Here is a 71,731-nt window from a genome sequence, read left to right as displayed (position 1 = left end):
ACCTGAGCCGAAGGCAGAGGTTTAACCCACTGAGCCACCCAGGTGTCCCTAAAATCTTGTTTAATGAGTGAATAGAGGCAAGACTTTACTGTGTGTATCCTTTACATTGGAGGCTGACTGTGAATTCTAAAAACATAAGAACCATATAATAAGTGCCCACAGACCCAAGAGCACATTATAGTCACATTATAGATGTACAGTAGGTGTTGTGATTTCATTCAGTTCATAGCAGCAAAGATTTGTTTAATATCCACGATGTGCTAACATGAACGTTAGTGCAGAGAGGGACACATGAACACATGATCTGTCCATGAAGGTTCCCCGCAAATTCTGGGACTGATGGGGAATTCCAGCACTTCTAGCTTCTTGGAATTGGGCTTACAGTCATAAGTCTAGTCTAAGATATCATGTTTTCTGTCACTATAATCTCGACACAATGCCTGTTATCAAAAAGAGGGGAGAAACCCGAAATCTACCCAAACTTACCCTCAAGGAGGGTATCTACTTTTTAAACAGACATCTTACTCCCCTCAGACATATCAGACATATTGGGCATCCTTTCAAGAAATATCAGAGACCATAATCTGTACGCTGAGGCTGCAGATCAGTCATGTGCTGGGGGTGATGTTACTCATAAACCACTTAAGGAGATGAGCTCGGAAAGATACATTTCATTAAGCTGTAAGTTCATACTGATATTTTCCAATGGGGTTTTAACATTGCTGCAAAAGTATTTTTATCCCAACTATAGTTTCGGCCTTTTCTTCTTATAAAATGATGCTATAAGTTACTTAAATTAATATAAATAATTGTTTTGTCTGCCAACTAAGAGGTCATTAGCACTGGATACTAACATTAGCATGACTATACAAGCACTAAATAATTAATAATTAGATTAGATCATTAATTTTTTTGTATGCCCCACTGATTATATACGTTCAAATCGCTTTATTTCAAGTGAGGAGTAATGAGTTATTTACGCCTTGGTGATTTAATCACTTCTATGACACATTGTATACTCTGGTTTTATTTATCCATTCAACATTCAATAATTGTTTATTGAGTACTTGCTAGGTCTCCATCCTTTTCTAGATGTTGGGGATAACACGGTGCAAAAAAGACAGAAATCCCTTCCTTCATGGTGCTACATTCTGCTGAGAGAGATAAACAATAAAATAATACTGTGGTAGATGATAATAGGACAGGATTTTTTAAAAAATCAACAGCAGAGGGAGATCGAGAGTGTATGGATGGAGGGGATGAGAGGATTACAGTTTCGACAGTGTGGGAAGAAGAGGTCTCAAATGAAAGCTATATTTGAGAAAAGCACAAAAGAGATAAGAAAGGGCATCCTACCAATGGGCAAAAAGGCACTCCAGATGGGGCAAACAGCAAGTGCAAAGTCCCTGTGCTTTTTTCCTGAAGTCACTGGAAAAAATTACCACAGACTTCATGGCTTAAAATAACAGAAATTTATTGTCTCACAGTTCGAGAGGCCAGAAGTCTAAAATCAGTATCACTGGGCCAGAACAAAGGTGCAAAGCCACATTCCCTCTGGAAGCCCTAGAGAAGACTCACTCCTTAGCTTGTGGCCTTATCACTCTGGTCTTTGAGGTCAGCATCCTGGAATCTCTCTCTGGTCTGTCTTCACATTGCTTTCTCTCTGTGTTGTAAAATTTCCCTCTGCCTCCCTCTTATATATGTGATTGTATTTAACCATCTCCTACCAATCATCCAGAAAAATTTCCCCGTCTCAAGATTCTTACTGTAATCACATCTGTAAAGATCATTTTGCTATGTAAGGTAACATCCACAGGTTTCAGGGATAGGACATGATTGTCTTCAGGGGCCATGTCACAGCCCCTTACAGCGCCTCAGTGGAAGAGCCCCTGTGTGTCCAGGGAACAGTGGGCAGGCCAGCGTGGCCCAGTGGCTTGCTCATAAGCCAGCATAGGAGTTGGAGAGATGGACCACAGCACATCAGGCAAGAGCCAGCTGGCACATGGCCTGCTAGGTTTTCACAAGTGCTGGCAAGAAGACTTGGAGCAGTGGAATAACAGGACGGAACTTAGATTTGAGTAGAATCACCCATATGCCAATCTAGGACTGGACTGCAGGGAACAAGCAAGGATACAGGGGAAGAAATTAGGATGCCCTTTCAATATAGGAGAAGACAGATTGACAGCCATGGGGACAGAGCGGTGACTTGGACTCTGGTGAGAGGGCCAGATTCTGTACATATTGTCACAGAATGTACTGAAGATTGGATATGGAGTATGTGAGAGAGACGGAAGAGTCAAGGATGACCAGGGCACCTGAGGGGCCATCACAGAGGGAGGAAGAAGGAGGAACAGCTTTGTGGGGAGATCAGAGGCACAGTTTGGAAGATGCTAAAATCTGAGAAAACCAAGCTGTTATGTCAAGTTGATATTCACATGTAGTTTGTTTAATTTATTGTACTATAAAGGCTTCAGAATTTTAACTTATAATTCTTACCTGGCAAATGCTTCTGGTTACTGATTTTTTCGTTGGTCACAGCATTCAGTTACTAAGGGGAAGGAAAGATGCTCAGAAAATGCAGTGTGTCCCCTGGTGATGTACGAGGGCCTTTCCCACTCCTTGCCCGTAATGGCGAACACACACTGACACGTTCAAGGTTTATCTACAGGAGTCCTAAACCCCACCTGGTTCTCGCGGTCTGAATGGACATGGACCTTCTAGCATTGCTATTGAGAAACTTGCAAGTGTAGCACCCAGAGCTCCTGGCTTTAAATGTGGGGCAAACTACCAGCAACATTACAGGCCAAAGAAAAGGCAAGACAAAGACATGTGCTCTCGAAACACCCCTTTTGGGATGTATCCAACTTGACCTCACATTTATGAAATCCTTTCTCATCTTGCCTTAATATTAAAGATTTTCATTTATCTTTCCGCTTTTACGGCACTACCAAGGGATTCCTCTGAGTGCACAAGGATTTGGATAAACACGTGCACCACGCATATTAAAAAGAGGCTTCCAGAAGGAATGCTGAATGAATAAAGGCTTGAAGAACCGGCATTGCAGTTAAACAGAGGAGGGGAGTAAATGTATTCTAAGCAGCAGGAAGGCTCAGCAAAGAATTCAAGAATAAAATAATCTAGAATCATTCTGGACACTCTGAATCATCTAGTACATGGGCATCACAGAAAGGAGTGATACAGGCTGAGGCTGAGAGGTGTGTGGGGCTGGGATTGTGAAGGACTTTTTAAAAACATTTTATTATTTTTATTTTTTCTAGATATAATCGCTCTCCACTACTGTAAGTTTAGGTGTAACAGCACGACACTTTGACTTGCATATAGTGTGAAACGATTACTTCTGTAAGTTGAATCAGCATCCATCATCTCATACAGATAAAATAAAAAGAGAAAGCAAAAAAAGAAAAGGAAATTTCTTCTCCTTGTAATGAGAACTCTTAGGATTTACTCTCTTCACAGCTTTCCTATGCATTATCCAGCAGGGTTAGCTGTAGTCACATGCTGTCCCTTCCATCCCTAGTGCTTATTTCTCTTTTGCCCACAAGTTTGCACCTTTTGACCACTTTTCTCCTAGTCTCCTCCCCCCTCCCCCTGCCTCTGGTAATCACACATCTGATCCCTTTTTCTATGAGCTTGTTTTTCTGTATCTGTTGGGAGCTTTTTTATTTTTTTTTAAGATCCACATATAAGTGAGATTATATAATACTTGTTTTTGTCTGGCTGGCTTATTTCACTTAGCATAATGCCCTCAACATCCTCCCATGTTGTTGTAAATGGCAGGATTTCCTTATTTTTTTTAATGGCTGAATAATATATTTACACACCATGACTTCCTTAGTCATTCATCTATTTGATGGACACTTAGGTTTTTTCCATGTCTTAGCTATTATAAGTAATGTCGCTATAAACACAGGAATGCAGGTATCTTTTCCAGTTAGTGTCTATGAAAGATCCTTATACACCATGTGAAGAGTTAAGATTTTGTCTTAGAGGAGATATGGAATGACAGAATTGTTTTAAGACTGAGGTATGTGATCAGATTTGCCTATTGGTTATTGGGTATTCCAAGCCCTCGCCCTCTCTCTCCCTTTCCCCCATAAATTGGCTGGTGTTTCCAGTGCTGTTCTCATGACACTCTGGCTCTGGGTTCTTTTTTTTTTTTTTAAAGATTTTATTTATTTATTTGACAGAGAGAGAGATCACAAGTAGGCAGAGAGGCAGGCAGAGAGAGAGGAGGAAGCAGTCTTCCTGCAGAGCAGAGAGCCCGATGTGGGGCTCGATCCCAGGACCCTGAGATCATGACCTGAGCCGAAGGCAGCGGCTTAATCCACTGAGCCACCCAGGCGCCCCATCTGGGTTCTGATCTCCTTAGCTTCTTGCAAATCCAGACCCCTCTGCAGGAGGGTGGCAAGAACCTTCACTCTATCGGACCATAGAGTGTTCTGTTGTGCCCAGCCAACTGAGACCTACTGGATTAAGTGCTGAGCAAATGGAGAAATAAACAATCTATAGTGCTTATACCGGAAAGCATTGAATACTCCAGATTTGAGTATTACATGTCTTTAATGGACTCATTTTATCAATGAAACTTTTACGGACCATTTTCTAGATGAAGTTCCTATGAACAAGGAATGAGTAACTGTTATTTCTAAGGCAGCATTTGTCAAATGGACACAGACCCTCTCGGGAGATAGCCATCAAATTGCCTTAAGTCTTCCACTTAGTTTTAAAAAGATGACACAGAGGCACAGGAAAATCTTTTTATTTTTTCAAAGTTTTTAAAAATTTATTTATTTGACAGGAGATAGAGAGAGCACAGGTACACGGAGCGGCAGGCAGAGGGAGAGGGAGAAGCAGACTCCCTGCTGAGCATTGACTCAATCCTAGGACTCTGGGATCATGACCTGAGCTGAAGACAGACACTTAACGACTGAGTCACCCAGGTGCTCCAGCACACGAAAATCTTAATGTGGATTCATGCTGGTAGGCAGAGGAAAGAGAGAGTTTAAAAAGAACTTAACAAATAATATACTCAAGAGTACATTCTATGATACAGTAGAAACTGCTGTTGCCAGATGCATAGCAGTTACTTAATCTGTCTCACTCCTTTCAAAGGCAATTAAGCAAAATCCAAGAGGGTTAAGAAACTTTAAGATTCAGTCCAGAATGGTTTCAGTGTCCAACGGGACCTACTGATGGAAACTGGTCAGAGTACGACACCAAGCTCACAGGTAGCTGCTGTTTCCACATGGGAGCCCAGGTCATTCTTCCAAGAGACTGTATGATGCAAGAAGTAGCAGAAACTGCAACACACTTCTGGAGGACCCAGGAACTGGACGAGGAAATGGCAGAGGGCAGGGTGTCTCCTCATCTTAAAAATTCATTGGGAAGAAAATCCTAATAAAATTTTATTATAATACAAATGAATAGTAATAGAACACTGACTTTGCGTCATGTATATTTCTGAATACTTTATGTATATTCATGCATTTTGGCACACAAGAACCCTATGAGGTCGGTACTGTAATTACTATCCCCATTTTACAGGTGAGGAAACGAAGCACAGAAAGGCTAAGTCATTTACTGGTGGTTGCATAGTTACTAAGTGACAGTTCTAGGATTTGAACCAGAACAACATACCTCACTGACTGGTTACATTTATCCACTGAGCTTTTCCCTAGATCCAGTTTTAAAAGTAACAAACTCATTGTAAAATTTCAAGCAATACAAAAATATAGTAACAAAGAAGCAGAAATTCCACATGCTCTTCACCCCAACGCTCCCTGCCCTTCATTTTTTTTTATAGGTTTTTTTTATTTATTTGACAGAGATCACAAGTAGGCAGAGGCAGGCAGAGAGAGAGGAGGAAGCAGACTCCCCGCAGAGTAGAGAGCCCCATGCGAGGCCTGATCCCAGGACCCTGGGATCATGACCTGAGCCGAAGGCAGAGGCCCCAACCCACTGAGCCACCCAGGTGCCCCTGCCCTTCATTTTTTGTGTCAAGTTATTATGGATAAAAATTTAGAATTTGTTTGATTGTAGAATACATTTGATTAAGAATGGATCCTAATGTTTCAGTGTCTATAATTTGTAAGACTGTAAAGCATCGGTGTCTTTCCAGGTTGTACACGCTGATTTATGAGACAAAGAGCCTTTCTGTGAGCCTGTGTTAGTACTGGGCGCCCAGCTGAGGTCAGCAGCACACCTCCTCAGCTGCCTCCCATTGGAGTTCACCTATGTGACTGCAAAGAAACACCTTGCCTCTGTGTGAAAGCAATCCTTCTGGGGCACCTGGGTGGCTCAGTCGTTAAGTGTCTGCCTTCAGCACAGGTCATGATCCCAGAGTCCTGGGATATGAGCCCTGGGTCCTGGGGGGATCAAGCACATCGGGGCTTCCTGCTCAGGGGGAAGCCTGCTTCTCCCTCTCACACCCCCCCTCCCCCCGCTTGTGTTCCCTCTCTCGCTCTCTCTCTCTGTGTCAAATAAATAAACTTAAAAAAAAAAGGAGGAAAGGGGTGCCTGGGTTTCTCAGTGGGTTAAGCCTCTGCCTCCAGCTCAGGTCATGATCTCAGGATCCTGGGATCGAACCCCCCCCCCCCCCCCCCCCCCCCCCCCGCATCGGGCTCTCTGCTCAGCAGGGAGCCTGCTTCCCCCTCTCTCTCTGCCTGCCTCTACCTACTTGTGATCTCTCTCTCTGTCAAATAAATAAATAAAATATTAAAAAAAAAAAAGAAGAAGGAGGAAACTGAAAAAGCAGTGAATTTGTGATGTGAGGTCATGTTTTGGTAACCCATGACGCTCTCTAAATATTACTCCAGTAAAAACCAGAAAGCCTTCACAAATATTTCTGAGTTTCTGACTCAGGATCCAGGAAAATCGGGGCAGTACCCACCATGGGGACTATTTTTCAAAGGCATCCATTACTAAACATTCACTGACTTCACGAATGCAGTGTCAGGTGAGGCTCTGAGGCTACTGGGATGACCGGAACACATTGCCTGCCTCCTGGAATCGGTCCAGGCCTCTCCATATATCGCCTTTGTTTATAGTCTTGAAGCAATCACACCTTCACCTCATGGCCTCCTGTCTATGAACGCTGGCTCCCTTGCTGGGAAAACTCCTGTCTTCTTCTTCTCTGACCCACAAGCTGTTTAGAGGTAGAAGTTTTAAAATTTACAAACAAATGAAATTTTTCAAGCCCCCATTTTATCATTGATCTTTCCCTTAATTGCATTGTCTTGAGAGGATGTGGTCTGTATGGTCGCAATCATTTGACACTTTCTGAGGCTTCTGTTGGATTACACTTTTCTGTGTTTAGTTTTTAAAAATTTATATTGAATCTATTTAGAAAGATAGCATACTATTATAAATAAAGGCTAATAGAGCAAGATACGAAATTTAATCTCAGCTCTGCCAGTTATAGTCTGAATAAGATTAGGTGACTATCTCAGACTCCACATCTGAAAGTAGGGGTATTGATAGAAATCATGACAGTGGGTTTTTGAGGGGATCAATGAACTCATAATTGTATAGGGCTAGAAACAATTCCCAGCCCATAGTGAATGTTCAATATATGTTATTTACTATTATTATGCCATTATATTGCTATTATTATATTCCATGTATATAACATTGTTTTTTAATTAAAGAGTTCTTTATTTGTTTTAGAGAGAGAGAAAGAGTGCATGAGCCAGGGGAGGGGCAGAGGAAGAGAGAGAGAGGAAGTAGACTCCCCATTTTAGAGGGAGCCCTATGCAGAGCTCAATCTCAGGACCCCAAGATCATGACCAGAGCTGAAACCAAAAGTAGAATGCTTACCAGCTGAGTCACCCAGGCACCCCTCTATGTATGTATAATGGTTTTTTGTTGTTGTTGTTGTTGTTGTTTTTTGCCAAGGTGTGTTCTCCAGCATTTCTATTTATTTGTTTGTTTATTTATACTAGTTTCAGAGGTAAATGTAGTGATTCATCAGTTGCATATAAGACCCAGTGCTCATTACATCACATGCTCTCCTTAACACCCATCACCCAGTTACCCCCTCCCCCCACTCACCTCTCCTCCAGCAACCCTGTCTGCTTCGTAGAGTTCAGTGTCTCTTCTGGTTTGCCTCCCTCTCAATTTTCATCTTCTTTTACTTTGCCTTCCCTTCCCCATGTTCATCTGTTTTGTTTCTTAAATTCCACATATGAGTGAAATCATATAGTATTTGTCTTTCTTGGTCTGACTTAGAACATTCTTAAATGACAAAATTATACAGATGAAGAACAGTGGTTGCCAGGGAGTAGGGCTGAGGGGAGGGGTAGGGTTTAAGGGACTGCGAAGGGGTAACTCGCATCCGTGATCTACACATGAGATAAAATCACATGGAACTACACACACACACACACACACACGCACAAGAGGACATGCAAAACTGGTGAAATCCGAATAAGATCAGTAGATTGTAGCAACTGTGTTGACTTCCTGGCTTTGACGCTGTGCTGTGGTTACCTGAGATATCACCACGGGGGGGAAACAGGGACTTCTCTGTACTATTTTTGTAACTTCCTGTGAATCTATAATTATTTAAACATAAATTTTTAAAAACTTCCTGGAACATTGTGAATGTTCAAGAAATGTTATTTAGTATTATTATTTTTGTCATAACAGTTTTTCAAGTTTTTGTGCATTTAACATACATTAATTTTGAAATAAAATAATGTTATTTTTAACATAAAGATTTGCAAGTTACAAATGTTAAATATATAGGAACTCGGAGTCCCTTGTGAGCTGTTAGGTAGGTTGGAGTTTGTGATAACTAGTGTTTCATCATAAGCACCTTCTGAACTATGAAAATGTTGGAAGGCATGTTGGAAGCCCCAGATCCTGGGTCTGTGAATGTTGACCCAGGGGATGCAGAAAACACTGGAAACAGCAGATGAGAAAATGCGGTCTTCCAGCAATTATTGCCTTCTGTGGTCTCCATGAGTGATTTCTATTCCCAGGACGCCCCTAGCAAGAGCAATCACTGTCTCCCAGTTACTTAGGCTGGGAAAGTCCCGGTCATGGTTTCTGGAAGGGGCCTTAGAGATTATGCTGGGCAGTCTTCTCATATAGTCAGAAACTGAGGACCCAGGGGAAGCAGCTTGCTGACCAAGCCAAGTGACCTTCAGTCAAGGTCAGAGCTGCTGGTCTAGGCCAGCAGGGCTTGGATGATGTCCCTCCCTGTCATGTACCCAGGGTCACTGAATATGATGGAGAGAGGAAAGCTCAAGGGGGCAACCCCAGGTCTTCAGCATGGAAGCGGAGGAACAAGACTCTCAGGGAGCCGCCAGTCCACACCTGGCACCAGGCATCCAGAGCTCAGGGCGACCCTGCGATGCAGATGTGGAGCTGCATGACATGCCCTGGGGGCTTTCTCTCTAACATTCAGAGTTTGGGATTTTGACCCAAAGAGAATTCTAGCTCTGAAATTCTTTTTTTTTTTTTTTAAAGATTTTTATTTATTTATTTGAGAGAGCTAGTGTGTCCGCACTAGTGGGGGAGGAGCAGAGGGAGAGGGAGCACGGAGCTGGACCTGAGGCTCCATCTCAAGACCTCCAGATCATGACTGCAGCTGATGGCAGACGTTTAACTGAGCCACCCAGGCGCCCTTCCAGTTCTGAAATTCTAAACTCTCTCCTTAAACTGTGCTGTGTAGTTGGAAAAGCCATGCACTGGGGTGCATGAAAAAAGGGGCCCCTTTTTGGAAATTCCACAGCTGACACACAGAGGTAGCCCCTGTGCTAGCTGAGGCCCTCTCTGCAAGTCGGAGGGTGCGAGCTGCATCCCCAGTCACTTACTAACCCCCAATGTGTTCTTGGGCTGTCCGCTCTGAATCCCAGTTCCTTCATCTGCCATATGGGATCTTTCTTCATGGTCAAGGTTGTGGTGAGGATTAAGAGAGCTCTTGGCAATGATAGCCCCTGGAGATTCCGAACATTCAGTTCTATTTATTGCTACTGTCATCTCCTGAGCCCCTTCTCCCTCCAGTGTTCCATTAGGGATCACTCGCTTTTGCCCGAGAATGGAGACCCGAACTCTTTTTCCCCAGGAGAGCTGTAAACCTGAAACAAAGCAATGACTTTTGGAGTGGAAATTCACACACCCAAGTAGGTCTCTGAAGGAGAGATTTGGGGGCCACAGGACCCCAAATCTCATCTTAGAGGCCGTCAGCCGATCCCATGGGATGGTTTCGCTGAGCTGAAGAAGGGGCTCATAGGAAGGGAGCAGGCACAAAGGCCCAGGAAGCCAACTAGAAGACATAGCACTAACACCATAGACACTTCCCGCTTCCCTGGAACCAGTAAGCAGGGCATGAGCCTTCGCGTGCGGTATACCCTGCCACCTTGTGGCTGTTTGCTAGACTGCCTCAAACATGCAGGTCCCAGAAGAGCAATCAGACCAACTGGAACCCTAATCACCCCTCACTGTCTAGTCCCATCCTTCAACAGACCTGTACCGATGCCCATGATGGTTCCGACTGAGGAAATTCCTGGATGGCTGGTCCTGAAGGAGTTCCCGGGATGGAGTGCTGGGGGAGAGTAGGAGAAAAAGGACATGCTAAATAGAGGGCATGGTATATACACAGACTGCAGCCTGGATTGTCGGGGAGGTGACACATTTCTCCACGAGACTGGAAGACAGGGGACCCTGGTAGAAGTAGTGAGAGGTGAGACACAATTGTACTATCAGGAAACGATGTGTGTGAAACCCCAAGTCAGGGTGGGCTGGGAAGAAGATAGACAGAAGCCACCTCTGGAATGCAGCTCAGTTTGGGGATATAGGAACTGTCCAGCTCTATACAAAATGGTCCCAGACTTGTGTGACCATGCCCTTCTTTCTTGAGGGTCATAGCAGACCCCTCCTCCTGACATCTTCCCATGATCCAAACGAATTTCTAAATGGGATGGGAATTGAGAGCATCTCGAGCTTGAAAGGGGACCTTAGGGTCACTTAGCCCAACCCTTTCCCCACATCATCACTGTCAACTGGTTCTGTACTCACCTCAGCAGTGAGCTCAGGAGCCCACTCAAAGCCCCTTCCATGCTTACACATCCGTTCAGAAATCCTTTCTTTCACCCAATGGAGTTCTGCATTTTTATAATTCCCAGCCATGGGTCCAAGTTTTGCTCCTCTAGGGTCATACCAAGGAAGTGATTAGAAATATGAAGCTATTTGAGGAAGGCAATCCTTTAGGGACTGCACTAAGGTTTCTGGTAATAGAAAACCGTGGCAGAATAAGGCAGGGGTTTTAGTGGAAAGAACACTGGCTTAGGTATTTGGGGAGCTGGGTCCTCCCCCTCATGGAATGTCTTTGCTTAATGTCACTTGGCTTTCTTCTATGCATGATGAAAGGACTGGGTTAGATTAGAGATTCCCAACCCTGGCTGTACATGAGTGTAGCCGGGGGAGCAGTCAGCAGAACACTTAAATGCTCCTTATGGTGAGAGCTGCTGGATTAGACTCTTAGTCTCCAGTTCTTGTTATGGGGCTTTTATCAAACCTGTAATAGTCTGGGATACACATTCTTGGCAACTCCTATTCCATAGGGACCTATGTGAATCCAGATTTTTCTCCCTTAAGCTTAACCGAAGTGTGGTTACTGAGAACAGTTACTGTGTCCCCTAATGTTTTTCTGATGTGAGACCCACCAATGATATGAAGAGAGCATGGTTGGGTGGAGAAGTGGAGAAGCACTGCCTGACCTCAGCCAAGTGACCTGGTCTCTTTGCATCTCATCCTTCTCACCTGTAAGAGGTCACTCGAGCCCCTCTCCATGGACTGTGGTGAAGGTGACTGAAACCATGGGGGCAAAGCCCAGTGCCGGGCCTTGAGAACATCCTCCAAATCTCAGTTCCCTTTGCCTTTGGCAGCAGGGAGAAAGTGAAAAGGGAAGGTGAGGATAGTGTCACTTCTGAGAGCATCTCACTATCCCCTCTCCTACCAACAATCCCCATCATGGGTTGAATTGTGTCCCCTCAAAATTCATATGTTGAAATTCTAAACCCTAGAACGTCAGAATGTGACCCGATTTGAAAATAGGGTGGTTGCTGCTGTAATTAGTTAAGATGAGGTTCTTAGAGTGGGCTCTACACCAATTTGATCGATGTCCACATAAGAATGGGAGGGTGAGATACAGGGACATACATGCAGGGAGCGTGTGAAGGTGAAGGCAGAGACCAAGGTGATGCTTTTGCTAAGTAAAGGAGTGCCAAGGATCGCCAGCAAACTGCTGGGAGCTGGAAAAGACTGGAATAAGCTCTCGGAAGAAACCAATCCTGACAACACCTTGATCTGAAACTTCCATCCTCCAGATCTGTGAAACAATACATTCTTTTATCTGGGCCACACCGTTTATGTGACAGCAGCTGTAAGATACTGAGCCAACTCCAGAGGCGGCTCCTATGGGTGGCATCAAGGAGGACAGCTCTTTCTAGACAGAAGGAGGCACTGCAGCCCCACAGGAAGGAGGAGGACGTGTGAAAGCCCTGAGAATGTTCCTGCTGGATTCCAGCTCAGCAAGCTGTCTGCCTCGTTCAAGGAACAACTTGACATTCTGAACCTCACCCTGCTCAGGACTGTCACTCACTAGCCATAATGCTATATCCCTGTGCTTCTTTGTGATGTGACCTCCACATTTGTCCATGTTTTGTTTTCCCAATTTGACGACACACTCCTTGTATGCTGGGATGATGCTATAAGCAAAGCGAGAGTCAGGGGCCCTCGCTGATAAAAATTCTTGGTGTGGAGCACCTGCATGGCTCAATCAGTTAAGTGTCTACCTTCAGCTTAGGTCATGGTCCTGGGATCCTGGAATTGAGCCCGGAGTGGGGAGCCTACTTCTCTCTCTCCCTCTGCTACTCCCCCTGCTTGTGTTCCCTATTTCTAATAAAATCTTTTTTAAAAATTCCTGATGTCACCTTAGGGATGTCCCTTCTCCTTTCTGTACCTAGTGTCTTCATCCGACAGATAGGTGCATAATCTTTAAGGCCCCATCTAGTCACCATATTCTGTGATTCTGACTCTTAGCATCCTTGTTATTTAACCAACCTGCTTGCTTGGGATGCAAAAGGAAGGGAGACTCAGGAAACGCATCTTGAGATGTGCTGACAAGCTAACCCTTTGGGGTTAAATGTGCCAGACTCATTTAATGAGAGGGCTGGACCCCAAGGGCTCAGGGGTCAGTATGTACCACAGTGGCTCCCAGCCCCACTGGGTCCCCTTCCTAGACTCTAGGGTTTCCCACTTTAACACCCACCTGTCTATAAATCCTCTCCCTTAGTGATTGCCGATGCTTCCTCTTTATACTGTGCATGCCTGACCTCATGCCCGTGGCGGGACTGGGCTCCAGAATGCCTGTTAGAAGCCGCCTGTGGCTGCTTCAGGGGCTTGGAAGAATAATGCTGCCTTTCCGTGGGGCTATAGTATTTTGAGTAGCTCACTTGTCTTCCCTCTGAGGGATCACAGCATGCCTCAGTCTCCACTAAGAAGAAGCCTGGACCTGATATAAGAGTCTTTAAGGATCTTCCTACTGGCAGATAGTCCAGAGGCTGGAGCAGCTGGGTAAATCATGCTCTTCTGGTTCCAGGAAACAGGGACTCACACAGACCAGTTCAAGTAATGGTGGGTGGTATAGCTGTGAAGGCAGGGACCCATTTGAAAAGTGCTTATAAGAGGGTTGGAATCTTTTAGAAATCTAAGACTGGACACTCAATGACAAGCTTCATAGAACCAGGTATTAGAAGGTCATTCTACTTCCAAGTTTCCTCTGGGGACCTCACTCCAGTGCTCTGCGGCTAATGTGACCCCACTACTCTCCAGGGATTCACTTCTGTCGGCATCTCTCTGCTTCTCTTCCCCGTTAGTGTTCTCTGAGGCATGCTTCTGGTAGAACACGAGGCAGCAAAAGTGAAGACGCATGAGTGAACATTTTTTATGTTGAATGCACTTAGTACTTCGTTTATTTTTATACTTAAATTCCCCAAATTTATATTTGGGGAAAATGCATACCTAAGAAGTATATCAATTTAAAGGAAATCAGTACATAAATAGTCAGGGTGGGGTGCTATAGCAAAATCATGAAGGTGTCACACATGACCAAAGTCTGAGAAACCCTGGAGTGGCTGTCCTCGGATCCAGGGTCCACCCTCAGACAAATCAGTTCAGGGAAGTATGGTTGCCTGATGTGGGATACGGCTGCCCAAGTTCTGGCTCTTCTCCAGAGGCTGAGGACAGAGCAGTATCTTCGGGAAAATTCTGTGGGCAGGGGCAGCTTGAGGTGTTACTATAGACCTCTAGGCTGAGTTGTAGTTCTGGGGGCCACTGACCGGGAGTGTCTGACGTGGGCGTGTGGTTTCCAGCTTTCTGTGACCTTACTCTGAGGGGAGGTTGTGAGAATTGAACGTGATCATTGATACAAAGGTGCTTTGAAAATCAAAGTTAAGGAGTCAGTAGGCAACTTCCCTCTGCTCTCCTGCTTCAGTCTCTTCATGGGGAGGTGACAGATTTGAGCTGACAGAGGGAGCTTCCAGCTTCTTCGTAGTTCTGCTTGGTTCTAAGTGCCCTGCCTCTCCCAGTTTAGCCCCCAACCACCAACCTGGTGTCCAGAAACTTTTCCTCTAAAATGCCAACAATATAGAGAAGAAGATTATGAGCCCCCTGTTCTCTAAGTTATGTATTTGTAAAATGTGGCATTCATGCCCTGCTTTTGTAATAAAAATTCCATATTCCCTTGGCCTAGCTTATCTCTTTAGAGACGTTTCCTTCTTACTTAGATTGTCAATTGGCTCCAGTTTCTCTTTGATCTTCCATTTTGTTTGAACTCAAATGCCCTGGGCCCACCGTCTCTCTATTAAACAGTAATGACACATAAACGAATTCATTCAATTCATTCGGAGGCCCTCTGGGAGCAGAGGGGCCCTGGGGCAGCCTCTCTCAGGCCTGTGAATTGTCATTTCTGAAGCCTTCTGTTTTGTAAGTTCTTTTGCCAAGTTTCTATGGGAGCGAAGAGATCATCTTCTCCCTTTTCAAAGAGCAGGGTGAGCTGAGGCCTCGAGCTGGCAAGTCCTCTAAAGTCATTTTTCAAAGGAAACCTGAACCAAAAGGCCATGTGGCTGGCAAAGGGTGGTGTGACTTTGTGAGGCTCTCTCTGGGGCTTTGGGTGCTCAGCCCCCACAGACCTCTCAGCACGTGCCCGGAGCATGTTGCAAAGGCTCTGCCAGGGGCCACCTCTGTCCAACCACTGGCCAGAGGGCCCAGGGAGGGGCTCCGCTCCACAGCCCCACCCCACAGCCACCCAGGAACTAGGAGAGGGCGAGTGCGGACTTTCTCCTCTGGGCCGGGGGCCAGGACCATACTTGTCCTCACTGCTCTTAGGTCTCATCAATCAAACTTGCTCCTTGGGGCTTTTTGAGGTGAAACAAAGCTGGATGCCAAAGCAAGCTGGGGTGAACTAATGTCTGAATCATGGACTCATAAATTATCTAGTTAATCTAATCCTCTCATGCACAGGTTGGGAAAGGGACACAAAGGGGAAATGGTTGTCCCAAGTCACAGAGGAGGAAAGGGCTGCTTTCTGCCAGAGTTCTCTGGACCAAGAGCACTTCTCCAGGGATGGAGGTTTGCTTGGCTGGACGCGAGTCTATATGTACCTATCAATCATCCATCACACAGCAGGTACCGGAAATGCTCCAAAGGCACCAAGGCTGAGAAATGTATGACAGGGCCAGACCTGCCTTCATAATGTCCCCTGAGCCCTAGCAGAGAGAAATTGCTTATGAAGCCGGGAGGCAAGAGGCACTTTCACAGAACGGGCAAATTCTCCAAGACACAGAGAAGGAAAGGGCGCCTATACCTTCCATGTCAGAAGGGCTAAAAGGGAAGTCACAAAAGCTTAGCCTAGAGCTTTGAGCAAAAGGCAGAAGTGAGAACCAGCCAGAAAGAGAGGTGAGAGGTGGTCCATCCCATATCCCCCGCTGGAGCTCCTGACCAGAGTCTGGAGCCTGCAGCCTGTCCTGGTCTGGGAGCCAACGGTGGGTCCCTGCCCAGCTTCCAGGAACCAGCCCCAGTCTCAGCCTGCCTGAGACCCCAGCAGCTAGCAGCCACTCCTCTCCACGACCCCATCCCGCTAGGTTCAGAGCAGAGGAAACCAGACCCATTCAAGTCCTGATCACCACACAAGGAAAGACCTCTGGAACGAGCTCACTTGACTTTTCAACATTTTATTCTTGTATTTGTACAGCTATATTTTACAACGCGGTAATGCAGTTTAGACACAGCCAAACCCTGTCTCCGGAGTAGTTCTAACACAAGCATGACGCAGAATGTGATGAGACAAACATTCCCAAGGAGAGCTTAGTGAGCGACAATTTCAAGTCCCTGTGTCTGCCTACACTTCAGAAGGGATGGCGCGCTCGTCCATCACTGAAAACTTCCATGAAAAAAGGCACCGTAGGACACGTTGTACAGGTATATACAAACCGAAAACTAGAACAAAACTACACATTTTTCCTTCGGCAGCTTTTTTTTGTTCTTTTTGTGTTTTTTTTTTAATACACACTTTGTAAATTGTAAACCTTCACTTGCAAAAAAATACAAATACACTGAGGCATTTTAGACAAAATATTTTCTTACTTATACAGATGCAATACTTAAAATATTCTCTTAAGTGCTCTTTCTCAATAAAGATTCTCAGATCCGTGTCTGCCTGCAGATACAAAATCGAGCCTTTAACGCAGTTTTATATTTTTAATATATCTTTTTTAGGTTTATATATATTTATTTTATATATATATATATTTATATATTTACAGCTCTGCCATATATTCCTTCACCTTTGGTTAAAAAAATTAAAGCCCTCTCTTTGATAACATACCGAAGTCTCTTCTTTTAAAAGAATGCACATTTACATACAAAAGAAACATCTGTCCCCGCAAAACATATACATTCCTCATTTTGCAGACCAAGTCAAGTCAGAACTTTTGCCTACTCCCCAACTTTGATATAGAAAATGATTTTGCTTTTTGCTGACATGGTTTGCCTTACACATAGGAGAAGAAGCAATATTATTTTCTTAATGTTTTATGGCAGTAGGGGAAGGGAAGCTGCCGTGGCCCCCCGACCCCACGCCCCTCCCCCCACCCCCACCCCAGCTATGATTTGCACTAGTGGATGAAAGAGGCACTACGTCATGGGATGAAAGTCGTAAAGTGTTACAGTATCCTTTGGGTAGATTCTGAGAAGGGACTCGAATGGAAAGCATCAACACTCCATGCTTCAGCAGGCTTTGGGGAGCTCCGGGGGCAGGTCGGTGGGGGACACGCGGTACTGCACCTTGGTGTTGGTGATGGCGCCGTGCTTTTGGCGCAAGTGAAGACGCAGCTGGCTTTTGTGACGGAAATGCAGGTTGCACTTCTCACACTAAGGAAAACCAGAGGCAAACCGTTAGCTGTCACCAACCCCAGGGGCGTATCATTGCCCGAAGACCCAGAGAAGGAGATTCTCCCTCGGAGAGATCTGGGCAGCTTGTCCCTCTGGGAGGCCAGGTTGAGAATTCTGGCTCCAGCTAAGTGATAAGGAAGCGTTGTGCAAATGCCCCTTCCCTCATTTCTAAAGTGGGGAACTGTTGCTCCTGCTTTTCCCTAGCCAAGTGCCCCATTTCGCTCCATGGGCCCTGGCTTCCCCTTCAGTAAAGGACTGAGTCGACACGCTCTGAAGGTCACTCTTCACCGGACACTGTTGCATCTAAACTTCAAATACTTCAAATGAGCAAATACTCATTGTAGTCTTACCCTGTGCCCGGACTATCCTGACACTTGAGCGAATGTTTTATCTGAACACAACAACTCCACGGAGAAGGTACTATTATCAGGCTCATTTACAACTGAGGAAATAAGGGTATCACGAGAATTTTTTAAAAATTTAAAAAATTAAAAATCAAAAAAATTTAAGAATTTTTTAAAAAATTAAAAAAAAAAAGAGGAGAATTAATTTGCCCAAGAACAAAAGGCAAGGGAGAAAGTATTCACTCAGGGACTGTTGAATAAGTGGATAAAAACACCTCCATTTGCAGGTTCCCATCTGTGACACAGGTTAACCATTCATTGGTTCATTCTTGTGTCCATCACTACCTACAGTGAGGCCATACACCCACCCAAGTCAATCTCATTGCGCATAGTGGTTTCCACGCTTGTAAACCACGGGATGCTCTTTTCAAGTTCAACAGAAGCTCAAAAGGTAAAAGAGGCAGTGGGGTTGACTGAAAGAGCACAGTCTGAACACTGTTCATTCATCTACGGCATCCTCATCCTTTTACAGAGAAAGAAAACTGCGGTCCCCTGAGAGAGGGTCACAGCTTGCCTGTGGCCCTAAAAAGGGTCCTTGTCAGAGTCAGAATAAGAACCAGATACCCCAGCTGCCCACCAGTACCTCTCCCCTCTGTGGCAGAGATTGGCAAACTATTTTTAACTGGGAAAGAGCTGGACAGTGAATATATCACAATGACCACTCTGCCCCTGTGGTAGGAAAGTCCTCAGGGATAATATATAAGCAAATGAGCATGGCTGTATCCCAATAAAACTTTGCTTATGGACACTGAAAATTAAATTTTATGTAATTCGCACATGTCACAAAATGTTATTTCTCCATCTTATAGCCGCTTAAAAATATTAAAACTATTCTTAGCTTATGAAATGTTAAAAAATGAGCCTGCAAGCCACGTCTGGCTGAAACCCTCCTCCTGAACACTGGGATTCCAATGGCCCGCTCATGGTACCCTGTCGTGTAGCTGGTCACCTGCTCCTTCTTATAATGGCCTTTTCCCTTTTTTTTTTTTTTTCTTTTCTTTTCTTTTCTTCTATCACCACACTTTTCTGAGTCCTCTCCCACTCTCATGGCTGCCCCTTCCCAAACACCTCAGGTCCTCTTAAGGAGATATCTCGCCCAGCACAGCAGCATACTGTAAGAAGCCACTTAGTGTGGAATGAATGGATGACTCCAGAATCAATGTATCTATTGTCCGGACCTCCTTCCTAGGGCCCAGATCACCTGGCCCAATACGCCCACTTTACAGATGAACAAACTGAGACACAGCCAATGTCCAGCAGCATGTCTGACAACCAGTCCTAAACCAGGTCTTATGCCCATTAGTTCAGTGGTCATCCCCCACTGTGTGCTTGAGGTTGCAGTAGACAGTTCTGCTGTCCGCCTCTCCCCCCCCAACCCTTCCCCCACCCCACCCCGCCCAGGCCAGCTGATAGTCACAAAAGCTCACATACATGGTAAGGTTTCTCTCCTGTATGGATTCGCAGGTGGCTCTTCAGAGTCTGAAGGTGCCGGAAACGGGTGCCACAGATTTCACAGGGATAGGGCTTCTCTCCAGTGTGGATGAGCACATGGGCACGGAGGTGGGCCACCTGAATGGAAAAGCAAAGCATGAGAGGCTCTGTTGGGGTGGGCTGTGGGCCCCCTTCCCCCGCTGGCCCCCAGAGTCCCTCATCAGCACACAGAGGCTGAGGGGTCTCTTCCCCATGGCCCTGCTCACTTGTACAAATCTGGCTCCACACGTTTCGCATTTGTAGGGCTTCTCTCCAGAGTGAATTCGAGTATGGGTTTTCAGGTTGGCTGGCCGGTTGAATTGGGCTCCACAAATGTTACAACGATAGGGTTTCTCACCTATTCCCGAAAGAAAGGGAACAAAGAAAGCCATATTTGTTGGAGGTCTCCACAGTCCCGGGTCCCTGGATCTCAAAGCCACCTGCCCTTCCTGGGCCATCTCAGCTTTCTCTCCTTTGGAAGATGTCTGACAGAGGATGCAGGGGCCTGCCAGGTCCCCGCCCTCACCAAACACATACATCCCATCACAGGCTGCAAGCGGCCAGGGTCAAGGAGCAGGCTGGGGCAGAGGGGACACAACACTGGGGGTGGGACAGGGAAGCAGGGAGGGAGGTTCCAGGAGGCCTTTGAAAGAGCTATGTCATTAGGATGATCTAACTGTGGACTTGGATAAGTCACTCTCCTTCTCTGAACCTCAGTTTCCCTTTTTGGAATTTGAGGGGTGAATTTAGATGACATGGTAAGGCTCTTCTAGCTCTTCCCTTGGATTAGACTGATTCACTAATCAAGCCATTCACCAGGAAGATAAAATCAGGATGCTCTAGTTTCTCTTTTAGAAAAAAACATGCTTTTCCGCTTTGTGGCAATGACAGCTGGATTCCATTTGCAAGAAGGTTGGGCCTGAGTCAGAGTAGATGCTCAGGCTGGGGAAACCAATAGAAGGCCTGAGCCTGCCTTCGTGGAAAGTTTCTGGGATAATGGACACATTTAAAATACCAAGAGAGAGTCAACTTTGGCCAACAATCAGGTCATTAGAAGCTACCTGGTAAAGGAATGTGAGTTGATAAGGAGCGAGCCCTGAGAAGAAATCAAGAGGCTTTTAATTTTTTTCTGGGGTTACAAAAACCCAATCTGCTTCACTCTCCTGGTCTTTGCTGCTTCACATGTGTGCTGGGATTAACACTTATGCCCCAGCAATGGTAGAGAAGCAGGACAGAGCGTCTCCAAGGAAAGACAAAGAATAGAGGGAATGGTTGGGTTGCTAAGCAAAGACACAACAGGGTTAGGCCCACATCGGGATCTGAGCAGGGCCTGCTCCCTGCCTCAGCCCACTGGGGATCAAGGCTGCACGCTGATTTCTCTAGGGTCCTCCCCCCATCCCACCCGCAGGAACCCTGGCCAGCTGTGGCGGGGCGCAGTAGGGCCATACCCGTATGGACGGTCTTGTGGCTGGCGAGGTTGCCCTTGTAGCGGAACGAGGCCTGGCAGCGGTCACACTTGTAGGGTTTGTCACTGTGGGTCTGCAGTGTGTGTCTCTTGAGTGAGGCCTCCTCAGAGAAGCGGCAGTCACACTCATTGCAAAAGAAGGCCCCGTTCTCTGTTGGAGGTGGGGGGGATGCCACCGTTAGAATGTGGAAGGGAAGTAGGGCTCCAAGGCCACTCCCTTCTGCAGCTGCCTTCAGCACCACATGGAACCCCCAAGCTCTACCCACCCAACATTCGGGGTCTGTGGGCATTTTATCTTTCTGAGCATTTAGAGTTTCCATCATGGAGGAGAAAGGAGACAGAGTTGAATACTGGGGTGCAGAGGGGAAACTCAGACCAACAGCTACCCATATGGCCTGTGCCAGCTTCAGGGAAGCTCAGCAGGGCTCCTCCTTCTTGAGAGAGCCCTGAGAACGAACTTTTCTTCTCGATTCACTTTTTATTTACATCCATACACAGGAGACCTCAAGCAAGATCCTGAGCCTCACTAAGCCTATCTCCATCTCTGTCTTCAAATCAGGATAGTCAACCCCTGTTTGCACACCCAGAGGAGCATATTGTAGGACACAAAGCATTCTAGGAATGTGAAGTAGAAAATCCAACAGTACATGGAGGCCACTAAAGGAGGAAGTAAACGGGGTCACCCTGTGCCTCTCTGCATTCCACGTCCCCCGAGCACTTCTATGAGACTAGGAGAGCCAACAAGGACAGAAGTAGAAATGACCCAGAGGGAAGGGACTGGATACAGAGAAAAGGCAAATAGCCAGGGGGACAGACGGGGACAGTCCCTGCTCTCCAACTACATGTCTACAACCCTGTGCCAAATCTCACAGTGTAACTAACTGATTTTTCCCTTCTATGAGAACGTTTTGAAAATGACAAGTCATGGTGGCTCACCCCTGATTAGGAATGACTGGGCTATCCTACTGCAGCCAGAGGGAAAAGATGGCCTTTTTTATCTAATAGAAACTGGGGGTGCCAATCACAGAGTGTCCCAAACCTCAATTTAATAATTCAGTCCAACTAACCCAATTCAGCTACCATTAGCTGAGCACCTACTCCACGATAGAAACTCTCTCGGACCTAAGGGAGATGCAGGAACAAGTAAGACTGGCTGCTTGTCCTTATAGAAGGCAGGAGGAGCCGACACGGGTCAGTCTGAGCAGCTAGGTCCTGAGCAACTGAGAAAGCTCTGGGAGTTAGAGCCAGTCCCACAGACCACCTTGGCTGGAATGCCACTGAAAAGGCTGTTTGGTCTTTCTCTGTTACCCCAGATTAACTCCAATACCTCTTTCCTTGTTCAGGTCAGCCTGGTTCAAGAGGTCAAGAGTGGGGTGACAGGCTGGTGATTCTATGTGCCAGTGACCTTCTGGTCGGGGACTTCTCCCAATCAGGGACAACAACAGAAGTGAAACAGAAATGCAAACCCCACGGAGCAGAGGCAGGGGCCTTGCTTATCTCCGGGAAGGGACTCACCACAGCTGGAATCCGAGTACTCAGACTGGGTCTCTCCCATCTCCTCGGGAAACGTGGGGCCGGCGGTATGGAGGCACATCTCTGCATGCTGGGGGGACTGAGAGCCGCAGGACGTGCACTTGGGGGGGTGCAAGTAGAGTGGGGAGTGGCTCTCGCTGCTGCTGCGGGGGGAGCCTGTCAGGGACCTGTGGGCAGGAGGAAAGAGAGCCTCAGCAGCTGGAGAGGGTAAAGCACTCTGCCCAGCCTGGAGGCTGCCCCCGCCTTCCTGGGCTCAGATGAATCCAGAGACCAGGAGCTGGGCTGCCTCCCTCTGGATCTGGGGCCACAGAGTTATCCTTAAGCCCACTTCCAAACAGTATATGCCCTGAGATCACTGGTGGGGTCGAACGAGACCAAAACCCCAACCCAGGTCAATGTCTTCCCTTCGGTACTGCGGTCTGTTGGTCCACTCAGTCCAAAGTGAGTATGAGCTCACCCTGCCACCCTGAGACCAAAGCTGCCCTTGGGGTTCCTGGAACGCTCTTCTACCACAGCTGGGAGTTCTCTCTCTTGCTACGACAAAATACACCAAAGCTTACTATGCTTCCTTACTGAGGCCAATTCCATCATTGACACTTCTACTGTACCCAGTAATCAGGCAAGAACAGAACACGGCCCCTGCATCCGTCAGAAGAAGTGATCCCCGTGGGAGCCCCTGACCCCAAGCCCAGACTGCCTCTGAAAGCACCTGTTGACGATGTTATTGAGCCGGCTGGCCTGTGGGATGGTGGAGTCCTCCCCGCCAGCGCTGAGCTTGGTTGGGGACTGGAGGTCAAGGCTCTCGGGCTCCATCGGTGGCTGGCAGGCCGGCGGGGCGGTGTAGGCTCGAGGGGAGAGGCGGCCCAGCTCGGCCTGCTCAGGCCCCTCCGGTTTGGCATTCTGGTTGAGGCTGTTGAGCACGATGAACTTGTATTTCTTCCAGTTGCAGGCTTTGGGGTCGGTAGGGCTCTTGGCTGGAGGCGAACCAGAGGTCTGGAGGATGCAGGCGTTCTTGCTACTGCAGGACTCCGTGGGCGAGTTGGGCTGGCAGTCCGACTTCTGGGGGCTCTGTGGACTGACCAGACCCTTGCGGTTCAGGGGCGCACTGGGGGGCTCGAAATGCAGGGCAATCTCATCCTCCGAGGAGGGCCTCTCTTCCTCCTTGCCAGCCTTGTCACAGGGGAAGTATGGGGCACTCCGGGCCGAGGGGGCGGCAGGTTTGGGGCCTTCGGCCACGCCGTAGTGCATGTCACTGCGTGTCTCCTCTGGGGCCGCCTCCTTTGGTGAGTAGATGCTGCTGTGGCACACACCGGGAGAGATCTCCATGGCTGGCCGGCTGTAGTCACCGGGGATGGGCCTGACGCTATCGCAGGGGTGGGCCCGCTCCTTAGGGAAGGGATTGGCCACCGGCATCCGGGCATCCCGCAGCTCTTCGTCAGAGAAGAGGAAGCTGCTGACAGGGAGGTGACTGTAGACGGGGTAAGAGGCCGGCGGGGTGGACAGGCCGCTGTACAGGCTGGGGGCGAAGGCTCTGCTTTCGCACCCGGGGGCGTTCCTCAGCGGCAGGTTACTCTCCACCACCTCCCGACCCCGATAAGCCATAATGTCTTGGGGCATCAGCATCCGGCTGTTCAGAAACTCTTCACGGGGAGGCTTGAGGGCAGGCACCATCTCTGCTTCACTGCAGGAGAAAACAGAGAGGAGACACAGGCCTCCAAGTGAGAACTGGTGAACAGAGGACCTTCCGAGAGACTCTGGCATACGCAGCCACATTTGTGCTTGGTCAGCCAGACATGAGGGCTGTGGCTTGGGAAGAGGGAAATTCTTGCAGTCACAAGGCTTTTAGGCTAGAAATCTAGCAAGCTGGGACACAGCACGGGAGACTGGGCCCAGACAAGAGCAGCGAGTCAGCCACACAATGTGTGCCTGCTTAGACCTATGAGCCCATGTTTAAGCCACATTCTGTGTATATGTGCATGAATCTGTCATTCTTCAGATATTATACAATGTAAAGCTTTCAGAGCCCTTATTTCATCCATGCAAAACCCTGCAAGGGAAGAAAGGCATTACTGTCTCCATTTTACACCCATGGAAATGGAGGCTCAGGGAAGGAAGAAGTTACACAATGCATGTTCAGAGGGTCACCGATGAACCGGTGCCCAGTGGGAGAAAGGACTCACCCTGCATGCTGCCTAGAGGCTTAGGGGCAGTTTTCTTTGGAGGACAGGCAGCAGCCAGACCTGCTTTCCAATCCCAGCTGCGCCACTTAGTGGCGATGGGACCTGGAGCAAGTTACTTAACTGCTCTAAGCACCAGGTCTGACCCAGAGAAAGTACTCGAAAATGACCGCGATGATGACCTCGCTACCATTATCACCCACGGGAGACAACGAGCTCTCACCACACAGACTTGAAAGGACATGATGCTGGCGAAAAGTAGGTCAGCTCAACATGATCACAGTTAACAGAGCTAGAACCAATGAGCAAAGGTTAAGGGAGCCAGATTTCAACTCGCCATAAAGAGGAGCTTTCTAACAGTCTGGATAGACAGCGAGGCTCTGGGAACACTGGGTTCCTGGCTCCTGGAGGTGATCAAACAGAGGCTGGAAACCCTTCTGTTTCAGAAGGGAGGCAATCATCCTAGAGCAGCTGAATCAAACATGCTAAAAAAGTCAAGCCCTGAGTTTCTGCTCCACTTAGCAAAGCGTTTTGCTTTTTGGGCTCTCAGGAAATAACCCCCCCACCCCACCGCCTGCCTTAAATGATGGGCATGTCTGACCAGCCCTCAAAGAGGGGATCAGACCCAGTGAACTCAATTTAAGTCCATAAATGTCCTCTCTCGGAGGAGCGGGGCAACACGAAAGATGAGGAAAGCAGCGCACAGTCTGGAAGGGGAACGAAGGCGTGTATGTAAATCAATAGAATAGAAGTTGAAAGAACTGAAACACACATGCAAATAGTTAAAATGGGAGGAAGTTCTAACAGACAGGCAGACGGATCAGGGATACAGAGGAAGAGCTGAGGGAGGAAGACTGGCAATCCTAAGAACATCTACAGAGGAGCTGGCTTCCAAGCTTGGCCTGGCAGGATGGGTGGGAGGAAAGAGCCCATCCAAGGAATGGAAGAAAGCAAGAGGGGACTGAATGCATAGGGCATATCTGGATAGCAGTGCAAGAATTAAGAAGGCAGAAGTGTGCAAAAGCTAGCAGAACCGTAGGCTGTGGCATATCAAAGAGGATACGCATGCATTACCAAGGATTTCGGATGCCTTCCACTTCCAAGGGCTCTGCCCTCAGCAGCACCTCACCTGGCCTTGATAAACTTCCGGCAAGTGTCCACGACATGCTCCATCTGCAGGTACATGGCCGTGGCCATCACGGCCATGATGTTGCCCTCCCGTAGGTTGAGGCGGGATGTGTACATGAAGTCCAAGAGGATGCAGAACCCCTCAGGGTTGATCTCGGGATCCAGGTTGATCACACTCAGGTTACATTTGAGCTGGTCCGTGAAGATGCTATAAAACAGGCCACTGTAACACAAACACACGTGTCACAAGAATGGACGGGACTGGCGGTCAATTACAGTCAGTGTCAAGGCTTGTCTCCTCTCCCCTGGGCCTTGCTCCAGAACTTCCATAGCAATTAATAATAACTGCCATTTACAGATGACTTACTAAATGCCAAAGAGTCATTAAGCACTTTACATACATTATCCTGTGTTCCTCACAACCTTGCAAGGTAGACATTCTTCCCCTCTACACATGGGGGAACCAAGATCAGAAGGCAAATGATGTACTCAAAGTCACAGAAGCTATTTTCCTTATCGTCTTAACTGCATGGATTACCAGAGTGAAATTTGCACTCATTTGCAGTAACCATTTTTAGTCTATAACTTTGAGATAAGCACTTCTCTTCCTATTCCAACACACGATCCTTATTTTTAAAATGCTATTGTCTGTTTTTAGAAACAACTTGGGTATTGACGACAAATAAATAAAATGGTGCCTATGTCTACAGTCTACTGATTTTCTGAAAGTCTGGAGACTTTCCCAAGGTCAGTATTCCTAGGATACAAAAGTTAATCCTCAGGCTGTACCTCCAGGGACTTTGTTGTCTGGTAGAGGAAAGAGGGCTCAATTGTAAGTCAGGATTCAGGCTGGCACCTCAATTCTGCTTGTTCTGAATGGGTTGCCAGAAGTGAGCCAGGCTTTAACCAGTAAGGAACTGTGCAACTTTAGGTGAGATACTTAACCTCTCTGAACCATGGTTTCTTTCCCTGCAAAGCAGGAATAATAGCGTCCACCCGACAGGGTCGTGCATGCCTGGCCCAGAGGAAGCACTAGGTTAGCATCTTCTATTACTTTTATATCTCCATAAACCTCTGTTCTTGCCACTGTTAAAACACAGGTGCTTGCTGTAGATGTTGGGTAAGCTCTCTCCTGGCAAAAGCGATCCCCGACTTTACATCAGCTCACCTATCTGTACCTTCATTTTATTGTCTATAAAAGGGAAGTAATTATGCCTCAGAAGGCATAACACGGAAGGCCACTGCAGAGATCCAGGGAGATGAGGTAATATGAACCAGCTCCAAAAACTCGAAATACTCGACCAATAGGAAGACTCGGTCGGCTCTTTCTCCCTAACTCTCACACACACATAGCCTGAAACACCCGTGGAAAGAGAGCCACAGGATAAAATACATGTGGTTACAGAATCAAAGGGTGAAAGACTTCAAATTCCCTTGCTTCAAATACTGTAAAACCCCCTTTCACGTCTCCTTTCTTCACGGGTTGACTGAAGTTATTCTCTGTGTTTGTCCCAAACACATCCTTTCTTGAGACAGTATACCATTTCTGCTCCCTCTCTTCCCACAGAACAGAAACTCTTTCTTCTCTACCGTGTGTTCATTCATTTGCTTCCTGGGAGCCTACTCTGCCAGGCCACACGCTGGCAGTCTGGAGACAAACGAGACGTAATCCCAAACACAGCAAAAGGCCCACACGACCTGCTTGGCCGCCTGCCCACACCATCGCTGCCCTCTTATATGTCCATCTTTCTCCTCCCGCCCCTCACCTGCAGGCCATGAGGACTGTCTTATGGGCTCTGAACTGCTCACGGCTCACCACGATGACAACATCAGTCAAGATGTCACGGCTCCGGAGGCGATTAAGGTTGAGGAGAACGTCACTGGCATGGCGGGTGAACTGGATACAGCTGTCAGCCGGGGAGGCCATTTTGTCTTCACCTGGAAAGAAAGGGGTCAAAATCTCATGAGTTCTCCAGAACCGGATTCCTGCTTACCAGGGGGGTGAAGACAGACGGCGCAACCTGCTAACACAGGGGCTGCACACCGAGGTGCTTGTGCTTGCTCCTGGACCAATTTGTGGGCTCATCTCTGTGCATTACTGTTCACATCTGTAAGATGGGAAAAATAATCTTTCTCTAACAAGTTGGACTAGAAAGCCCCTTTGGGGACAGCAATAGTGAATGAATATCTGTAGAGTGCTTTTCCCACATACCAAATACTCTGCCAAGCAAGGAGAGGCAGTGAGTGTGTGACAGGGAGAGAAACCACGATTTAAAGGTTAGCCCGCCAGCTTTATCTTTCGCTAGCTGCGTGACTTGGGGCAGACTGTTCACTGTTTCTGGGCTTTGGTTTCCCTAAATGGGAGAAGTACTACCTATGTGGTTGTAAAATTTAGAGATCTGTGCCTGGTCCCTAGTAGGTTCTCAAAAATCGCAGTTATTCTCGTCAGGATCTCATTTCATTATCCCAGCCACCATCTGTTCTTCCTCCTTCAGGCTCTCGAATTGTCTGAATGTACTCCAAGCTCCTAGCACACTGCTGGTGGTGAGTAGGTGACTATACTGGCTCTGAACTCCAAAATGAGTGAGGGAAGGAATGATCGTACAACAGTTAAGACAGTCTCACACAGGGGTAAATGGGTGAGGGAGAGGGAATCCGCTATCCTTTATCTCCACTAAGGAAAAGTGGCCAAGTTCACGGCAACACATGTATCGGCAAAGTCAAAAGAAACAGTTTATCCACAAAAGTTTAAAGCATTATAATTAGATTTACTTACCCAACGCCTTGATTCACAGTCCAAAATTTTGCTTAAAATCTGCAGGGAAGGGAAAAAAGCAAACAGAAATTGATTCCATGAATGTTAGATTGTCCACTATGGTCTTATTTTAGGACACACGTACTTCGTTTTACTTTGATAGCTGCAGCCTGCCAGCTGGAGCGGTTTTACCACAAGCTAGCAAACATTTTTCCAGCTCTACTCTTACGGAAACAACAGGCACCCGAAGCTGTGAGATAATCATATTTTTGCCCTGAGCACTGGGAACACAACTGCGTACATTAATTATACGTACATATACACATAGAGTTCCTTTGTCAAAGTAGAAGATGTATGCCATCCAAAGGCCACTTGTGTTCATGGGACAGAAAAATATAAGAAAAGTGGTTCTTTCAATAGTAATGAGAATGATATTTTGGGGGCCCAAGAACTCTGAACAATCTCCAAAACCTGCTAAAATATCATCTTTAGAGTTTAAGAATGATTTCTCAAGGTCTGCTGGAGTCAATACACTTATCCCTCTTTCACTCGTGATGAAACAGAAGCTCAGCGATTTAAGTGGCTTGGGAAGGACAAAAAGTCAGGCAGTAATTCCTGACTGTCTGATCTTTTAAGACTAAATACAGGATCTGTAGAATACACCCAGAGATGGCGTGACTATGTTTTCTTGAGTATCTTTGTCTTTTTCAAAGTTTCCCCTTCTTTCCCTCTGGGGTCTAAGACCAGATATAGGGCTACACACTTCCAAGCTTGTGCTCCCCCTGCTGGTCAAAGAGTTAGCTGCGTGCTTTAGCTAAGAATTGGCCCAGTAGCACTCATGACATATGTACCTGTTCCAAACTGGTTTCTCTAAAGCAAAATGATTTTAAAGCACAGGTGTAAGACCCTCACTTATGATCACATGTGGGTTACAAAACAAAACAATATCTGAATCCTCTTCCACTCCCCCCATCCTTTTTTCCCCCTAAGCATAGCCCTTTAGAGCTATTTTCCGGGTAAAGGGGCCTGAGGCCAGGGAGGTCACGTTGGGCCACATAGATGGTTAGTGGCCTGGCCCAAGGTGTTCTGGCTCAAATTCCTGTCCCTTTTCCAAATCAGCCTACGTGCTGTAGAACATGCAAGACGGCACCCCAATGTGGGTGAATCTCATTTTTAAGTTCCTTCCCCCACACAAACACTTTGCCCCCATTCCAGGCTGCTGAATCTTACCAAATGAGCACTCTAAAATGAGAGGTTTCCTTGAGTCTGTAACCAAACATTTTGACATTTCTCTGTGGTCCCAAGTGCCAGTCACTCAATCCCATCGGCTTCAAGGTTAGTGTGTGCGTGTGAGTGAGTGAGGATGAGGGAAGGGAATGGGGGAAGGGAGAGGACAGGAAGAGACAAAAGAACCTATTTCCTCCTCTCCCATCCTAACTCAAGATGGGCAAAGAGAGATACATTAGATCGGTCCTAACCAAAGTTCAGTGATTGTCTCCATTTGAGTTTCATTTACAAACCGTCTCCTCCTCCCCCATGAAAGACTTCTGAACACGTTAAGGCTGTCCTTTAGCCAGCTTCAACCACCAGCTTGCATGTGAATTCCCAGTCACAGACTTTTGGAATCACTGGAAGCCCAGATTTGCAATTTCACCTTGGCGAGTGGCAATGACTCATTCCATATGCAGATTGAAACAAACAAACAAAACATTCGCCATTCCCAGGGGTCTACTTGTCAGCCTGGCCCTGGGGTTGGGCCATTCCATCCTCTGCCTCTGCCCGGCTTGGTCAAAAACAAATGCACACACACTGAGGCCCACATCCCTATTAAATCCACTCTTTCTTCCACCAGCTCTAGCTTAGGACGCCCCACAGCTAATGAGCCTGTGTTATGGTGGATGTGGGAAGCCATGTCTCCCTCCGGATGCTGCAAGTGTGGAAGCACCTAGCAGCCACTTTGCTTCTTACCGGCCACCTGGCCCTTTCCCATCTGTTACTGTATGGGATCCTTGGAACAGCCCTGATTAACTGAAAAGGTCACTGAGGCTCCACCGGACAAGCCTCTCCCAATACTGAAAGCTAATCTCCAGCTTTCATTCACCAATCTCCTGGACAAACTCCCCTTCGCCTAGCTCCAGCCATCTCACCGATACTACACGCAATACTCATAACACAAAGCAACTGCCAAGAGAGCAGGGCTGTCGAAGAGAGCACTGAACTGCAAGGGCCCGCACCGGAACTCTCTGGACCCCAGTCCCGCCTCAGCCGCAATAACCGCTAAACCAGACCTAAACGTTGTCTTTCCACCCACACACTTTATCTCTTCTGCCTTTTCAAACTCTCCGGACTTGCAATTTGGCACTTTGGGGAGAAGACAGATCTTTTAAAGGAGTTGGAGAAGAAAAAAAAGAGGGACCCTTTCCTTTAAAAAAGAAAGAAAGAAAGGAAAAAGGGCAGAGAGAGAAGACAGCAGAAGAGGAAGACGGAGAGACAAGAGAGGAGTTGAGAGAAGGACAAGAGGCGAGGTTAAGAGCGAGAGCGAGAGTGAGCCAATACCAAAGGCTCCATCCATTCCCCCCCACTCGCCCGGCTCCTCCACTCGGCGGCCACTAAGCAGCCCTTTCCTCGAGCGCGCACACAGGGACACAAACCCGAACCCTGCGCTCCGCCGCAAGCCCGGGCTACATTCGCCCACCCCGACCTTACCGTACCTGCCCGCCAGGGACCGCCCACCCCCGGGCGTTCTGCGGGAACTGCTGCCCATCTGCCGCGAAGCCTCCGCAGGCGCGTCGGAGGCCCCGTGGTGAGATCGTGTCAGCCCTTAATTTGGTTACATTCAAATAAAACGTTTCTTGCACTTCGGTAGCTAACATTGTGTGCGCTCTTTTTTTTTTTTTTTTTTTTTTTTTTTTCCTGTTACGCCGGCAACAGGGGGTAGTGAGGGGAATGGCACAGCCCTCTCATTCCCGGAATGTAGTCGATCTCAGCTCAACGGATTTCACAGAACACTCTCTGCCTATCGCCGGCTCCAACGAGAAGTAACTTTCCAGGAAGCTGCCGGCCCCCGACGGCCGCCAGGATCGCCGCCTGCGCCGCCAGGGCCGCCGGGGATTCACCCAGGGAGGGGGGGGGGCGCCCCGGGAGGCTCGCGGGGAATAGGCGCACTTTCCTCTAAATCCCTCGCCCGCGCCCGGTCCAGGACTCTGAGTTCACCCGGTCCAGCCCTTCCCCAAAAGTTTTATAAATGGGGAAAGTCGCACAAGTTAGTAGCAGAGTCAGTCTAGAACCCAGGAATTCGGGTCCAATCTGAGGCTTTATAACTTCAAATTGCCCAATTCTGGCCTTTGTTTGCCCGGTGCGTCATTTATTTATTTTTGCTTTTTGTTTGCCTCCGCCCCCTTTAAGAGGATGGTTACGCAGGCATCAAGGTCAAAAAGACGGGAGTCCCTAGGACTGAGGGTCTCCATTCAGCGCGCGCCAGACGACTTGTAAGAAAACCAAACAGAAAGCCCCTTCCGCCTACGTTGGCAAATAGGGGAACCCTGCAAGGCTCAGTTTCCGCCCAAGTCTTTAGAATAGGAGCTGCAAGGCCGAACCCGGCCAGGTTTCGGGATTTTGGAATCCGATTTCTCCGAAACCGTAGAGACGCGGTTAGGATTCCGCAGAGGCCGGGGCGCTGACCCCAGCGCGCGCACGGGAGCGCTCCAAGGTTGGCTCGCTTTCTCTAGGCCTTCCTCAGAATTATAACCCCTGGGCGCCCTCTCCTAATTGGTCCTAGTAGTGGGCTCCAAGACGACTTTTTCGGGGCTGGGGTTTCGAAAGACGCAGTACGTAAGGCCGCAGTCCAGTCCTAAAGCTGTTGGGTGGCGTCACACTGCGCCGCGCATCCCATCAGGAGCGGAGGCGGGGTCAGGGCGGTTGGTAAAGACTGGGCCTCCTCCGCCTCATAAAGCCCTACCTTGAGACTTTCTCATCCCTTCGCCCGGTGGAATTACGGGGAAAGCGAAGGTTGAAATTTAATATGGAATGGGGTGAGTATCTAGGAAGGTTAGTGAAAATTAAGTACATGCGCTTATTGGAAATTAGGATTCCCGTGGTTCCGGGAGCTCAAACCTAATCATGTCTTACCGCTGCTAAACACTAGAGAGAGCCCTCCATCAAGGCTTGAAACCAACAACCCCCATGTAGCTCCGCCTCTCCTTCCCATTGACCTACTTTAGACACAGTCTCCAGATTTGGAGAATGCCTCTCTCACCCCACCCCCCGCCCCTTCTCTAATCCCGGCCGCCCCCTGGATTATTGGTAATCTAGTAACTCCAATAACTCGCCGAGAAATCCGAAGGAGAATCTTGAAGCGCAAAGCACTGTTTAGGGGCAGGATCTAGGAATTTTGATAAGGCTGGAGCTGCCCTAGTGAAACCAGCATCAGGGCTCCTGCAGGAGCGCTCCCTTTCTGCACAGCGGCTCAGCTAACTGGCCGCTCCAGTTTAGCCACGGTGTTCCAGCGGCAGGGGGTGGGTTTAAACCACGCCTCTGTTTTTGCTTTAAGGGTGAAACACTCTTCACTCTCTTGACGCGGGGGGGGGGGGGGGTGCGGGGGAGGGCGGAGGAGACGACAATAAATGAAAGCGAATTTGATAACACGGTAGGCTCGGCAGTCGCTTTGGGTGACCGAGGTGTTCGGGGACATTATGTCCTGACTTTATTTCTATCACGTTTCCTGCCAACAGCGCTCTTTCAAGCCTGCAAGCTTCTAGGAAATGCAATAAAATAGAGGGATGTGTTTTATCATCAAGATCTGAAGAGGAGCTGCTGAAGGGACGCTCCCCATGCGCCCAGCTCGCGACAGCCTTCCAGAAAGAGCCGGCAGACAATGCCAGCAAACCGCGTCCCCGAGCAAAGATATCTCGGCCATCCAGGCTGGACTGGGCTCAGCCTTTGCAAAAAGCCTGCCGGGGGAGGGGAGCGGCATGATGTCCCCAAGCAAACAATGCCTTTAAAAATCCGATCTGGACAAAAGTCAGCCAAGGTCTTTATTCACGTTAATGAAGATGGAAGGCACTAACTGTCCTTGGAAAGCGATGAGTCAAACTTGACCGCTCTTCAAACACATCCCCAGATTCGTTTCCAACCCGAACAGAGGCGCGTTTCTCCGGCGCGGCCTCCGACTGCTCCCGCGGTGGGAGAGGATGAACTCGATTCCCTCAGACCAGGGCGGTGGAGACGGCATCTCCCGCGAGTGGGCGCGCCGGCGGCCGTCGCTAGGGGTCGCCGGTACCCTTACGCGCCTTTGCCATCTTAAGTTTTGAACTCCGAGAAAATAAAACTTTGCTTGATAAGCAGCTATTGTGGCCCAAATTCTATTAGGACTACACCCTGCCTGTCCACATGAACCCCCCCATCCCCGACACACACACACACACACACACACACACACACACACACACACACACACAATCTCTGCCAAAGCCACTAAGCAGTCTGGAAGAAAAGGGAAGATGGTGATTCAGAATCCAAATGCGAGCCTCGGGCGAAGCGAGGTGCATCTCTGCAAGTCTAGGGACTGGGTCTTAATCACCCACTAACACAGGCACACTCCTCAAGATCTGGGACCCCCACCCCTGAGCACTGCGGAAGGCTTCCCTTATCTGTTACTGAAAATCTTATACGATACTTTCTAAAACTCCTCCAAGACACCTGGGGTATTGTTTCCAGCTATGCTGACCTGAGACATTAAAGTCATGGGTCTCTCTTACTGCTGCTCCTTTCTCTTAGATACTTCACAGGAGCAGAGATAAACTTGCCTTTGACTTTAAGTCACTGACCTGGAATTCAGAAGGTAAAACTCTGGTCCCGGTTAGGGTTCTAACTCACCAGCAACAGGCCCCCCTCATGAGGCCGCTTGTTTTCTCAACAGTCCTAGAGTTTTACGTCCTAGAGCCTCCATGCGTCTCTCCACTACCCACTTCACCCAGGGAGACGCCACAGCGACAGAAAGCGTGTTCAAAACGGGTTATCTTATTAAGGTTCTCTTACTGGAGGCAGATTCCACTCGCTGAGCGACGGTGGGCAGGGCAAACATCTGAAGACTTCCGAATTGTCATCCACCTTTCCAAAATTTTGGAGGTCAGATGTCATCCTCAGATGTTGCCCTCTTCTGTCAGTCCTAGCACCTGGTAGGGAGACTTGGAGACCCCAAGGTGACAGGGTCGGTCCGCTGCCCTAGGCGGGGGGGCTCGGCTACGATCTACCACTAGGTGGCAGACTCGGTCCGTTCGAAAATCACCGCGCAGCCACAGCCTTCCACAACCGACTGCCCCCCACCCCCACTTTTTTTTTTTTTTTAATCTGTTAGCGGGAGGAGGTTGCTTCTGTAAGCAACGCTGCAAAGCATTTAATTTACTGGATGTAATTCCGTTCTTCCCGATGCTCACTCCTCTAGCAACCAACCACAACGCGGTCTCTGGAGCTGCGTTCACGTATTATATGTTGGTTTTTCCAGCCCCAAAGGCTGAATGTATTAGAAGGGAAGGAAAGGGTGCGCTTGTCTTCAAAAAGCAGAACGGAACTCGAAGGTATTAGGCGAGCTTCTTGCCAAACACTGGTCGAACAGCAAAGAAAGTCGGGAATAAACTCCTGATCCCCATGGAGAAAGGGGGTCCTGGAGGCCAAGGACAGGGTTCTACCGAGGCTTACAGCGCTTGGTAAAGTGGAGGAGTGGGGAGTGGGAGTGGGACGGGGTGAGTTTGGTCTTTTGGCGGGGCTGCCGGTCACAGACTGGGAGGCGGGGAGGACTGGGAAGAGCCATTCCTGGCTTCCAGCGGGGCGAAGAGAAAGGGGCCGGCTTCGCCACAACACAGCACCCTCGCTCGGATCACGGCGGCGGTATTCCCACTTGTTGCGCAGTGCAGGAACCCGGCACGCGCCCCAGTACTTCGACTCCCAGAAGGCTCCAAACCCAGCTACAGACCAGCTTACCATTGCCCCACGCCATCCACAAACCTCCGTCCCCAACCCAGCCGCCACAGACGCGACCATCACCGCCGGCAAAACTACAGGACTTCCAATCACTGGTTGGTTTTTAAACCAAGACATTCCTCCTTATCTCAGTGTCAGACCGGCAACAGAATTCAGGTGCTCTGAGAAATCAAGTCCAAGGGGGAAGGAGGCGACCTCCGTCTGGAGAACTCACCTACTTAAAGCCAACTAGGCAGCCCTCCCCGCGCACGCTACACACACACACACACACACACACACACACACACACACACACACCACACACACACACACACACACACACACGCAGGAACTTCTTTGCCTCTTAGGACACTATCCTAGCTGGAAAACAACACTCTTCCACCCCATTTGAGAAATCAACTACAAAGTCCTTTTTTAAAAGTTGGCTTTATCTCCTCTTTCTAAAGAAAAAGAAAAAAAAAAATCCTCCTCAGGTCATTTCACAATGTTTTTCAAATATTTGACTTTTGCAAACAGAGAGTTTCACCCACCAAGGGGTGGCGCTGCCGCACTACGTCCTCCGAATCTCTTCAAGTTTTTCACAATAAAGTGGGTTGTGAGTGTGGCTACCGGGCAGGGGAGAGAGGGAAGGAAGGATTTTGACATCTAGTCCTGGCTACCATTTACTCAACCAATAACTGGAACTCTTTAAGGCTCAGGAAACGACAGCTTAAGAGTTAGAGTCCCATCCCTGTCCAGCAAACCCAGAATAAACTGGAGAGTCTTTTCAAGAAAGTATGGGGTAAAACTGCACAAGTGAGCGCAGGAGAAAAGGCCAACTGGAGAATTCCCTCTTCTGGCTTCCTTCTCTTCAAGCTCCCCAGTTTACCAAGAGCTTCTGGCCTTATTGTCACTATCAACAGTCCCTAAAGCCAATGCTTGGGCCTGCAGTATTGGAAAGTCTTCCAAATAGGATATTGGAAACTTCTATTTATAAATGGGGGGAGGAGGAAATATTTCCCATCTACAGGTTTCTATTTCAGCCTGAGGACCCAACTGGAGTCATTTTAGCAAGGGAATGCCCATCTCCTGGCACCCTTCTTTCCATTGCCTTCTGCCCCAGAGACAATATTCTTTCTCCTTAACCAAAAAAAGGTATATATTTTAAAGCAAGAATGTGATTTCACCTCATTCCTTTGAGCTCATGTTTGCTACCTCCAGGAATAGCGTGTGGACTAGGGCCAGATGAACTTCAACTTGGGCTGCAGATTTACGAGGTTCTGTTCCAGTGCCAAAGGCTCTTGGTAGTAAATAGTGAGCAAAACAGATACCTGTCTCCTGACAGATCTTGCCGGCCCCCCTCTTATTTTTTTAAGTTATTTATTAAAACCACACACACCTTGCAAAGAAAAAGGGAAACTGGCAGTCTCTGTAGAGGAAGCCAGTGGCATCGCTCAGAGCCACAAACTGTATTTCTAAACAGCCCTTTCCCTGGTTCCCTCTGTCCTGCCCCAGTTTTTTGGCTCTTTTTTTTTTTTTTTTTTTTGGACAGAAAAAAAAAATCTATTGATACTTTTCTTAAAAAAAAAAGTAAAGAGCTACAACATTTTCCTCCTGGAAACTATAAACTGAATGGAAAAAAAAAATCCACAGAAGATTAAATCAGTTTCCTGTGGCTGCTGGTGGTGGTGGGGGAGATGACCAGCTCTTTCTCTGTGATGGACAGGGACCCAGTTACAGCTCTGGACTTTCCGTACCCTATTTGGGGTTCTTCTCCAGGTTCAGTTGCTGGACCCCTACCACCAACTCTTAACCAGTGCAAAAAAGGGCACCCCATAAAAGGGGTCTTTTTCATTCCTTTTTTTTTTTTTTAATCTATTGGATTGTGTTTTTGTTTTCCGTGGAGCAGCTTCGAAACTCATTATTGTAACACTAGATCCATTTTTCGCCAGAGTTCCAATAACACGGCATCATAAAGGCAATGCAATCCACAGTTCTCAAGACACTGACCACGGTCACTACCTTTCGCAGCGGGGTGGCCCCTAGCTCCCGCTGCCCTTGAGCGAAGCCCATTTCCGAGGATCCAACTCCCCACCCGCTCCCGCCCCGGGCCGCCGCCGCCGCCGCCTTCCCCCATTCTTACTCCCTCGAGGAGAGCCACAGGTTGCAAATCCAACCAACCTCGCAAAACGTTTTTGCAAAATCACTCACAAAGATCTCCCTTTCTCGCCCGCGCCCCCTCCTCCCTTGCCGGGTCCCTCATCCAGGGCCACAGCGTGCCCTTCTCTCCTCCCGGGTCTTGCACGTAGGAACGCGGGCTGGGGCTGTTTGTTTTTCCCCTCGCCCCTTGCAAGGACCTCGGGAACCTGAAGCCTGACGTCGTCTACTCTCCGGTCTGCAGTTGTCTTTTTACAAAGCTCGCACCATGGGAAAAAATAAAACAAAATTAGGAGAGGCGGGGGAACAGCCATTGGGAGCTAACACCGAGTCACGCAGCGCCCAAAACACAAACACCGCGACCGCCAGAAATCCCGCCACCTTCCCGCTCGGCTGGGCCATCCTGTGAAGGTTCCCGGAGTCCCCGCACGCTAAACGGCACCGCAGGTGCAAACGCGCACCCCTTTGCCACCCACCCCCCAAATCCCTGTCCCGCCACCAGCCTCTCCCCTCAGGATGAGGAGAGGGAGCGCGCGGGGGTTCCCGACTCCCTCGACTGCAACCAAGAAAGAATAATTTTCAAAGTATTCAACATCCCCGCCCCCAGGCAAGCTAAACCTCCCCCAAAACACAGGGTAAGGGGACACCAAAGGGGTCCACCAAAGGGGACACCAAAACACTCGGATCTCGTTAGGAAGACCGCGGATCTAAAAGGAAATAGTAGAAACGATACTTCAACTGGGCTGGGGGGGGGGGGTACAAAACGCGAGGAGTTCGCTTGCATTTTTCCTCCCAAATCTCGGCTCGGAAGCAGGGAATCTAGAGGAGCGAGGCCGGTGGAAGGGAGCCAGCGGGGCCAGCGAGCGGGCAGCCTCCCTCCTCGCCTCCCGGAGTCACCAAGAAGGACGGGAGAGGAGAAGGAAGGAGAGGCGAGGGAAAGGAGGAGGGAGGGAGGGAAGAGGAGGCAGGAGCGAGGGAGCGAGGAAGGCAGTTTGCAAGCGAGAAAAGAGGGAAAAAAACACAGCCGCCCGAATCCAGCGAGATCACAAGCCGTACGCAAGCAGCAGCAGAAAGAGCGAGAGCGCGAGCGCGCGTCCTCTCCGTCGTCTGGGGCCAGACAGCCCCCAGACTTGCCCGGAGCACCCCCCAAACACTGTCTCGTCCTCTCGGCTTCGGCCGCCCCCTAATTCCCCTCCTTCCTCTCCTCCACCTCCTTTTCCAAAACCAAAACAACACAAGGGAGGGTGGCAAAAGCCTCCCCAAACCGGCCGATTCACTCAAAGACAACAAGAATAAAATAATAAATAATATAAAAATCTATATCCTAGAGTGGGAGAGACGTGGGGCTAATCTTCGGCATTTATTTTAACACCTGACAGCTAGAATAAATAAATATATACATTTATCAATAGATACACATAGGAAACTTGGAGCCAAAGCATTTGGCAAGAGCGGAAAAAAAAAGAATTAAAAGGTAAAATAATGATCATGAGCAGCGGCGGCAGCGGCACCAGCGGCACCAGCGGCGGCGGCGGCAGCAGCAGCAGCGGCAGCAGCAACAGCAATAATCACCTGGTGTCCGGCCTTTCCTAGAAACTTCTTGCATCACCACTTCTAAGAACCCCAGTTCTAAGAATCAACAGAGCTCAATTCTCGGAATTTGAGCTGCGGACTTTACCACTCCTACGAGGCAGGGGAGGACTCGGTGTCAGCTCTCCGGGACTTTTGCCTCTCTTACCCATGGAAAGCCCTCAAAGCCACAATATTTTTCCAGTTCCCGGCAGATTTCGAGGTCCTCAGCTGCGGAGCGTCTCGGATTCGGAGGTTCCGGTTCGAGGCTCGAGGGGCCAGACGGCGTCCCTCCCTCCCGGGACCCCGCACGATGGTACAGCCTGCTCCGCCAGCGTCACGTGGGCGCCCCCTCTGTGACGTCGGCGTCTTCGCTGTAGCAAAGCTCGGCCTCTGGAATTCTGAGAACTAATTTGCTATTCGGTGACATAAGAGGGGGAGTGCGCTTTGCTTTCCCGGGGTCTGGGGCTAATTCCTCCTCTCTTACCCATAAACTCAGCTACTCGAGCTAAATACACAAAAGGGAGAGAGAGGTTCGACCCGTTGGAAAAAGTCTGTTATATATAGTAGCTTTAGAGGCGAGTAAGAGAAAAAAACAATAAACACCACAGCTCTTTCCAGCTAGAATATTAGGCACCACGAGAAAAATATTTGCCAAGCAGTTTTCGGTGGGTTCATTTGCTTTATTTTATTTGGGACGTCTTTCGGTTTTGTTTTGTTGTTTTTTTCCTTGTTGATGTGGTGGCTTGGGATTTTTTTTGGTGGTTGTATTTTGATGATTTTCGGATTTTTTTCTTCTTCTGATTTTTGCCTTTTGCAAGTTTGTGGTGTTACGTAAATACTAGGATCCCGCGTCGGTTGGATTTTGTTTTGTGTGTGTGTGCTTTTTTCCCCTCTATCTAATCGCTCAAGCGTTTTAAAGAAGATGTGTTATTTTAATATGGAGACTATTGAGAGCGGCTTCAATTTTTTATCGCATGTAACAATCCCAACCCCCACTTTTTTTGGGGGGGGGGTGCAATTTTCTTTTTCCCTTGGACTTTTTTACTGAGAGGAGGCTCTCCTGCACTTGAGGGACATGTTCAAAGGATTTGTTTTTGTTTGGTTTGTTTCTTTCCAGGACAGCAAGTGGTGGGTTTACTCTTTCTGTTACTGTTGACTGTTAGGACATTTCTTGTTGAAAGAAACGTGTGTGTATTTGGGTATGTGTACGCGTGTGTTCTACAAAATTAGGTGAGCCAAATACATGTTTGTGTTTTGCTTTTTCTTAAGGTCTCGATCCCCCGCCCTCCCCCCCCCCCCCCACCCCCGGCTCGTTTCAAGGTCGTTGTAAAAAATCTTTTCTGTCTGTGTGTTTAAGAGATCAGCCGGAGGGAATTCTAAAGGCCTGCCGTGCCAGTATCACAGATACTGCGTGTGTTTAGAACAGCCTGTGCTACAACTACAGCGCGCGGCACGCAGCATAGGCTCCTTAGCTCCGGAGCTCACTTGGGAGGAGGAGGAGGAGAAGTGGGGGGAACTCTTTCTTTTCTTTCTTTCTTCCCTCTTTCTTTTCTTTTTAAAGGCAAATGCAGTGCAGAATCATTTCACTGTGGGCCTTGGTTTGTTTATTCAGAACTGCCAGTTTCCCTATTTAAATGTTGGTTGGGGTTTTTTCCCCTCCTACTCATCCCCGAATGAGGGAGACTCTTGTTTCTTTTATGTCTCTCTCTTAAAAAAAGGGTGTGAGGGGAAAATAATATTTCAGATTCCTCAAGAATTAACCCAAAATGTTTGGACCAGAAGCAGCTTTCAAAGGTCAGGCTGTTCTGAGCCTTGGCTATGAGAGTCCTTCAGGCGACTCATTAAATTACAGATGAGTTCTTAAAGGTTCCACAAAATTTCTGCACTTGTTAATTTCCAAAAAAGATATGTCCCAAAATACTCTACCTCTCCCAACCTCAAATTTGGGTTTAAAATGGAGAAGTGAGCAGAGCTACGAAAGATTATGGGCTGTTTCTTGGGATATTTGGGATCTCTTTCCCTGGAAAAGTCCATAAGAAGTTCAGATCTGTTGCTGAAAATGTTATTGTCAATGCACCCCTCCCGCCGCCACCACCTTTAAAAGGCCGTGTTGGGAATTTTAGATCCAGAAGAGGTCCAAAGGGGTTGATTATTTTCCACAAGTTCTGGAGCTTGGGAAATATGCCTAAGTGTCTGTTCCTATGAAATCTGAATATTTTAATACTTATTGACAGATGGATTACTGCAGCCTCTGCAGAAAAGCCTGTCTTGTAAAGGATTTTTGAAAAATATACATAGGCCTAATCCTGTCACTGTTGTTGAAATGAACATTTTACCCCCAAAGACACATGATATTGTCAAGTGCAGATTCATTCTGCCAGAAGGCAGACTATCTGCTTTTTTATTGTCTCCCTACCCTCCCTTTTCAGAGTTGTAAATGAATTCCACTGGATTCAAAACGATACCCCGATTTTGCCAAAACGATTTTCTCTGTGCATTTATATGTGTGGTATTTTTTTCTATCTTTGAGAGTAGTAAGAACTTCAAGGTTTCTCAGGTGTATCTATATAGGGTTTAGAATGTGAAATGTATGGCTGTGCTCTGTTATTGATCCAATGATGGAGATTACTTTTACGATTTTTGGTCACTTTTTTAATCAAAGTTGCCACCAAGCCTTATTGGTCCCTTGCCATCGCCCCCCACCACCCCAACCTTAAACACAGTTTGTCCCTCCTGCGTTCTCTTTGCCACTCCAATATTAGCCCCATGGGGGCGCTGCAGAGCAGAGGGAAATCTGCTCCCACTGGCAGTAGAACTAGCCAGAATGGGGGCTGGGAAGGAATTCACCCTTTTTGCACCTCAGACCTTTTTAATTCTTTGCAGGCAGCCCTTGGAAGGAAAACCCACCAGGCCTAGTTTATAGATAATTAACCCCACCACCATGGAACTCAAACCTTCTCAGCACATTATTTCTGGAACCAAGTGCCAGAGTCCCACATTTCTATGATGGTGGTTTTTTGTTTTTGTTTTCTTAACCAAATCAGTGTTTACATTGAAAGAAATTGATCAGAAGGGCTTGTTAAAAGGAAAAAAAATATTGAAAATATTCTAAAGATAGAGACTTTAGGTAGATCCCTTTCTCTCTCCCAAATGAACAGTGAGGAAAATTGTGCACCCCTCTCTCAATCTCCTTTCAAATCCTGGGAGCATAACTCTCGGATTTTATACCAGTTGAATTTCTTCCACGTTGTCCTCCTTTCTCTCATTCTTGGTCTCTCCCTATCAGTAGCCAGTTGGCATCACTGTGTGGGCTCCCTTACCCCAGCAGTGCTATGTTATAGGATTAAAGAAAGGATTGACTTGAATATATTCACATTCTTTTAAATCAACCTTAAGAAGCTCTAAAGAGTGATTCTGTGTCTGAGGTCTTATGAGTGATTTCTGCAGACTCAGAAGGACCATGTATCAACCAGTCCTGTTATTTAATGGTCACTGGCTAGTAATACTCAGAATAGAGGACCAGGCCATTCCCTTTGCCCAGTGGACTGGGCATAGTACTAGGTTCCTGAACGCAGCTGCTGGGTAAATATAAGCTTTGTTACAAATAAAATAGCCTGGTCCTAATATTACATCTACTTAAGGAAAGGGACAGATTTTGCATCCAGTTCCCCACAATTCAGTCATAGCTGAAAAGGAAGCTGTCCTTGGAATAAATACCGTCTTGTCCTCTTTTCAAGGGGGCTCCAAACAGGAAGTCGGTTTCACCTGTCAGGAACTTCTGGTACTTTGGTAGATCTTTCAACTATCACATCTCAGAATTACAGATTTTAGAATGGGAAAGAACCTTGTCGATCAATCCTACAACTCCCCCAGGCTTCTCTCTTTCGAGAGGACAGGCTGGCCCTGTGTGTGTGAGCGCGTATGACGCCAGGCATGTGTGACCCGAGGACACAACTGAAAATGGGTCCTCGTTTGATGGTTCTGCGTCATTTCACAGAATGCGGGTGATCTGACTGCTTGGCTTTGGAGGAGGCTGTCCTGTTTTTCTGGCAGAATTGGGGAAAGCGAGGCTGCTTTGGGTTCCTCGTTAACTGTAAATTGGTCTTCAGAACGAACTCCTGGTCATGATGCTACTACTGAGTTTTGATGGACATTTGGGTTTGGTTATGTTTGTCACCTAAGCTGTGGTACTCGACACTACTTCTTTTGGGTGGGGGTGGTGCTGTCCACCTGCTGCAGAAAAATTTACCTATTCCTTTTCTCTCAAATGCTTCGTTTAGAGTTATTGTAGACACGCTCCCTATATTATCCTTGGAGAAAGGAGATTTCTTGGTATATTTTACAGAAATTGAGCAGAAAGTTTCGAGACAATGAAAGAAAAAAACAGAAGATGACTTCCAGCTACTACCTTCTGAAAAAGAAGTGTCAACGTTTAATTTTGATCCATATGCTGCCTGCTTTCAGCCTGTTTTATTCTGAGATTTTTTTTCTTTAGAAACCTTTTCTAGCCTAGCTCAGAGTTTCCCCCCAAAACACTGATTTTCCACACTTTTCTCACTTTTTAAAAATGGAAATAAATATCGGGAGCTTAAAATAGAGAAGTGGGGGGGGGCGTGCCTAATCATTTGTTTATTGCATTGGATCACTGTTTTGAATAGCAGGGTTTTCACTTCCTATGAAACTCTAGCATGAAGGAAAGCAGCAGCTGGACCAGGAAGGGATGAAGAGAGGAAAGCACTTGAGTGTTTGTAAACTCTGGGTAGCTGGCCCACCCTCCCTGCGGCTGCCTGCCTGTACTTAGCTGTCTTTACTACCTAAGGCTAGAAGTGGAAAAACTTGATTTGCGTGTTGTGCCTGCATTTTTTCCCCCCTTCTTCTCCACACCGCCCTCTGTACACCTGACCCTGAAGAAGCCTATCTGAAGCCAGCTTGCTGGCAGGCAGAGCTGGAGAGCGGAAGAATGTGCGGAGGGAGGGAGCGCTTCGGTACTTTTCCATTCACATCTCCACAGTGGCTTTTCTTGTTTATTTCACCCTCCACCCGCAGAAACCTTTCAGCTGCCTGAAATTCGAGTCATTACACCGCTCCCTGAGGTCAGACTACAGATGCTTAGTGCATGTTTTCTACATGTCGGTGTCTATGTAACATAGGTACATACAGAAACCCACACACATGCACACAAACACGAAACTCCACAGGGGCATGGTGTGAGGTAGGAAGAAAAAAACAAACAAACCTGGATTTGTTGCCAAAAAAAACCTTGGCTTCTAATTACAGTCCTGCCTGGAACTCCCTTATGGAGAGCAAAACCACTTGTCAGGACTGTTTCCTCAGCCTTGCGAAGAAATAACTGGATGATTTGCATGATGTGTCTCTGTTCTAAATTCTATACCTTTATATCCAAATACATATTTACATAACTTTAAGATGGGGGGGCAGTGGAAAGGAGCTGTATCATATGTGTACCTGGCATGGGGGAAGGGGTTAAAATTTAAACTTCTAAGTAAAGAAGGCAGTCCCAGAATCCTCACTTCTATCAATTTTTAACCAGTTGTAGACCAAAGTCTGGGGTTATGCTGAGTGGGTCCAAAAACCAATTGAAGATTTTTGACGTTGAGTTGGAGGAGACAGGTTCTAAGACCTTGTACCTTTGCTCTCCAGCATTCATAATCAGTTGTGACAGTTCCCAAGTGTCTTTTCAGCACTACCGTTCTTCTTCTTCTTTTTTTTTTTTTTTTTGGCCTTCTGTTTGTTTTTGGAAACTGTCCCAGTCAATGATAGGAAATAAATGACACTTGTAAACTGGGCGTCTTTAAACCACTGGGCCCCATGTGGATATGAAAAATATGTCCTAACATTCACACACACACAAAGGAAGGAAAGAAGAAAAAAAAAAACCTAGAGAGAGATTCCTAGTAAGAAACTTAGAGGTAGTTCAGCCATAACTGCCTCAAAAGTAGTGATTTGAAGTTAGAGGAAATAACAGATGAGGAGTTTGTCCTTACCAAAAAAAAAAAACACCTTGATCTTCCAGAACAAACTTGAAGACAATAAAAGAGTTACTTTCAATCAGTATTTCCTATATTTTTTTGATCTCCATTCTTTAAAACAAAAGGTCTAAACTTCTCAGACCCAACTGTCAAGATGAAATAAAGTCTTTGGCAGACCTTGGCATCCTCAGGAAGTAATAAAACAGCCCCTAATCATTAGCAGTCACATCCTACCACCACCGTTTCTCCTTTGGCTTAGGCCCTCTGAAATATTGCTGTCCATGTACAGGGAGACATGGAGTCAATTACACTCTCAGTGTAGAACTCCTGAGTTATAATGTGCTGGAAGTGGGAGGGTCCTTAGCAAACATCCAATCCAATGTTACCGATAGTATACAATTGGACACTGAGGCCCAGACAGAAGGCATTTTCCACATCCGCTGAATTGCTGGCAGAGCCAATCTAGAATTCTGATGCCCTGGTTCTGCAATCATTGTGGTTTGTTGTTGTTGTTGTTTTCCAGAGCTCATCATGGAAAGAGGATATAGGGTGGGCAGCCCTGCAAAAGAGCCATTTGGTGTGGCCTTACATTCAGAGCAGACCTCAGATTTGGACTTCTGATATGCTCTCCACTGAGGTTCTGCTTCAGTCCTAGTGGTGCACAGACAGGATCGAAAGAAGACCTTCACATGTAAGTTTTGTGTGCAGATCCTGCTGCAGGACCCAGTGTAGGAGCCCTCCCAGTCTCCCATGCCAAGATTTCATACTGTTACTAAATCCAGAGTTGTCCTAATTCATGTGATTGTATTGGAACCTGTGTATGTTGGTGTTTAAAATGTAAATTTTAAAATATATTTGGACTAGAAGCAATGATGCCGCAGTAGCAATGAACACACCTAATACCCAGATTGTACCATTCAATAAGGATTTGCTAAAAAAAAAAAAAAAAAAAAAAAGGAAAAAGAAAAAGACACCAAATAGATACACAAAATTCCCTACATTTCTGGGGGGATATTTCAGAGACACTAGCACCACCTGAAGAGCTTCCAAGGGGCGAAGCTGCAAAATTTGAGTGACAAGATAGAATAATATTAGATGATAACCTGAAGTATAAAATAAATGTCTACACATTTACACAGATATAAATAAATTATGGGAAAAATTAATAAATGGAAGAGAAGAGACAAATTTCCCATGCAGAAGAATTCCAAATAATTTATGTAGATGCTCTCCCCTGAAGGAGGGAGAGTATAATTCCCCTCTCCTTAAGTGTGCGCTGGGCATAGTGACTTGCTTCCAAAGAGTATAGTATAGTAAGAGGAGTGGGGGAGGTAATTTTATATGGAGAAACCAGACTAACACTACAGCAGCCAGGACATCAAGGTCAATATCAACAATGATAAACCACGAACAACCAACCAACAAATAATGATAAACCATGTTGATTGATGTACCTTTGATATAAGGTGGTGAAATGGGTCATTACCTCTGTGGTCTTCTCCGTACCCCAGTCTGTTTATGAAAAAACATCAGACACATTGTAGTAGAGGGGCGTCCTACAAAGTGCTTGATCAGTACTCCTCAAAACTGTCAAGGTCATCAAAAACAAGGAAACGCTGATAAGTTGCCATAACCAAGAGTAGCTTAAGGAGACATGATAACTTCATGTGAAGTAGCACTTAATGGAAAAAGACAGAAGGTAAATCTAAACAAATCTGAATACATGATGGACTTTAGTTAATCATATTGTGTGAATATCAGTTGTCACAAAAGTACCATACTAAGGTGAAATGTTAATAATGGGGGAAACTGGGTACAGGATTGTTCTCTATACTATCTTCACATTTTTTATATTACAAAACCACAAATATGTGTATATATGTGTGTGTGTACATACACACACATGTACACACATATATACACATTTGTATATATATACACATATATATGCATATATACACATATTTGCATATATATACATATACATATATACACATATATATACATATATACACATATTTGCATATATACACACACATATATATATTTGCACACATACACATATATATATAATCTCTCTCTTTCTCTCTTTTTCCCCCCATACTAGAAGGCTCCAAAAAGTGACCCAGGCTTCTCTTGAAATCTGAGAGGTCCTGCCCGCAAAATAGAGTCTGGAAAATGAGGGAACTTGCCTTTATTCTTTCAGTTTACTAAATTGAAAGCAGTGTGGCTAATTTTTGTGTGTCGTCATCTGGATGGAGAGCGCTAGGGAGGTACCAAAGGCCAAATGTCGTTATGGTGGTAGATGACTCAAGCCACCTCCCTGATCCGCATATTCAACATTTTCCTGTGGAGATTCTCTGTGAAAGCAAGGCCCTGAAGAATCTTTGCCATCAGTCCAAGTGTGGCATACAGGACTTGCAGATACATAACTGAGGTTGGGGGGAGCCCCAAGAGCTTCCCAGGATGTCTGCTATTTCATTGTACAACTCTGATAGAACTGTTGATCTCATCAGAGTTGTAACTCTGCGTGTCTAGGGGAAATAGCTGACTGGACCCATGACTCTGTGACTTTGTCTTCATCATATGGATTTGACACTATAATCTAAACTCTCCTCAGCCTTCAGCCTATTAGTTCTGCCTTTGAAAGATCCAGAGAGGCAAATGGTTTGCAAAGACAACCTCCAAAATTAGTGGTAGAGTTGATTCCCATCAACAAGTCCACCCTGAATCACTTATTTTGCAGCTATATCCACTCTGGAAATCTGAAAGCTGCTATTACATTGGTGTACATTACTTCAGGAATGCCTCATTAATTTCTAACCAGTTGTCAGTTACCAACGGTGTCTAGTTCCCATGGAGTACTTGAGTTTTAAGTGTCTCTTCCTTTTTTTCCTATCTTTTCCCACATCTATCAACCTCTCTGCCAAGTGACTATAAAATCTTTGGACCAATACTTATGTTCACTATGGAGGCTGACATTTAAATAATTCTTGGTGAAATTCAGTGAGATTGAATCCTGTCGTACTATATTTTGGTTAGCATGACTCCTTCAGTGATCCATTTGGTCACATGTCTCAAGAATCAAAGAGTTCAGCCCTTTGAATTAGTAATTCCACTTCTAGGAACCCATCTTTGAGGTGCATACAACATACAGGAAAAAATTCAAACATACAGGGTCAAAGTTGTTGATTGAATATAGGTATCTAAGTGTTATATCTAACAACAAATACACACAACCTTCATGTCCCATTGTGACCGACTTGAGGGAAAAGTTGTTGGGTGGAGAATGATGAAGTGTAATCTAATTTTTAAAAATTGGAATTGGAAAATACTTATGGTAATAAATAAAGTGAAAAGTAGGATATATATATGTAATATATATATATGGTATATTATAACTATGTTGTAAAATACTCTCCATAAAATATAAATGGGATATAAACAAGAATACACAATAAACAAATATTTAGGTTGTCTTAGGGTAGTAGGATTCTGAATGCTTTTCTCCTCCCTTTTTTTATCTTCTAAATTATGTAATGTTTATATATTAGTTTGATATCTATCTTCTTCCTATCTATCTCCCTATCTCACAAGCACACACCTATGACACTGAAAAGCCCTAAGTGAATTCTTTTAAATGCAATTAGTTGCCTAATTCACAGGTCTTGAATGTTTGGCCTAAAGTTAATGCTGTCCACATCTTTAGGACCTATAGGGAAAGTGAGAGCAGAGCTCTCACTCTTAGAGAAGACCTTTCACTCTGGGAGACACTTGTCTCCACAACAACAAACAGCACTGTCCCGGAGCAAGTTAACCTAAATGAGATTAGGCGATCTGTAAATCTTTTATCTATCCCCGTCCCCTGGGTCTTAGTGTGCTTCTCCTGTTTGTTGGTGTTTCCCAGCATCTGCAAAGATCAAGAGGTTTTCTTGTTACTTTGGTGTCTCTCTGAGGCCACCGCCAGAGTTTTCCTGGTGGATAGACTGCCTTTTGGAGTTCTCTGGGGGCTACTGGCCATTTATTTTTCTGATTCTTATAACAGGTTTGACTAGTGAATGCTGAAGCAAAACAATTTTTTCAAATAAACTATTCATTTTTTTTCTTTGGAGAATCACAGTCTATTAGGAAATTTGGGGAGTATACTATTATTTGAATCACTGATTTTTGGCATAGGGCATGGGGGTAGACATCAGAATCAAGGGGGTGAGGGTGAGGACCATGCTTCTCAGAAGCCCCACTTCCCTGAAACTAATGTCATTCCTCACACTCCTCACCCCATTCATGCAAGTTCACTGACCGTCTCTTGTGAAGGAGATACTGCGTTAGATGCTCGGAAACAAATATGAATACGATATGATACCCCAGGGGGCACAGAAACTACTGAATAATCAGAAACTCAGAAAAGTGCTAAAACTTGCTTTAGATCATACAAAAGATAGTCCCCCAGCCAGGACAGGGCCCCAAGTGTGTCCTGACTCTGAACCAAACAAAACTCTGTGGCTTCTTCTCAGATGCTGTGTCCTACCTCCATCAGTGTGGGCATTCACACCCCCCACTTCGGCAGTTTCATTCTCTGAATTTTTCACCCCATATTGGTTAGAACAATATAGCTAGCCATCTCAATGTGCCATCCTGCAATACCCAGTACCCAACGTGGGAAGATCCCCATGAGCCTGGGCACACACAGAGCCTTGGCTATCTTCACCACCACAATCAACAGCTAGGTTCAGTCTGCAGGCCAGAGCTTTGCTTGGACCTGATTTTTGTATCTTCTTATAACTGACAGGTTCTACCACGAATGGTCATATCATCCAGCATCATCCTCTCCCAGAGCACACAGCCTCCAGTAACATCTGCAGCCTGGATGTCAAAACCCAACAGCATCCCCAGCAGGAACTGCACACCTAATACACCTTGATGCCTGCTTCACTCTAAGCCCAAGTTCGCTCCGGCCATCCCAGACCTTTGTTGGACAAAGGTCCTTAAACGGACAGATGATCTCTCCAGCTGCCAGCCCTGCATCCAGACCACTTTACATAGCACTGTCGTCACCAAGACCCAGCCCACCCAGGGTTGGGCCTATCTGCCAGCAGTTGTAACCGTTTCCTCTTTGTGGCCAGGCAAGGATGAATTGGATATAATGATACACGCATAACACCGCCAGACAAGATTTCGGCAGTCTTACCATTAGTTAGCCCAGCAGCATTCAATGAGGAAACTTCAGGGTGCCAAGAATAACCCTACTCTTTGGAGACACTGGCACCACAATGCTAGCCAAATATTCAAAAGAAAGCGGGGACAGAAAAAGATAACTTCTGACAGTAATAAAAGCCATACTTGGTGGCAGCAGATTAAGAAAAATTGGTGGTGGTGATGGCAAATCGAGAAATCAAGTGCTTAAGTCCCTCCAACTTTTCCCCGTCTTGCCTCCTACAACCATTTTCTACACCAGACTCCAAGGACCCATGCACTTACCTCATCCCGCACCCCTTCCTCAATCTCTGCCTTTCTTCAATAGGCTAGGTGCTCCTCAAGGGTAAGAGTATCTCATTTTTGTTTTCCAACACTTGTGCCCAACACATTGCTCACTTAAGAAATGCTGGTTAAGTTCGAGTTAGGTAGAACTGAAAGAGAATTTGATGCGAAGTCCAATGATCTGGGTTCCAGTTAAAGTTCCATAACTGACTAACTTCTGTGGGTCTCGGTTTCTTGTTCTCTAAAATGGTAATTTCTGTTAAAGGACTACTTTACAGGGTTCTCGTGAGAATTAAGGACAATGGGGTGGGGAAAAGTACTTTGGATGTTACAGTGCGCAGGTCAAAGTAGTTGTTGAATGTTGAATGAATGGGCAAACTAATGAGTGAACTATCATAGTTAAGTAAAGCCTTCAGGTTATTCCCTAACAGATTCTGTGACTCAGATTATGTCTGGGGAACAGTGATTTAAAGTGCCCTGTCTTGACTTTGTAACCATCCTTAAATATATTCATTTCACTTCCCAAAATATTTTAACCTTTTAAGTTCAGGAAGACATAAATTAACTGCTAAGGATTCATACTGATCCAAAAAGAATAAAAAAGATCATCAGAAAGTCTTTTTATTCTTGAAATGCAGAATTGGAAATGAACCTTTTCCCAGTAGTGGGAACTGAAATCCAGTACTAGATCCTCCTTTTCAGTACCTTCTTCCTCTTTCTTCCTCCTCCTTCTACCTTAGCCCCTCCCTACCCCTCCCCTGCACCCAAATGGAAAAAATCATTTGTTTTGAGTTAACTTCAATCTTATCAAAAGGTAAAAACAAAGTCCAAATGAATCAGGGCTCTTTTCTAGGATCAACAAGGTGGATTTCTATACATTTTTCAAGCAATTGAGTTGATGGGCGAGTTACTACAACAAGATGGTTGATAACTTTCTACCAAAGGGTTGACCTGAGTGACAGGAGGAGCCCTGGGCCAATGACATCCTCCTAAGAGAATCCCTGCATCTAGCCCTCCTATCTCCACAACAAATGCAGAGTGGATCCACGAATGATGAGGTGAATATAAAAAGGGATTTGGAGCAAGTTGTTCTTGATAGGAGGAGGAGAGAAAATAGGAGCACAGGTGCTGGAGAGAAGTAAGGCCTTCGCTCTAATAACTACGCAAAGCAATAATTCAGCAGATGAAGCAACAGACCTTTGTTAACGTCAAAACTATTCAAAAGCCCATATCCTGGTTCCTGCAATCTATAACAATAGGGACCTACATGGAACGAAATAGCCAGTGGACTTAGTAGAAATAGGTGCTCAACGATCTCAACAGAGGGCTGGGGGCAGCGGGTGGTAGTGGCAAGAGAAAACTTCTAGAATTGGGAGACTGTCTGCCTGTACTTGCCAGTTTTGCCAGCACCAAGCCCTTGATCAACAGCTCATTTATTTTTGGATTCTTAGAGGTGGGAAGAAGAGAATACTGGATGTATATGGCATTAAAAAAAAACTCCAACGTGGGTGAGCTGGGACGATGTCCAAGCTGTGCAAGGGCAGTCACCTCCCCCATACGATTCCTTTTTTTTCGCTTTCCACCCATCCTGTTCCCAACACCTCTCACCCAACCATACCTGTAGAAGCCACATTCCTGCACAAAACTAAATGTATCTGGGGAGGGGAGGGAGGCAAAGCAAAGGAACATAACACCAAAATACTTCTCATCTCAACTCCCCAAACTGGAAAGTTTTAGTAAGAAAATGGAAGAGTGCTGGAAGTTTCTAGAACTAAAAAGTTTGAAGAAACAGCACATCGTCAGATATATTTCATTATCTTATCACCCATTTAGCTGGACCTTTTTAGCATGGGATAAGCATAGTTGATATTTTCCGGTCTGATCAATATGCATTCACAAAAATTACAAATTCAGTACCTACTGTGTGCTAAGCAGTGGGCTAGACTTTGCATATAGAAAGAACAATGACAAACTTGTTCCTGGAGGAGCCCATAATTTAGTCGAGGAAACAAACATCACACAAGTAAATCCGCAGAGGAATATTTACTATAAATTATGATAACTGAGATGCAAGAAACATGTACGGTACCATGAGGTGGGGGAAGGACATCATTTGCTCAGGGTCCAAGCCTCTCTATTAAAGTAGGCTTTAAGCTGAAAAAGAAGGGTGTGTTAGCCAGGCCAAGAGTGAAGGGTAAAGTATACTGGGCAGAATGAGCAGAGGTCAAACAACCCTCTAAACCCCCAGCATGGTCAGAGACCTGAAAGATGCCAGCATGGCACAAACAGACAGACTGGTAGACGATGAATTTGGTGGGAGAAATAGGAGCTAAACCACAGGGGCCTTTGTAGACCATGGGCAGGAATTGAGAGTTTATTCTAAGTGTATTGAGAAATCACTTCAGTTTTTTAGGCTAGGTGATGACATGATCTGATGTATATTTTGAGAAAAACACCCCAACTATCATGTGGAAGGTGCATTAGAAAGGGGTGAGAGTAGATTCTTTAAGAAGCTACAGTAGGAGTCGTGGTGAGAGAGGAAGGGAGATGGCAGTGTAGGTGGAGAGGTGGGCAAAGATTGGAGGTATATGTTGAGGGTAGAATTGACAAGATTGAAAGAAAGATTGGATTGATCAAGAGTGGGTGGTAAAAAAAGAGAATGGTTACTAAGAACACATCCCAAGCTTCTGGTTTGGGCAATTGGGTGGGTGTTTCCATTTACTGAGTTGAAACACTGCAAAGTAAAAGTTTCTGCACGGCAGTTGCTGGGAATCAAGAATTTGGTTTTGAACATCGTAGGTCTGAGATGTCTCTGATGTCAAGGTAGGGAGTTGGATATGCAAGATCTGAACCCAAAAGACAGGTCTGGTTTGGAGATATAAATTTGGGATTCGTCAAAATAGACATAGTATTTAAAACTGGGAGAAAGGACTGGTTTTCATATCAGGCCAGGCATGAAAAACAGAATAAAAAACCAATAAAGGTGGAATGACCCTTAGAGATAGTCCAGTCCAAACTCACTTCTCACCCCATAGCAAACAGGAAGTTAAAGAAATAAAGCTATCAGTGGAAGTAGAGTTAGTGATACATTAATTCTTCCTTTGGGATTAGCACTTTTGTTGGTTTATTTTACATTGTTTTGTCAACATTGGCATCAAAATGGTTGAGACTAAGGAATCTGTATAGCTCTATCCGTGTGACTCATGGTGTCCCCTCCCCTAGCTTATAGTCTCACCTGCCGCATGTGATCCAACCACGCTCATTACTAACTTGCTCCCCTCTTCCTTTATCCAACATAAAACATTTTTTTAAAAATAGATTTTATTTATTTGAGAGGGAGAGGGAGAGACAGTGAGAGAGAGCATGAGAGGGGAGTAGGTCAGAGGGAGAAGCAGACTCCCTGAGCCGAAGGCAGCTGCCCAACCAACTGAGCCACCCGGCGCCCAACATAGAACCTTTTCTCCTGGTTCCCTACTTACTGAAAAAGAAGGTGCCGCCATTCCAGTGGAGATACCTGTGCAATTTAATATCGAGGAAGTGTAAGGCTTAGAGCAGTGACCAAGGGGCTGAAGGGATGTCCCTGTGAAGCTCCATCCTACTCAGCGCCCACAGGCCCTGTGATTATTTAGCAACTGGACTCTCTCTCCTCTTGAATATGAGTGCCTGAATTTCAAGAGCTACTTTTCTTCTCCTTGGTATCCTAATTCAGCCCTGGCTCCTAGGATAAGTGACTTACCCATTTAATACATGTTTTCAATGTGAGGGACCCAATCCATGGAAGCCTTTCGTTAGACTCAACCTACCTTTAGTAATCGTTCCATCCTTCCAAGGAAATACATTTACTAAGCACATACTATGTGTCAGGTATGGTGTTAAAAAGTTGCAGTCGTGTTCAGTCTTTAAAATAGAGTTATACGGGGGTTGTTATTAGCTCTTGTTCAGTATATTTAGGTGTACATTTGCATACCTTCCATCCACTTCAGTAAATATTTAATGCGCATCGACCATATGTACAGAGGTGCAAGAGGAAGTCTCTGTCACTCAGGGCTCTAAGACCAGTGCAGGAGACCAATATCGACAAACACACAATGATAAGGGCTATCACTAAGCAGCAACCTATTTATTTTGATTGAATATGGGAACATAATTGCTTCAAACCAAGAGATCTAGGAAAGTTTCTTGGAGGGGTAGAATTTGAACATCATAATAAAATAAAATGTAGGGGCCCCTGGGTGGCTCAGTCAGTTAAACATCTGACTCTTGAATTCAGCTCAGGTCATGATGTCAGGGTTATGGGATTGAAGTCTGTGTTAGATTCTATGCTCAGTGGGGCACTGCTTGAGATTCTCTCCCTCTGCCCCTCCCCTTGTTCTCTCTCTCTCTAAAGAAAATAGATAAATTTAAAAAAAAAAACAAGAAAACAAAAGAATGTAAGATAATGAACGATTCTTGATATAACATCAAAAGTATAAGCATAGCTTTGAAATAATGAAAATTAGGTATCTATGGTCCTTAGTATGTACTATTTTAATACATACATGTTCACTCTTGTGAACTTACTTAATTCAGCCTTGTAAAAGAGGTGGTATTGTAATCCTTACTTTACAGCCAGGAAGCTGAAGCACCGAAACTTCAAGTAACTTACTTAAGATCGAGCAGCTAACAAACAGCAGAGTTGGGATTTGAACCCTAGGGATTTAAGTCTTTGCCTTTAGCCATTATGCTGTACTGCCTTACAGATGAAGGGCACAACTTCCACACGGTAAGGTTAGGAGGGAGTTACAGCAGGCTAAAGAGAGGGGGTATAGGGAAGGAGGGTATTCCAGACAGAGAAGAGTTAAAAGAATGGCCCAGAGATGAGGTGTACACGTAACCGTACTTTATTTTTTCTAGGAAGCTGTCTAGTTTGCAAAGAACTTCTTCAGCCTTTCAGAAGCCTGAATGTGCTTCTCCTCATGACCCTGTGAAGCCATGATTATTATTCTAATTATTATTCTAATTAGAAAGAGGAGTAAATGGGGACCCAGAATGGGAAGGCACCAGCTGGGCTGGTAGCTATAGCTTGAGGTTCAAAATCTGGTCATTTAACCGCAGATAAGTGCCTTTCTGTGGACTGAAGTATTAGCAAGTAAATACATTCATCGCTCCTACCCTGAGCCAGGCCCTGTGCTAGCCTGTTCATATATGTTCAATTTCATCCCTGCAAGAGCCCTGAGAGGTAGGTGTTACATTTCAAAAGAGGAAACAATTCAAGTCTGCCTCTACTTGACTTTCTTTTTTGAGAACAATTTCCTATGAGGCATGTTGGTTTTCAGTTTCATGCTTTGCCTGCTCTTTGGTCCCTGGGAACCCCTGAGGACAGAGTATTACCTGTGGGTTAACACATGCAGCTTTACTGAGAATGGAAAATCCCAATTAATCTCTTTGCCAAAATCTTCAGTCAGTCTTGCTTTTGGCCAACCTTTCCTATGTGCTAAAAGTCAACATTTAAGTATGAAACTCGGCTTTGGTTTCCAAAAATTTAATTGCATTATTAAGAATTAGTTGGAACTGGGCTTTGTGAATCTAGGAGGAGAAGGCTGGGAAGAAGGCTGACCAGACACTGCAGGCTGGCCCACAGCGCACTGCAATCATGGAAAGGCTCGATGTAATCTGCAAATGACCTGGCTGACGGCACCATTTCCAGCTCAGTGCATACCTGCTGTGTAGGGCATCATTCTAGACCCTCTGTGGGGAATATGAATCAGGGGCTAGAGAAAGAGAACGGCTTTACCAGGGATCCAATGACAAGTATGTCAAATACCAAAGAAAGACAATCAGGCAAGAGCCAGTTAAATTTCAAGGCCCAGGCCATAGACTTGAGCACTGAGGCTGGATTCCGGGGCATCCTCCTCATTTGTGCATGTTCAGTCTGAGAACCAGGTATGGAAGACTCTGTGATCAGTCCTGTTGCCTTCTGGGTTGGGTTAAGACTCTTAGGAGGGTCACGATCTTAGCCTTGAATGGCATCATTGAAAAGAGGCAACAAAATAGAAAGATAAGATGACTTAAGCTTTCAGCGCAAGATGAAGGAGAATGGATGGAGTGAAAGTTGGGACGTTTCAACTTGATTTTCAAGGACGGGGTTGTAATAAAGGGCCTTGTTTGTAATGCTTTTGTCAACCCTTTTAAGAGTTTCTCTGCAAACTGGATGACAAACCAGATGTCTAGTATGATTTCTCTGTGCTTCTTGCCTTGGTTTGCTCATTTGTACAAAGGGAAGTCTACTGCTACCACAAGGTATTCTTTTGAGGATTAAATACCATGAAGCACAGTCAACGGCTCATTAATATAAAATGTGTAAGAAGTAGGCTGTTTGTTGTACTGTCCGGCTAGCCCAGCCATACGGTAAAAAATAGAACTAGACAGTTAGTATAACTGAACAGAACCTCTGGCAGATAGCTGAATGTGGTAGATGAGGGGAAGGGAGAAGACAATAAGTGCCTTTACTCAAGGGTGTCGAGGAAGCTCGAGGCTGATAGAGTGTTTGCGGGTGCGGGGAAGAAAGAGATACTGAGTACTTCTGTGAACCAGCTGCTCTGCTGAGCCCCTTACAACAAAACCTTATTTTTTACTGCTGGTCTGGAGACATAGGCAGGTATCTTCATCTCCTAAGGCAAGGGCCAGAGGTTCTGAATGGGAATAGCCTCCTGAGATCAATGAGCTAATAAGTAGATGAGGGGGATTCAAATCCCACTTGAGTTAAATCCAAAGCCCATGCTCTTGGCCTTACACCATCCCACCACATTTTCTGCTTCCTTGCAAAGACCCATTTTTCAGGGTTTCCATAGAACCAACAGAAAATTGTGGTGGCTAGGGAAGGGGATATATAGATATATAGACATAGATATGTCTATGAATCATTGTGTAACCCTCCTTTTATGAAGGTCAATCTTGCAATCTAAAAAGGCTAAGTGCACAGGATGACCTAGTCCTCTTTCACTCCTAACACTGGAATTTGTGCTTTACACCAAAAGGGTAATGGGTCTCCTTTGCCTCCAAATCCTAGTAATTCTTATCTACAAAAATCACTTATTTAAAATCCTATGTATATTTTTCTAATGGCTGCCTAAGGCCAATGCAAAGAGATATGCCTCCCATATCTTTCCACCAGCAGCCAGTAGGTGCTCAATAAACTTTCTGGCACATAAATGTTTAAAGCAAGTATTCTGTCAGCATGCTATAAGATTTTTGGGGGATTTGTTGAGGGTTGTTTTTGCATTTCTCCAACTTGTGGGCCCAGTATCAATCCATCTGTATACCCACCATTGATCCAAATAAATTTAAATACATAATTACCAAAACCAAACCTGTTACCATGTTATACATACATACATACAAAGATACCTACATATATTTGGTGAATATTGATTAAATCCCATTATGTGGCACACAACAGATGAATTACTGCATAAGTGTCACCAGTTAAAATCTAGACTGAGAGACATAAACCCACACTTATATGGTCAGTTAATCTACAACAAAGGAGGCAAGAACACACAATGGGAAAGAGTTTCTTCAACAAATGGTACTAGGAAAACTGGACAGCTCCATGTAAAAGAATGAATCTGGACCACTTATTCATACCATAACCGAAAATAAACTCAATGGATTAAAGACCTAAATGTGAGAAGGAAACCATAAAACTCCTAGAAAAAAAAAGAAAAAGAAAGAAAACAATAGCAGTAATTTCTTTGACATCAGCCTTAACAACATTTTTCTAGATGTGTCCTCAGGCAGGGGGAACAAAAGCAAAAATAAATGTTTGGGACTACAGCAAAATAAGAAGGCTTTGAACAGTGAAGGAAACCATCAACAAAATGAAAGACAGCCTACTGAATGGGAGAAGATATTTGCAAATGATATATCTGATATGGGATTAATATCCAAAATATATAGAGCTTAAACAACTCAACATCAAAAAACAAACAATCCAATTAAGTAGATTGAGGAGCTGAATAGATATATCTCCAAAGAAGACATACAGATGGCCACGGACACAAGAAAAGATGTTCAACATCACTCATCATCAGGGAAATGCAAATTAAAACTACAGTGAAATCACGCCTATCAGAATGGCTAGAATCAAAAAGAAAGAAAATAACAGGCATTGGCAAGGATGTGGAGAAAAAAATAACCCTCTTGAACTGTTGATGGGATGCAAACTGCTATAGCCTTTGAGGAAAACAGTATGAAGGTTCCCCCCCCCAAAATTAGTAATTCAGTTAGGTGGATAGATAGATAGATAGATAGATAGATAGATAGATAAATAGAATATTACTCAGCCATGAAAAGAATGAAATCTTGCCATTTGCAACATGAATGACCCAGAGCATATGACAGTAAGTGAAATAAGTCAGTCAGAGAAAGATAAATGCCATATGAACTACCATATGATGCAATAATTCCACTATTATTTGCCCAAAGAAAATGAAAATACTAATTCAAAAAGATAAAGGCCTTTCTATGTTTATTGCAGCTTTATTTATGAGAGTCAAGATATGGAAGCAATCCAAGTAACCACTTATAGATGAATAGATAAAGAAGATGTGATATATATGTATATATACACACACAGTGGAATATTACTCAGCCATGAAAAATGAATGAGAGCTTACCATCTGTGAGAACATGGATGGACCCAGATTGTCTAATGGAATAAGTCAGACAGAGAAAATCAAATAACGTATGTTTTCACTTACATGTGAACTCCAAAATCAAAACAAATGAATAAGTAAACAAACAAAAAGTAGAAACAGACCTATTAATATGGAGAATATGGTTGCTGGAAGGGAGAGGTTGGGGAGATCGGCAAAATAGGTACAGGGAAGTAGGAGGTACAGGGTTCCAGTTATTAAAATGAATAAAATAAGTCACGGGGATGAAAAGTACAGCATAAGGAATATAGTCAAAGGTAGTATATATTGTATGTTGTATAGTGATAGCACTGTATGGTAGCCACACTTGTGGTGAGCCTAGCATGACATGTAGACTTGTCCAATCACTGTGTCTTAACACCTGAAACTAATGTAACATTATTATGTGTCAACTATGTTCCAATAAACAAACAAGCAAACAAAATCTAGTCTGGAATGCTAGGCATGTCATTATCATTACTTATGTCATTGCTTTAAAAAAAAAATTCCGATGCTTAAGAAGATCAGTGGGCATTGTTCCTCAGCGATATTAGTCTTCTGCTCTTTTGAAAGTTTAGCTCAAAATCCTGTTTTCTTCTAAATGGTTACCATGTACTGCCATGAGAAACCACTCACAGCACAAGACAGTGGCCTAGAGAAGAGTTTGTATTCACATTTGGCACATGGAATTTCCTTTTCACTTTTTGAATTATGTTTTATAGCTTAGGGTCTGTTATCTCTATGAGCCCTTGATGTTTTAGACTCATGTGTTATTTACTTGCCCAAATTCAGGCTACTGAGGCAGCTGCTCAATTCATTGCATCAAGTCTCCGAAAAGTTAGTTTATGGAAAGAACAAACAAACTCTTAAAACTGACTTCTTTGGACTGTGATGCCAAATACCTGTGTGACCCTGGGAAAGTTACTTAATTTCTCTGAACCTCAGCTTTCTTATCTCTAAAGAAAGTGGTAATAATACCCAACTCACAAATGTATGTAAGGACGAATGGAGACATAATAGCTAGTGCCTGGTGCACAGGGAACAAATAGCATCTCATTTGGACATGAGCCATGAGCTCAGGAAGGCACATCTTCCAATCCCTCCTCCCATGTCCCTCCCTTATTCGAAAACTCAGATGAAGTGTTTCTTGAATTAGTCACCAATTTGGAACTCCCTTTCCTCCTTTCCTTGTCACTGAGGTAGATAATCTATATGTGAGTCTGAGTGACTATTTCAGTGATACACTCATGCATTTCACTAATCCCTACTACATGGTTCAGCTTTCAAAGTCTGAAGCACTTTTCATCCTTTACCTCACTTGATCTTTACAACAGCCCCTCTCCCCACCATAAGAACACAAGCCAGTGTTGTTTTCTTTCTTTGACATATGAGCAAGTAGAGAGTTAGAGAGGTCAAGTGGCTAGTCCAAGGTCACATGTCTAGATTTAGGTCTATGACTCTGAATTCCATCCATGAGCTTTCTATTATACCAAGCAGCCATGTGATTTTTGCTACATACTTAAAGACAGACACTAGGTGCTCTGGGAAAAATAAAACCGGATAGGTACATACTGATAAAGAACGAGTCAGTTAGTCTACCTTATCCATCCCAGGGGGCCCCAGTCAGCCTCTGCCCAGTATCCCTCTCTCCTGAGTGCCCCTTTTTCAGCCCCTGGTCACTCAGATCCTCCTGTGATTCAGAGGGTCACTCAAACTCAGGTTCTTCCATAAAGCCTTTGGCCACCCATTTCTTCAAGTAATATTTACTGGATGCCAGGCACTGTGCTCCCCTGTGCTTTGGAGTTTCCTCTAAAACAGGAGGGGGAAACAGACAATACACTCAATAGTAAATATGTAATAGTTTTGATAATAATAAATGCTAGAAAGGGAGAAGGCAGAGAAAAGTGGCAGGGCATGTGTTGGGCAAGGTGCTGTGTGAAATAGGGGCTAGAGAAGGTGCCACTAGGCAGGTGACACAAAAGCCTGAGACGAGATGAAGACGAGAACCATTTGGATACCTGGGGTAAGAGGTACCAGGCAGAGGGAACTATGAGCACCAAAGCCCCGAGCCAGAGCATGCCCGCTGTGTGAGGAACAGCAAGGGGGCTGTATACCTGGAGGCTGGTGGTGCCACTAGAACAGAGGGAAGGAGGGCAGAGCAGTGAGAGAGGAGTACAGGGAGGTAAGGAGGGCACGTTATATAAATCCCATTGGGCACTAGAAGTACTTTCTATTCCCCTGATGTGATGGAAACCATTGATGGCTTGGACAGGATCCAAAGTTTATTTTCACAGAATCCCTCTAGCCACTCTGTACAGATAGGCAAGGCTGCAGCATCAGGAGCATTCAGGGAGTTATTATAATAATCTTGGAGAGTTGATGTTGGCTTGGACTAGGAAATGTTGGGGAGTATTCTGTATAATTTTTAAGGCAGAGTCAATACTGTTCCTGATACTTTGGATCTGGGTTGTAGAGGAACAGGAATCAAGCCTGGTTTCATTTTCTTTGGTCTGAGCAACTATAACAGATGGAATTATTATTTACCCAAAATGGAAAGACTGCAGGTGGAGCAGAATTGAAGGAGTTCGGGGCACATGAGGAACTCCAATTTCGATGGCTCAGTTAGAGCACCCAAACAGACAGTCAGAAAGTGGTGTCTGAGTGGGAGCTAGATTTCTGAGACTGATGTCCCAGAGAGAAATCTAAGCTGGAGACAGAAATCCAGGAGTTGTCGGTGTTAAGATTTTATTAGAACTATGAAACTGAATAAGATCCCCAGGGAAGTGAGCACAGAACAAGAAGTCGTCCAATAGCTGAGCCTTGGGACACTCCTCAGTTAGAGGTTTGGGAGAGGAAGAGGCACCTGCCAAGGAGAATGAGACATGGCCAGGGAAATAGGGGGGAAAAGCCTCCCAAATCCCTAATTGTCTTTTCTATGGGATCCTAACAAGATGTGTCTATGCTCTTCAGGTCTGGGTTGAAGTTTCCTTGGTGGAGACAAATGAGAGACATCTTTAGAGTGAGACTCCTATCAGTTCTCCACTCACCACAGAGCCTAGCATCTAGGAGCCCTTCAGTTAAAACTCAAGTGGTTGTCTTCCAACTGAATCATAAAATGACTGAATACAAGAGACCCAAAGAATAGTCTGGCTTTGTGATTTCCCAACAGTCTTCTTTGGAGCAAGTCAAGGAGCTATTTTCACTCATTATTGAGAGAACTATTGAGAGCTATAAAGCTGTGACCCTCTTTCCCTAGAAGGGCTAATACAACCTACACTCACTCACAACCTCACCTCTTCTTTCTAAGAAATATTTGTGATTTTTTCATCAGACCTTAAACATTTCAGAAAGCTTCAAGTGCATGGCTTTAGTCAAGAGCATGCACAGGGCTGGGTGGGGGGGCTAAGGAAAAATACATTGTACTCATAGAACCTTGTACTCCTATTTCTGAGTAATAGGAGAAGAAAAGACACCATTGGCCACATGCCTTTCTCTAAAGACCAACTGAAGGCTCCGTTACTAGACAGGGTCATAGAGATCATCTAGTCCAACCACCTCTTAGAAAGATGAGGAAGTTGGGTCTAGAAAGGTTCCAGGATCTTTGTTCAAAATCACATACCAAGTGCATTTGATCCAAGACTAAAAACCAGGTCTCAACTCAAAACTTTATGCTCAGATTCAGATTCAACTAAATTCTATGACCATTTACTATATGCCTGGAAACATGCCAGGTGCTTTTAGATGTTGTCATTCTTAATCCTCACCACAACCTTTAGGACCGATAGCATTATCTCCCTTTTATAGAGGAGAACACTGATGCTCAGACAGAATAGTGACATAGCCACGGTTACATGGCTGGTATGTTAGAAGAGTAGGTTTGGAGCCCAGGTCTGTTGGACTCCTAGTCCAGTGCTCTCGCTCCAGCACACCTGATGCCTTCGTCAGCAGGGCTCATCACACAAGGTCATGTATACCCACAGTCCAAGTGACTGCCCCAAGATCCTGCCCTCATACCAAGAGGTGAGGCACCTCCAGCTTGGTGTGTTAGTGAATAACTCAACGTTGAGCTCAGAGCATGGACTCTGGAACCAAACTGTGTGGGTTTGAAGCATGATTGTACCACTTACTAGCACTGCAACTTTGGGCCATGTGGCTTCCCTAAGACCCAGTTTCCTCATCTATAAAATGGAAACAAAGATATACTTACCCCCAGCGAGTTAGGATTAAGTAATATAATACATCTATACCACTTACCATTACCAATGTGTAGCAGATGTTCAATAAATGTTAAATGTAATAGTCAATGGGTGACTTTTAAAAAATCCTGGAGCTATTTAAAACGTACTGTCCAATGCCTCAAAATTCTTCTGTAGAGTATGTCCAGGTGGGGAAGCCAGTTCTAAAATTCAGATCTAATATGTTTTAGCAACATATTCTGTATCAAACAGGGTTCAACTAGGAAGGAGAGCCACCAAAATGATATGGAATTATAGGAATTAGATCTTACACAACTGATTAAAGACCAAAGGTATGTAGTGATGAGAAGTCCTAAAACCCATTTGAAATACCAATGACAAAATATTGATAGTAAATGTGCATTCATATGGATAAGAAAAAGGACTGGAAGAAAACTCGCCAAAATGTTCACAGTGGATATATTTGAGTGATGGGATCACAAAAGGTTTTTTTACTTTCACTTATTTGCTTTCTCATTTTGTACACTACACGGACATTCAAATTAGAAATGATTTGTTAATATTTATTGCTCATTTGCTTCTTACTTTACCTAACAGGGTTGGGTTTTTTTTTTTTTTTTGCCTCTAAAATAACTTTGCAATTATAAAGCTAATTATGGGAAAGAAGCATGGTGGAAGAAAGAGTTAGAATAGACACAGAGTAGGAACACAGGGTAGATAATCACTATATTTAAGTTAGTAAACTTAATCCTCTGGACTCTGAGAGTCCTGAAAGAAGATATTATTCAAGTGAGAGCTTAAAAAAATGTGTGCATGCACACACACACACACAGAATCAAGGCCCATCTCAGGGACTGACTGGGTCTTATATTCTCTGTCTCCCTTTCTCATCTCTAAAATAAAAGCCCTCCACATCGGGGTTTTCCTGTTGTGTCTTTGTGTTTCATTTGCCATAGCTTAAGGTCACTGGCAGAGGGAAGGATTGGGGTTGGGGGGATGCTGGTTGACCACAGTGAGACCTCTACCTAACTACCATGGGGAAGGGGGGCCGCTCCCCTGCTCATGTCATCCTAGCAATTCTGGTAAGAAAGAGACAAATCAAAAATAAGAAGCTTGGGGGCGCCTGGGTGGCTCAGTGGTTTAGGCCGCTGCCTTCGGCTCAGGTCATGATCTCAGGGTCCTGGGATCAAGTCCCGCATCGGGCTCTCTGCTCGGCAGGGAGCCTGCTTCCCTCTCACTCTCTCTGCCTGCCTCTCTGCCTACTTGTATCTCTCTCTGTCAAATAAATAAATAAAATCTTTAAAAAAAAAATAAGAAGCTTGGCATTCTTGGTCAAGCAGGTCTAGACCAGAATCTGATATTCTAGAGGGAATCAAAGAATGTCAGGCTTGGAAGTATCAAAGACCTTGGAGTTCAACTCTCCATTTGTAAATGGAGACACTAAACCCCACAGAGTCAAATCATTAGTCTGACACCACGCAAAGCCCAGAGAGAAGCAGGGACTTCATAATCCCAGCTGAGTATGCCACCCACTATAACTTGATCTCTCTGGGGTCTCACCCTGGTTGATTTTATGATGCTGATAATAAGTGAGCGAGGGGGGGGGGGGAGTGCTCTTAAATCCCATTCTTATTTGGTAGAATTGGAAAACACAAAATTTGTTAGTTTCCTTCAAGACCCTGTACTTCCCCTAGTAGTAGACCCAGCGTCTGATCAACAATCATTATATCTTCTCCCAGAATTCCAGAGGTGATCGAGGTAAGTGGTGCTCTGTCTAGACTCTGCTAGACAAAGCTTTGGGCAGAGCCAACCAGCTTGACGTGTGTTCTATCTTTTACTCTCTCACTGGTAACAGATGTGTATTTGCCTGAAGTTCCTACCTGGATCTCAACAGAAACCTCATAACCAGTCTTTGCTCCCAGAAAACCTTCCTACCAGTAAACTCACACATAGCTTGCCACTCAGCTAAGACAGTAATGAGCCAAGAAAAGCCAAAAAGAGTGTGGTTTTGATATACAGAATTTTACTCCTGGCATTAGTCAAGTAAGTACTCGTGGGCTAGAGAATTTTCAAAGCAGTCTTAACAAATAATCCTTTTCCTTGATACTCAGACACTGTGCAGAGAAAGAAGGATGAGAACATAATCTTTTCAAAGCTTCATTTTCTTAGTCCTTTTGGTAACTCCATGGACCCAACTCTCAAACCTAAAAACTTAATCTTAAAAGATTATTGTTTGGGAAGAGGCAGCAAGGTGTAGAAAAAAACATACTGAGCCTCAAGTCAGAAGAGTGGCTCTGTTTTGGTACTTCTGTCTATCAGGTGTACGACCCTGGGCAAGACATTTCTCTTTCTGGCCCTGCTTTTCTCCATGATAAACTGGGATATTGTCCATACCTGTCCTCTCAAACCCTGCTGTGTCATTCAACACAGTAGCTATAAAAACAACATCAACACAGTAGCTATAAAAAACGTTCAGATATTATTATTTGCATTCCTCGTAGTTTTAGTGGTAGTTTTCAATAGCATCGGCTTTCGCCACAAAATGAAGTTGGTCTCCAGATATCAAGTATTTATATTTCTCAATGGGTTGGATAAAGAAGTAGAAGCAAAAAATAAATAAATAAAAAATAAAAGTCTCTCTTTTCCTGGAAAGTTCTATTATTTAATCCTCTTCTTGGAGTGAAAAATCCCAGCCACACTGCAAGGAACAGAACACAGGCTTCGGTGATCTCACCACTCACCCAAGGGCTGGTATCGCTTCCCTTCTTTCACTAAGAGATTCAAAACTCTTGTGTGCAGGCTACTCTGGCAAAATGTTCATGAAACATATAAGCCGCCTGCTTGAAAATGTATCATAATCTAAAAACCAAAAGGAAGACAGAGGTGAAGGGAGAGGAGCGAGGGCAGAAAGAGAAAGAGAGGACTGTACTCTTTGGAAACAGCCTGGCTATGGAGACTTATAGTTTAGTTTAGAGCCAAATAGTTTTCTTCAAACAAAGAAGTTCACAGCAATCCCAGACAGGAGCAGACAGAAGCAGAAACATGAGCCCTACTTTCCAGCTAATGGTGTTACCACCCATTTGTGGTTCTTCAGAGAGAACCCTGGAGTGAGCCAGGCCTTCACACCCAGCTCTACAGCAGCAAGCATGGACCTGGCCTTTCAGGTACAGTCCTTCTAGGGATGGGTCTATCTCCCTGGCCTTGGGTTCTTCTGTCTAGATCCAGAGTGAGTCCTGAAAAGATTATGAACCCTCCAGATCCACACAGACCAAGCTGCTGTGTCTACCAAACCAGACTGTACTACTTCTTAACCCAACCTGGCAAATCAACACAAACCCACAGTGAGTGACGGGAACCAGCAAAAGGAAGGTACAGGAGCTACAGGACCTTCAAAAGAGTCTGAAGAGAGAATTAGGGTAGGAAACCCCTTCAGTAGCTCCTTTCTTTATATCCTGGGTCACTCTGTCACTCTTCGCACCCCACAGTTCAAACCGAGACTCTACCAACTTACCAGATCTGGACAGATGCTGCAAAGTTTGCCCTTCAAACGACTATGACAGGTGGACGTGGGGTTCTCCCAGTTGCTTTTCAGATCTTCCCATGCACCTCCTTTCAAGTGGTCAGTTCTCAGCTGGATCAAGAAAGACCAGCCTGGAATAAGACAAAGCCAGGGATCATCAGCCAGGGCTTAGCCTTGAGCAGTGCCTGTGTAATTATACTACTCGGTTGATTGATGAAAGTTCAGTTGGGAAATACTACATTTTAAGGAAGTGCAACCTTTTAACTTCTGAGTTGGAGCAGGCAGCAGACCAACAGGAGAAGGACTGGATTAAATTATAGAACAATCCTTTGAGCCATGGGTACTGAGCTGGATACAAACCGAGTCAGGTCTAGGAATTCTCAGAGGATCCAGGGAGAAATGAGCAGGCAAGTAATTGTCAGGTATCATAAATATGGGCAAGGTGATCTTGCACCCTCCCGTTTGCCAAGTCCAGGTTTGGGCATGTCAGTCACCTTTACTGAACTTTTTTCCCACACTGTTGCCATCCACATTTAATCAAAATTTATTACCCCAAACCCCATGGCTCAGAATCCTGGAGTACTGGTGTCACACTAGCCTATGTATAGAGTTGGCTTTTTTCTCTTCCTCAACAGGGTTGAACAACTCATTTTTTTTTTTAATGTAAATATGAGGATAAAACCCATCCCACACATTCCCAGAATTTGCCTGGGATCAATAAAATAAATCAATAAAAATAAAATAAAATAAAACAATAAAAAAATATGACAATAAAACCAGAAGAATCATAAAATTTTGGAATTCTGAAGGTCTTTAGAAATCACTCCACATCATCACTCCATGAATCACCAGCATAACATGCCGAACTAAGTACTCATTGATCTCCTTCTTGGAGAGCTCCAGGCTGGGAGCTCTTTCCTTCCAATGTGGCCCATTCCATGGCTGGTTAGATTAAGAAGTTGGAACATTTAAACTTGGATTTATTTAATGGTCGCTAATAGAAAGGGATCCACCACATCAAAATAGCACTTACCAAAGATATTTGGGGCTATGTGTGATTGGTGACTTCAGTGGATCCATGACCACAGACTATACTCCAAATCCCAATGTGTATATAAGGCCTTGGTTAGGACTGTGAACAGACAAAATTGTATGCTGCACATAGTGTACACCTATTGCTAGGATTAGAGAAGCATTTGCAAGAACTCCCTGTCATCATTGGTCAAAAGAAAAGGAATTTGATCTGATCTACTTTAATCTTTGTTTTTAAGAGAACATATAAAAATCAGGTCAATAGCACACTATTTCAGACATGAGATATTCAGTCTATCTCTCCCACTACTTTAGTCATCTCTACTGGTTTTCTTCTTCTTGAACCGCTGCCTAAGTCAGAAAATCAGAGATTTGAGTGCCTAGTAATAGTTTTAGAACTAGAAGATTTCCTGGTGATTTCCTCATCTTTAAACTAGGAAACTGACACTCAGAGAGGGGAGGCAACTGACCCAAGGTCACAGAGCTCAAGTCACAGTCCTGGTCCTGGAGCCAGGACCAAACCCCAGGTAATACGTTGAGTATGCACAGAGTGATGGTCTCTACAGTGTGCTTTGGAACCAGAGAAAGTTTTATGAAACAAGAGAATGTGTCAGCCTTTCTGTATTCCATGTGGCAACCTTGTGGAGTAAGGATTGGTAACATGCTTTTAAAAATATCCATACATTATCATATGATCCCCCTGATATGAGGAATTTGAGAGGTAGGGTGGAGGGTCGTGAGAGGTGGGGGCAGAAATGAAATGAGATGGAATCAGGAGGGAGACAAACCACAAGAGACTCTTAATCTCATGAAACAAACAGGGCTGCTAGGGGTTGGGGGTAGGGACAGGGTAGCTGGGTTATGGACATTGGGGAGGATATGTGCTATGATGAATGCTGTGAAGTGTGTAAACCTGAGTATTCACAGACCTGTACCCATGGGGCAAATAATAAATTATATGTTATGAAAAAAAGATAACCTTGGGAAAAAATATCCATACATTACACATAAACACACTGCAAGCACTATCTAATTACATCTGTACATGAATATACCAAAATTATCCCCCTCATAAGAACTGCCAGTTACTCCATGTCCTCATATCAGGGAGATCATATGATAGTTGTCTTTCTCCGATTGACTTATTTCACTAAGCATGATACGCTCTAGTTCCATCCACGTCGTCGCAAATGGCAAGATTTCATTTCTTTTGATGGCTGCATAGTATTCCATTGTGTATATATACCACATCTTCTTGATCCATTCATCTGTTGATGGACATCTAGGTTCTTTCCATAGTCTGGCTATTGTAGACATTGCTGCTATAAACATTTGGGTACACGTGCCCCTTCGGATCACTATGAGGACATGGAGAAGCAACATGGGGGGGTAGGGGGATAGGAGAAGAATAAATGAAACAAGATGGGATTGGGAGGGAGACAAACCATAAATGACTCTTAATCTCACAAAACAAACTGGGGGTTGCTGGGGGGAGGTGGGATTGGGAGAGGGGGAGCGGGCTATGGACATTGGGGAGGGGAGGCGAACCATAAGAGACTATGGACTCTGAAAAACAACCTGAGGGTTTTGAAGGGTCAGGGGTGGGAGGTTGGGGGAACAGGTGGTGGGTGATGGGGAGGGCACGTTTTGCATGGAGCACTGGGTGTTGTGCAAAAAGAATGAATACTGTTACGCTGAAAAAAAAAATAAATATTATTAGTATATTAAAAAAAAAAAAAAAAAAAAAAAGAACTGCCAGTTACTGAGCACCTACTATATTCTGATGCTCCTAATGACTTTGTGAGGTTGGTGTTGATATGATGGTTTTTTAAGTGAGCAAACTGAGGCTCAGAAGGCACAGGGCCAGTGAGGCAAGGTCAAGAATTGGGGCCCAGTCTTCCTGGCTCCAAAACCAGTGCCGTGTTCACCATAGTCACCACCTTCCTATAGCGTATCTCAATCCCGCTCCCATGCCCAACCTACTGACAAGCCCCGAACATTACAGATGGCTGCCACTGGTGGAATGAACTTGAGATATAGGCATGGAATTCCTTGACTACTCAATTTCGTTATCTCATCAGTCAGCTTGGGAAGTATCTCCCCCATTTACTGGTGTATTCTTATCTAACGCATCTTATAGAAAACATGGCAAAGGGAAACCCGAGCATTTGCTAGTAGGTTACAATGTTTGATATGTAAACATAAATAAACAAATAGAAATATAACATTCTGAAAATATTTATTCATTAGTCATAATTTTTAAAACTATTATATTAAAATATATTTATATTAAGAGACTGTCTGAAAATCTTTTAAGTGATAGCGTCTGAGTTGTCTAGTATATGTTTCTTATTCTTTGCAACAGAAATATTGAATTAACAAAAAAAAGGAAACAGGCTTTATTAGCAACATAAAAAGTATATAGGACGAAACTCTTGTATTTTCTTTGACAGCATTTGCAAGAAATCAAAAGAATTGTGTTGCTACTTTTGAATTTATGTCTTTGAAATTAATTTTGGCTATTTAAGAGTTTCCAGTAGGAGAACCATTGCTTTCCTGATCAAAGCTTATGGAAGATGAGAGATCCTTTTTTGTGTGTATAATAGAACCAATCCCTGAAAAAAAGAGTAGCTGCAAAATTTAAAATCGGAACTTTTTTGCAGTAAAGCTAGATCTATAGCTTGGTTATAAATTCTTTGATGAAATAATTTTAATGCATATATTTTAAAATGTATTTTTTAATTTTTTAAATAGGAAAAAAATACATGGGTTAAGTCAACATTTGCCTTAATAAAGAAATATCTACTTTCTAAGTTAGAGTAACACTTATATACAAAAAAATGGATCATGGATTCTGATAGGAGCCATGGTCTGGGAGAGTAAAAGAAAATATAACTGAGCGGTTTTAGCCGAATCACTCTATGCTCCTCTTAAAGTCTTGTGTTAAAGTACACAAATGGGAAACACCATGATCCGTTTGGAATTCTAATGTAGGGAACAATGATAAAGCAGTTCAGAGAAGCCAGCCTCTGGCTGATGGAAGAACTATCTTCTTATGAACAAAGTTTTCATAAGATGCAAGATGTATGATTTATACTCTTATTTCATACCCAAGTGAAATATGAACATCTTCTCTTCCTTCTAAAAATCACTAGGAATTTTTCAGTTCAAATATAAAAACAATTAGAGTCAATGATAGAGGACAGTAAAAATAACCAAGGTTTTGTGAGTGCTCCCTATGAGCCAGGCATTGCCCTATGCATTTTACAGCTCTGTGAAAGAGGGATTGCTATTACTTCCACTTTTATATATGCCCAAGTTTGCACAGCTTCTACATGAGGGAGCTCTTGTTCAGAGTGAGGCAGTGCCTCCCAGAGCCTGGGATCTTCTACCACATGCTGCCCTGTTTCTGTCCAATCCTGGCTAGTAAACGGGTAAGTCCTCCGCTCCACATACAGTAGCCCAAGGAGCAGGGTGAAGCTGTGGTGTGTGTTTGAGCAGGATCTTCGTGGTTTCTGCCACCTAGACGCCACCATCTTCCTTACCAGACAAAGCTTCCTATTTTGACGAGTGAGTCATCTAGTTATTCTTCATGATCTTTAGTTGAATTTCCTCTTTAAGGGAAGGCTTCTTCATGGTTGGCACCGACTTACCCTTAACAGTTGCCTTCAAATATTAGATCGGTCATTCCCTGAGCTCCTGTTATCTTTGCTTGTACCAATGTCTGTTCTTAGATTTGAGAAA

At 45.1% G+C, this 71,731-nt stretch overlaps 1 protein-coding gene and 1 long non-coding RNA gene across 4 annotated transcripts; one reads left to right on the top strand and one right to left on the bottom strand.

Moving 5' to 3' along the window:
- Positions 1-16,245: 16,245 nt before the first annotated feature.
- On the bottom strand, positions 16,246-39,220 carry BCL6 (BCL6 transcription repressor). Of its 3 annotated transcripts, none has more exons than XM_046002133.1 (10): positions 39,097-39,220; positions 28,432-28,470; positions 27,422-27,593; positions 25,657-25,878; positions 23,060-24,031; positions 22,333-22,517; positions 20,801-20,968; positions 19,580-19,710; positions 19,314-19,451; positions 16,246-17,457 (listed from the first exon to the last, which is right to left on the bottom strand). In XM_046002133.1, exons 3-10 carry the CDS (start codon positions 27,580-27,582, stop codon positions 17,314-17,316), a joined length of 2,121 nt encoding a protein of 706 aa, XP_045858089.1. In that variant the 5' UTR covers positions 27,583-27,593; positions 28,432-28,470; positions 39,097-39,220; the 3' UTR covers positions 16,246-17,313. The 3 variants fall into 3 exon arrangements, with proteins under 3 accessions (XP_045858089.1, XP_045858092.1, XP_045858090.1); XM_046002136.1 differs by lacking the exon at positions 39,097-39,220 and adding an exon at positions 31,122-32,962; XM_046002134.1 differs by lacking the exon at positions 39,097-39,220 and adding an exon at positions 29,641-31,106.
- A 334-nt stretch (positions 39,221-39,554) lies between these two features.
- On the top strand, positions 39,555-53,874 carry LOC123939660. The gene is made up of 3 exons (XR_006817947.1): positions 39,555-39,761; positions 45,610-45,777; positions 49,876-53,874. It is a non-coding gene; the product is annotated as an uncharacterized LOC123939660 (long non-coding RNA).
- Positions 53,875-71,731: the final 17,857 nt, after the last annotated feature.

This window comes from Meles meles, chromosome 4, assembly GCF_922984935.1.
Source record: "Meles meles chromosome 4, mMelMel3.1 paternal haplotype, whole genome shotgun sequence".
Lineage (NCBI taxonomy): Eukaryota > Metazoa > Chordata > Mammalia > Carnivora > Mustelidae > Meles > Meles meles.
Note: the sequence above shows the minus strand (reverse complement) of the source record. Positions and strands in the feature narration are given on the sequence as shown.

Coding starts and splice junctions, on each gene's coding strand:
- BCL6 (XM_046002133.1), bottom strand. CDS start 27,582: ATGGCCTCCCCGGCTGACAGCTGTATCCAGTTCACCCGCCATGCCAGT. Junction 24,032..25,656: donor CGGAAGTTTATCAAGGCCAG/GTGAGGTGCTGC, acceptor TTTCTCCTGCAG/TGAAGCAGAGATGGTGCCTG. Junction 17,458..19,313: donor CAGGAGAGAAACCTTACCAT/GTATGTGAGCTT, acceptor GGTTTTCCTTAG/TGTGAGAAGTGCAACCTGCA.